A 72,089-nucleotide genomic window follows, 5' to 3' on the forward strand; every position below is an offset into this window, starting at 1 on the left:
TATCTTGACTCATCCAAACATCATCAACGACTCTATTCGAAAGAACCAAGCACCGAGTCAAAGCTGAATCATCGAAAAGATCTCATCCTTGGAAATCTGAAGAAAGCATGGTAACTCGCAGAAGGTATATTAATTTAATCGGCTTTCTTTGCTTTGTTTCTCAATATGAGCAGAAAAATGTGAAGGAAGCCATGACCTTTGAGGAATGGCTCAATGCATACAAGAAGAACTCAACCAATTTGTTCGCAACAAGGTATGGATTTTGGTCGAAGACCAAAAGGTATAAATGTTATTGGAACAAAGTGGTTGTTTAAAAATAAAAGTGATGAGTTCGGTACAATTGTAAGAAACAAGGCTCGTTTGGTGGCACAAGGGTACACTCGGGTAGAAGGTATTGATTTTGATGAAACTTTTGCTATACGTTGCAAGATTAGAATCAATACGTTTACTTTTATGTATTGCTTGTATTCTCAATATTAAATTGTTTCAAATGGATGTGAAATGCCTTCCTCAATGGTATTTTGAATGAGGAAGTTTATGTTGAGCAACCAAAAGGATTCGAAGATCCTCAATTTCCGGACCATGTATACAAACTTGAAAAAGCTTTGTATGGTACGAAACAAGCTCCTCGAGCTTGGTATGAAAGGTTGACTCAATTTTTACTTTCTCATGGCTATCACGAGAGGTAGTGTGGATAAAACTCTTTTCATCGAAACATATAAAATCTGATTTTATAATTGCTCAAATTTATGTTGATGATATAGTTTTTGGGTCTACATCTAACCATGAAGTGCGAGTATTTGTTGATCAAATGAAAAGTGAATTTGAAATGAGCATGGTTGGTGAGCTTAATTTCTTTCTTGGGCTTCAAGTGAGACAAATGGAAGGAGGTACATTTGTATCTCAAAGCAAGTATGCTAAGAACCTTGTCAAGAAATTTGGCCTTGAATCGGCTAAGCGGTAAGTACTCCTATGAGCACCACCTTGAAATTAACAAAAGATGAGAATGGAGTAAAGGTAGACACTACACTCTATCGTAGCATGATTGGAAGTCTTTTGTATTTAGCTGCTAGTCGCCACGATATATGTTACGGTGTGGGAGTGTGTGCTAGATATCAAAGTAATCCTATGGAATCTCATGTATCGAGTTGTAAAGGATTATTAGATATGTTAATAGCACTCCACGATTATGGAATTTGGTACTCGAAAGATACCAATTCAAATCTTGCTTGTTTTAGTGATACAGATTGGGCAGGAAATGCTGATGATCGAAAGAGCACAAGTGGAGGGTGTTTCTTCCTTGGGAATAATCTAGTATCTTGGCATAGCAAGAAACAAATTCCATCTCCTTATCCTTTGCCGAAGTTTGAGTACATAGCTGGCGGTTATTTGCACTCAATTATTGTGGTTGAAACAAATGTTGATTGATTATGGGTTTGATTTGGGTGTTTTGACTATTTTTTGTGACAATACTAGTGCCATAAATATTTCCAAAAATCTGTTCAACACTCTAGAACAAAGCACATTGATATAAGACACCACTTTATTAGGGAACTTGTTGAAAATAAATCATTGCAATTAGAATATGTTGATGCGAAAAACAATTGGGCGATATTTTCACAAAGGCCACTAGATGCGAAGTCGCTTTGACTCCCTCGAAAGTCTTTGGGAGTTTGCATTGTTTAATTTTATACGTTCATCATTCGTGTACGGTAGTGTTGTGTGATTCTTCTCTAGCTCTAATTCTTCTATCATTGTTTTTGACAAATCATGTTTATGCTTTTGGAATATAATTAGTTAGGATCTACTGTCGATCATACTTTGTGATGTTGTGTTAAAAGATTCATGTTACTCTTTATTTGTGTCACAGGATTAAATAATGTTCTTATACGAGTTGAGCAATTTTTGTTTCATGCTTGTCGGGCCCCTATTTGGAATAGAGCTACCCATGCGGAAGTGTGAAAGCCATCGATGAGTAAGGCCGGAACATTGTAATTAGCAACTATGATGAGGATGCACTACCATAGAAAAGGGCTACCTTCGGTATGGTGTGAAAGCATCCGATTGCGGGATCAATTTGAAAAAGGCGAAAAAGAAAAATCATGCCAAGGACAATGATCCTATTTTCAGCACACACTTATGTCGACAAGTGTGGTCAACTCGTAAGTCTCTGTTATTAAAATTAAAGTAATAATCCTGGTTCACAATTCTCAGTAACATGCATATCTTTTTCCTCAACATCAATTAAGTATGATCATCTCATGAGATTCTAATTAGTTATTTTCCTTGAAAGCATAACATGTAATCTACTTTGTCAATTGTCAATGATATTTGATTTCTACTTGCTTGATTCGAATCACATATACTCCTTGTACACATTATTTTTTTAGTTTCGGTTTTATTTTAAAATAAAAAAAAAAAAAAAAAAAAAAAAAAGAGGAGGCGTGTGACTTGCTTCATGGGTCAAGGAAAATCTTGTGCATAAATGGTAAGTATCAACATTCATTCTTTCTTTGATTTATTATGATATTTTTCCAAGTAAAGATTAATCTTTATATGGTAATGTGTCTTTATTCTTGAAAGATTGCATTATTTTTGGAAAAATTTGTTGGCATTACTAGTTTCCTTTTATTTTTTAAAAAAAAAAAAAGGAAAGGGGAAAGGAGTTGAGAAGTGGGCGGTTTCCTCTTTTGGTTCATGGGCTGGCGGTTTCATTTTGAATTTTCAAAATTGGTTTCCTTTTCTTGTTTTGATTCCAAGGTTATATAAACCAAATTTTGTCACTTATTTCACCACCTACCCGAACCCCCTTTCTTGTTTCTCTGTCAAACACTATTCATCTTCTCTTTCAGTTTCAAAATGGTGAGAACCAAGAATCTAGGGCACTCAAAAAAATTAGAAGAAGCCGTCCCAACTCCTTACAGTGCACCCCTGTTGCCTCGGTTCCTCCTCTGTTGTTGCAGCTTTGGAGATTCATCACTTCCCCGGCGTGAATCTCAAGCGTGAAGTCAAAACGTCCACCCAAGCAAGTTGCTCGCAAATGCAGCAAGGCCACATCGCACTTTTTGGACTTCGTCGTCGAATCCTCGAAGGAATCTCCTCCTCCATTGGTAGTTCCTCCTCTGTTGCGCATCAATGGGCGGCACCACTCCAACGGGCCCTTCCACTCGAACTCGAGCCCAGCAAGCCTCGGCTGAGAAAGAACTTCAAGCCTCTCAATCTCGAGAGAAGTCTGCTCCTCCAGCCAAGAAGAAACTCAAGACCAATCCTCCCTCGGCTTCCTCGAGTTCCAGTTCAGAAGAAGAGGATCCAATGGAAGTTTCTTCAGACAAATCAGTTTCTCGCATGCGAGAAGGACGGTGAGGACACGAGAACTCGAGCCGAGGCCTCCTCGTTCAAAAGCGCCACGCGGCAAAGGCCTCTGGCTGGCCGCAAAGGCAAGCGGCCCATGGAAGATCCTCCATCGGTAATATCCCTTCCTCTATCTGCAGGTTTGTCCAACTTTTTACTATCGAGACAATGAGCGTATTTGGAATCTTTATGCAACTCGTAAGTTTGAAAGTGAGAGGAATTATGATTTGCATGCCCATCGGGTTTATGGTATTTTAAAGTTCATCCAATTTCATCAATGGGAACACACTCTTCTCTTGGTTTTATTGGATTCATTGCTAACATTATTAAAGAGTTTTATGCTAATCTTACGATGATTTCCTTGATGAGAACTCTAGCAGGCGTATAGAAGAGTGTATGTTAGGGGTCATTGGTTCTCATTCTGCGAAAAGGACATTGCTCGAGGCCACCGCAATTGCACGAGAATGTTTCCAATCTTGTGATGTCTATGGATCGTGACTTGATGCACTACGAACTCCTTGGTTGCTCGTTCGGGAGTGAAACCGAGGGAGAGTCTTCGAATTACTCACCTCACTTTTGCTCATGCTTCCCTTATGCGGTTTGCACTAAGCAATTGGGTTCCAAATTCGAACAAGACCGTGGTGTCTCAAGAAGTGGCTACACTCACATACGCATCACCTGCGGAACTTCCATTGATCTAGCCTCTCATATTCTCAACCCAGTTGTCTCCTTTCGAAGAGGTAAAAAGCCAACCTTCAAACTTGTGTTTCCAAATTTAATCTATAAGGTTTTATCCTCTCGGAAGAATGTGGCCCAAGCACATGAAACACTTGAGCCTCCCATCTACGGCCCTACATTCCAACCTTCGAGTATTTTGATGGTGTGTTCCAAAAACGGCCAAAGGCGAGGTCTTGCTTCTTTGCCGCCTGTGGTGCAAGTTCGAGCTGCTAACTTGCTGAGCTCCTGGAAGTCAAGTGAACTTCGAATGTGTACACTCGTCTTGAAGCAATGGTGATGTCCGGCATGACATGTCCAGGCAACTGTCCACCTTAATTCAACTCTACAAACATTAAAGTGTTATAGTTTGTTTCTTTTTACTTAAACTTTGGTTTATTTTTGTTCCTTGTTTACTTTGGCACTCCGATAAACAAAAAGGGGGAGAGATATTATATTTTTTGGTTTGTGTTGCCCAACTCTGGACCCTTTTTTCAGGGGGAGTTGTGGTTTGTTAGTACTTATGAACTTAATGTTTAAAGTTAGCATGTTCTTTGTGTTCATTGTGATATTCGATTGTGTTACTCAGGGGGAGTAGTATTGTTTGCTCTTGCTAACTTTGCATTGCAGGTACTTTATGGAAAAAATTATTTTGTTCATCTAAAGTGCCAAAGGGGGAGATTGTAAAGTCCTTTTTTTGGCAAGTTAGGTGACAAAATAATTTTTCCTTTTTATGGTAAGATTGCTATGCATTAATTTTCGAAATCTTACCTCTTTTATTCGGTTCTAAGTTGCCATTTTCCTTGTTTGGAAAGTTGCACTTTCAGCTGAACTTTCCTTTGTTGAAAACTTCTCAAAAGAGAAGGAATTCTCTTTTGGAAAGTTGTCATTTTAAGGGAAACTTTGATTATTGCCTTTTTCTTATTAATTTCGATTGTATCTTGATACAATCGGAATATCTAATACGTTTTGGCGGGAATCAAGCTTTGAAAGAAGATCGGACCGATTTTAGTAAGTTTCCGTTTAAGCGGTCTGCTTCGTCAGCAACCGAATCTGATGTAGCAGATCGTGTTTGTTTTTGGAAAGTCTTTGTACAGCTGCTAATTCGAACTTGTGGTTGCCTCTTTGGTTTCTATGATCTATAAATAGAGCCTAGAGAGCAACCATTCGATTTACCTCTTCCATTATTCATTTTCTACATTTATCTTTTGAGAGAAGAGAGTGTTTCTTTGTTTTGTGAGAGCCTAGTTGTTCATCTAGGTTCTAGTTGTTCTATTTCTGTTCTTACTCTATCCTAGAGGTTGTGAAGAACTACTTGACTGAACAAGAGATTGGTCTTCGGGAGAAGACTTGATTAAGCCTTACTTCGGGAGGAAGTAAGCACTTGGTCTTCGGGAGAAGACTTGCTAAAGCCTTACTTCGGGAGGAAGTAAGCACTCACACTTCAAAGACGAAGGGAGTTCGGGCTTGAAGGTGTTTCAAGAAGTCAGATTCATAAAGTGGATTACAAAGGATTGCGGCAATACTTTAGAGGGAGTCTAAACTTGTTTAAGTCAATTGTCTTTGTAATTTTGATACTTTATTAATTGATTTCATTCTCACAGGCGTGGCCCGTGGACTAGGAGTGTTCGGGAGAACACTGATACCACGTATAAATCTCTTGTGTCAAGTTATTTATTTTTCTGCAAATATTTCATATTACGCCGTTAGGTTCTTTGTATGAGAATTACTTTCTGCTGCTGCAAACGCTTACAGTTTTTATATTTTCGTATATACAACTGACATTTGCAAAAACACGGTTTTTCACTCATTATTTGTATCATTTTGTTTTGACTTGGAGATCTTCATCATATTTTCTTTTCTATTTCTATTTATTTGTAATTTTGAACATAAGTGTCGTAACTTTTATTTAATTATTATTTTGTCCAAGTGTATTTCTATCATATTGAGTTGTAATATTTTGTTTCTTTATTCTATTGTATATTATATTCTCCAACATTTTTGTGCTAAATGTTACACATGCATACATATAGATATAGATGTTATGTTATTTTAAGGTTAGACTACTTTAAAAGAAAAAAAAAAACAAATAATAATAATGATAAAGTATCGCATGTGGTTCAAAATCATGCATGCCTAACTTTTTTGTTATTTCACTTGGTGAAATTTACCTGGTACAAATTTGGTACTATTTAACTCAATATATTAAAGGAATGCTTTTATATGTTACCTACTTTTGTATGGTAGTACTAATGCCTAAGCATGATGTATATATCATTTACCCATGTAAACAATTGTTATTTTATTTTTTATATAAAAAGGGCATTTAATTTTAATTCTAATATGAAGCAAAACATTATGGTAATAATTTTGTTTTTAAAATTTTTGATCACAAATATAGAAGAAAACTTATTGTCTTTAAAATTTTATTTTTGAAAAACAAAAATGTGTTCTATAACCACTTATGTTTTTTGTAATTTAAAACACTAAAACAAAATTGTGTTCTGTAAATTTTATTTTTATTTTTACTTGTTAATTTTATTTAAGTAAAGTTTGGGTCTGGGGCCAGGACCGTGGCTAGTGTCTGGAGCCGGGGTTCGGGGCGGGACCGTGGCTGGGGTCCGGGGTTGAGTCTGGCACCCGGATCGGGTCCAGTCGGGGTTCGGGTTTGCGTCCAAGGTCCGGGTTCGGTGTCGAGACTGTGGCCGAGTCTGGCACAAGATCGAGTTTGGGGTTCGAGACCGAGTTCCGAATTCGAGTTCAAGTCTGGGTCCGAGGTCTGGGACCAAGTTTCGAATTCAGGTTCGAGTGTGGGTTCGGGTCAGGGTTCGAGTTCGGGTTCGGGTCCAGGTTCAGGTCGGGGTTGGGGGTGGGGTCGGGGTCTGGGTTGAGGTCGGATCCGGGTTCGGGTTCGAGTCGAGATCTGGGTCCAAATCCAGGGTCAGGGTTGGGGTCGGGGTTCAACTCCAGGGTTGGGGTTGGGGTTGGGGTCGGGGTTGGGGCTGAGTCCGGATTCTGGTCCGGGTCGAGATTCAAGTCTGGGTTCGGATTCTAAGATGTAGGTTGGAGCCAGATCTAAAATATTAATTAATTAAGAAAAAAAAAACTATTAAAAAATTTTGAAAGTGACATTTTTCTCGTTTTCAAATTATGATTCTTAATTAAAAATAAAAAAGTAAAATCAATTTTATAGATCATAATTTTAAAAACAAAAAACAGATTAAAATTTATTACCAAAAGATCATAAAGGATCATGCAAAATAACCTTTTAGAAATTTTAACTCACATGTCTTCCTCTTTGAAGATTCCAATCCAAAAATATAAGACACACCCACATACATTATTATTATTATTATTATTATTATTCAAAGATTTGGGCATGAGATATATTCACAAAAATTGAAGTTTGTAGGCAGGAAATTTCTCTAGGGAAATGATATTCAAACAAGTAGGAGCAAATTAGGGTGTTATTAACTTTAATAAGTGCATTGAGTGTTGTAGATAATAAAGGGTGTTACGTAACTTGTGTAGACCGTCTCTAATGCGTGGTGCGGGCCAAGTCACCAGCCTAGCACACTGCACACCCCAAAGAAAGAAAAAAAAAAAGCAAAGAAACACATTCCTTGTGACTTCAGCAAATTGTAGAAGAGAGAGAGAGAGAGTATAGCAGTTATAATCAACATCAAATTTCAAATTTCACGAGAAAAAAGTTTAATAAATTAGTAGTCTGCAAAATTATTTGAATAAAAATAAAAGAAATAAGTGAGTTAGGGTGGGGAGCAGTAAGGGCATAAGGGGGCCCAACCCCATGATGAAATGCATGCCATTCTCGGAGGACCCATTAATGAAGCCCAATGAGAGCATATTTGACCATATATAAATATATTTTTTTTTTCTTTTACTTTCGGTGTTGAGTTTTCAAATATCTCTATTATGGATGGATGTGATCAGCTCAGCTCAATTCAACTCAAGTTTTTCTTGATTAGACACAGATAATGTGTATGTTTTGTAGAGTTGAATGACTAATTTTCCTAATTGTTCATCTATAAGACAAAAAACCAATCATGAATGTTTCGAATCTTTGTCTAATTTAACTGTGCTTATTGCTTTAATTTTTTTTCTTACTGTTATCCCATTTGTTTGGAACAGTTTTTTTTTTCTCTTCTTCTTTCTCGACATTTGCTCTCACCTTCATTGTTTTTTTTTTTTTTGGTGTAGGAAAAAGCATACATGGTAGTAAAATATTTTTCACAACAAAGTGAAAAAAAGAAGGAATAATTATAAAGCAGCACAATTTTTGGAGATGCTGTCTATCTAGTCAGTTATGGAAATATGCAGGCCTAGAATTTCAACTTTATTTGCAAAACTCAATACGTTTAAGACATTTTAAATTTGCAAATAGGAGGGTATTTTTTCAAAAAATAAAATAAAATAAAAAAGAATTGATTATTTTTAGTTTTGATAACTGAGCATGCATACATGGGAGGGTTACTTACGCACACAGTTACATGCAAAATATTCAAAGATAACAAAATTTATTAGTAATTTAAAGGTCAGTAATCTTAAAAGTAAGATTACATTAAAACAAAGTTAACTCTTGAGAACTTCAAAGATCCCAAGCTAGAAGACTAGGTCCACGTTAAACATAATATGCATATTAAATTAAGTGAATAATTAAAAGGAGGGCTAGGCTAGAAGCCAAGAGTAGATACAACCAATCAACCCACAGATTACAATTATGTGAGCAACTATGTAACATGCTAACTAATTATCAAACTAACGTAATTAATTTGTCTAAAAAAAAGACACTTTTCTTTTTATGCTTTACTAAAAAAAATTGAAACTTTATTTTACCATATAGACTTTATGAAATGGGAAAACAGAGGAACCTACAAAAAAAGCGTGGTTATAGTTATAGATATAAGATAGAGCCTTGAACCCCAAACCCCAAGTAGAATTAGGAGCCAAGTTGCTTGGAATGTTGGAGCAAAAGCACAAAAACTCTAGTGTTTATTTTAAGCAATTTCAGGACCAGAACTCGACAATTCCATTACCATATAGTTCAGTTGGTCTCCCAATCCACCGGCTCAATAGAACCAGAACCAACCCCAAGTCTGTGATAGCTCTTGTATATAATAAATGCAACAATGTTGAAGATATTAAAATAAAGCAGTTCTTTCCCCCACCAGTTGTTTTCTATTACATTTTACCACATAGCAGACAAAAAAAAAAAAAACCGTACAGCTCCAAAATTCCAACTTTTTTAATATGATAGAGAGAGAGAGAGATGAAAATCGTGAACAATAACATTACATTTACACTATACAACATTGCTAGCTAGCGTTACATTCCAAAAGAACAAAGCAAAAAAGTTGCACTACTAATTCACTGAAATAAGTGTTTGAATTGGTCTATACACTGTTGATTGATTGTAGAGAAACGAGAATTAAGAATTGTGGAGAATAATATCAACTCATGAAAAAGAAGAGAATGAAGAAAAGAACCCAAAATGGTAAGAAGTAGAAGAATTAATTTTTTTTCCTTTCTTTTTTTCCCCTAGGATCAGTAAAAGAATACATTCTGAATTTGACCCATCTGAATAGAGACAGAGACTAGCCCATATCTTCATTCCATAAACATATTCAAGGCTCAAATCTCCTTTTTTTTTTTTTGAATATATATATATATTCGAAAAGTACCTGAAAATACTTTTAGGTTCAATAATCGGGCATGAGTTGACTGATCTTGCCTTCATCAAGGGCCATTTTACGCTCTGTAATTTTCAACCAAATACAAACCCCAGTAAAACTGAGGACCAAACTCGCGAACCCACTTCCCAATCCGATCCCAACAATGGCCAAAACTGACAAACCTTTATTTTTGAAAGGCGGTAAAGGGTATCCATAAAGATCTTTATTTCCTTCAAAGGAACTGGCATTGAGTTTCGGCAAATTCCCACTTCGGTTGCTAAGCATGGAAGGTATTGGACCCGAGAGCCGATTGTTTGAAACATCGAAAGCGGAGAGCCGAAGAAGAAGACCCAATTGCTGAGGAATCTGTCCCGTGAGCAAGTTATCATGGAGATCAATAACATTGAGATAAGCACACAATGTGAGCTGAGGTGGGATTGGTCCCTCGAGCCGATTGGAGGAGAGGTTAAGTACAGCAAGGTTGACCAAGTACTGAAGGTCCGAAGGGATTGGTCCGGTGAGAAAGTTTGAAGAGAGGTCAAGGGCTTGGAGATTTGTACAGTTGGCGAGAAACGGCGAGATTGAGCCTCGTAATGAGAGGTTAGTGAGTGAGAGCTTATAGATTCGGCCATTGTTGCAGGTGGCTCCTTGTAGGTAAGAGGTGAAACCGCTACAAGGGTTAGCAAAGGTGGATTTGGTCCAGTTCTTGAGAGACCCAGTTGGGTCTTGTATCGATTGACTTAAATGGGTCAAACATGCTTCGTCGCTCGGATCTGATGAGCTCAATCTTACGGCGGCGCAGGCTAATAAGCTTACCATCAGCACTGTCAAAGGACCCATCATCAACTTTCTCAAAAAAAAAAAAAAAACTTTTCTTTTCTTCTTTCAAAAATCTAGTTTTCCAAGAAAACCAGAAAAACAAACAAGAACAAAATGAAAGAAAGAAAAAAATGGGTTCCCTAAATTATTTCCTCTTCTTCATTAACCGAAAACACAGAGCAGAACCGATTAGATTGAGGTTTCCCCAAAAGGGTCCTCTAGTCTGGTTTAGCAATAAATAAAGATCAGGTAATAAAAAAAATATGTGCATATATATAAATTTGGGGCCTGGAATGAAACTATACTCTGTTTTTTATATAGGCCCAGAAAAATAAAAGAATAATAATAATAATAATAATAATAAATAAATAAATAAATAAAATATTTCTAGCGTTGGGGTTGAAGACGTGGTTATACTCCGAGAGAGAGAGAGTGGAGGGGCACTAAGTTGGAGTAGTGTGGGGGAATTGGTGAAAACGAAAGTACTGTAGACACGAGTGAGTCTTGGGGTTGGGGGGTGACCTGCGCACACGAAAGGCACAAGAAAGCGACCTTACGCCTCAGGGTATTTTGGTCATTTCATATCCAGCTTCTGTCCATTTGTCACTAATTGATATGTTAACTGTTAAAGGAAATTAAACTCTAATTAAGACTTCTCAGAGAAAGGAAAAAAAAGGACACTCATTCATTGTATATTTAATTACAAATACAACGGAAGGAAATAAAAAGGAGAAATCCGTAAATCCTCGTTAATTTTTTAGCTAAATATTATTTTAGACTTCGTATTTTGTAAAATTTACTGATCAGAATCTCTATTTCGTTAAATGACGAAATAGATCTTGTATTTTCCAAAATGGTAAAAATAAAATCCTGAGCTTAATTTAAACAACTTTTTTTCTTAATATAACTAACTTGAAGACAATTCATAACACGAACATATATAAAAAAATATAAATTGTTTTGTCATAACACATTTAGACACAGAGTCTTATTTGTACTATATTGAAACACACATGGTCTATTTTTTCATTTAACAAAACAGTAAGTCTAATTAATAACTTTTACAAAACATCTAAAATACTATTAGGTGATTCTACAATGCACCTCTTAAAAGGGATGTACTGATACACCCTTAACTTGTTTCGGCATCCAGAAAAAAAAATTTGGCTAATTTTTTTTCATATTCATGTACGTTATAGTTATTTAAGATATCCTATACAAATTTTTAAAAAATTCGAAATAATTTACAATATAGAAAACAATGTTCAAATAATCCATTTTACACGCGTATAAAATAAAATAGTCACGCGTGCAACACACTGTTTGAACATAGTTTTCGGTATGTTAAACTTTTCCAAATTTCTTAAAATTTTGCAGAATGTCTTAAATAACTATAACGTACATGACCATGAGAAAAAATTTGACTAAAAAATTATTTCGGATGCTAAAACAGATAGGGGTGTATTAATATATCCATTTTAAGGGAGTGCATCGTAGAATTTTCCAATACTATTTACCCTTCATTTTTTCAAATATATATTTTCCAAAAAAATTACTAACAAGTGACAATCCCCCTTAATATGGACATCAAGTATTCAAGTAATACTTGCTTACAAAAACAAATAGATGAATACATTATAAATTTATAGTGTAAGGTTTTTATTATAACAGTTAACAAACATAATTTTTAGGCATCCATTACCAAAATAATTTTTAATATTTATATTTTAAAAAATCATTTCCAGTTGTTATTAATGTCCTTAAATAGAGCACAGATCCGTTTCCGTATTTAAGTTGTACAAATAGTACACTTTCTTAAGAAATAGAAATAATAATAACTTAGGGTTTACAGGAGCAATTAATGTTAAAATTTATGAACATCTTCTCCAAGGATTGGGCCAAATCTTGAGTTGAAGTAATCAACCCAACTCAATTACTTCGCCAAAAAAAATAAAAATAAAAAAAAACTCAACTCAATTCTTTTTTATTTCTATGCTTTGTTGCCATCAAAACGTTGATGCTTCATTTTTATCTTCATTTAAGAGAATTCACTATGCACCTTCATTATTGAAGTAAACATTATACATTACATGACATTTAATTTAAGAGAAATGAAAATATAAGAATGAAAATAAAAATAAAAATAGAAATAGAACAAAATATAATTTAAAGTGCATAATAAAATTTGATAAAATAAAAATAAATAGCAGCATAAGTACTCAAAGTTTTAAATTTACAAATGACATAAATACAATATTTATTTTTAGCGGCATAAGTACCCAATGTTTATAAAACTGTAAAATTCCTCCAGTTTTGTCAGACTTTGTTTTGAATTTATTAAAATAACATTTGGAAGTAATTGATACTACATGTTTTTGTTTAGACACAATAATCTAGAGTTTAGATATAACTTATATGTGCCCTATTTAAAAAAAATAATAGAGTCTATACTGACGAAATTAGAGAAAAATTACAGTTTTACAAACATTAGGTACTTATGTCACTAAAAATAAATATTAGGTTTATGCCACTTACAAATTTTAAACTTTGGGTACTTAAGATTAAGAAGAGGAACTATATGTTAGTCAATAATGGTGGTTTTAAGACTCTTAGACTACACCCACATCAGATTTCGAGACTTCCCTGTGTGCTAGAAAGTCTGCTGATAAGATGGTGATTACTCTGGGGGTGGAGTAGTGATTTTGGAGAAGTGTAAAAATCTATCTGAAATCTCTTAGTCTACTAGAGAGAGACTGAATGTTAAAAGTTGCAGGAAAGATATTTATTCAGTCTAAGGAAAGTTCTATACAATTGTGGCACCGTTCCAACCTGTCTTAACTACTAGTGTTATTTCCTGAATAACCAAAAGTAGTTGTCAAAGGTATAGAATCCAGTATCCCAAAAGAGTAGACATATAGAGAAGAATTTCACAATATCAAGGATTTTATGATTAAGGGATAGTAATGGTGGAGAAAAGGTTGTTGTTAATTCAACCTGTTAGATCCCATTACGAGAAGTTTACTACTACTACACTTGATTTGTATATCAAAGTGTTAATGATTATTTGAAATGCACATTTTGTTTTATGTTAGTGCAAATGAGAGTTTGTTGGGTTTTGTACCCTAAATAAAACTCATTTCAATATAATCAGATTTACTTATTAATAAAGATCAGAAATAACATTTTATGTTGCATGGTTCACATGATTTATTTCATGATTATGTGTATATAATGTATGAGTTCTTTTTAAGTCCAGAACATATGAGTTTGTTAAAGATTATAGTGTTGTCAGCACAGTGGAATATAATCTTAATTATATGTTCAAAAGTTTATTCCCTGATTTGTCAGAACACTGGATTTAGACTGACATGGTATAATCAGCGATAGGTATTCTTACACCTTGGAAAAGTGTTATGTCCTTTCCAGGACATTGGCAAAGTTTACCAGTATCGGATGTATGGAGTATACATCAGAAGGGACCGATATTGAACTTTGATTAGATATATTAAAACTTACCGTAATATCTATTCAATTCAATATCACATGTTGATCCTAGATCAAATGACCTTAATCCTGATATGGGTAGGTTCGATCTCAAGAGTACTATACATGTTCTTTGATTTGTTAGTTAAGCCTACTTTTGGGTCAGGGTGATACGTACATTTTGGGAACATGATAGTATAATTGAGTGGGAGCGCTACCATAAATATGGAATCTATAACTTCTATAGGAACTTAGAAGTGAAACAATGATATCCTTCGAGCTTGGCTAAACAGAAATAAATGGTGGAGATCTCATTTCACTTTGCTGAAATATCATTTATACGGAGCTAAGTGTTTTAAGGATAAAATACATTGAAGGTGTAGCGGTAACAGCAGTGCCTTTTCAATGTAGATCATCTATTAGAGGGTCATTGATCACATTAGGGTTATAACAATGGATAACTAATGACGTGTCTATATCATGGAACATATAGAGCGTTCTATATGACTGAGAGTGCAATTCCAAGTTCTAAATGTGGATTCAATGAGGAATTAATAAGTTAGGGAATTTACTTGGTAAATTCGGTTCGACTTATTGGAAGCTCGGTTATATAGACCCATGGTCCCCATACTAGTTGAGACCATACTGCTTGTAAGACTCAGTTAATTGATTTTAATTAATCAATTAAAATTCTAAAAGTTAGACTATGTCTACTTTATGAATTTTCACTAAGCAAGGGCGAAATTGTAAAGAAAAGAGATTCTAGGTTTATTTATTGATTAAGAGACTTTATATGTCTAAATTAATAAATATATTAAATGACAATATTATTTAATAATTATTTTCAAGTTATTAAATAATTAGAATTGACATTTAAAAGGTTAAATTGGAAAATCGGCATTTTTGAGAAAATAGGAATGGAAAATAACAAAATGGGAAAGTTGCAAAGTGAGGCCCAATCCCTTTGTATGGCCGGCCACATGCATGAGAATTGCCATTTGTAGTTTCCATTATTTTAATGCCATACAATTCTAACCTAAACCTAGAGGGTATTCTATAAATAGAAAGTGTTGGCTTCAGGAAACAAACAACTTACACAACCTTTGAACAATTAGTTTCTCTGAGATAGCCACACGCCTCTCTCTCTTTTCTTCTCTCTAAATTTCGAAATTCCTTGAGTGATGAGTAGTGCCCACACACATCAAGTGGTATCTCAATCATAGTATGTAAGACTATGGAAATTCTGCATCAAAGAAAGAGAAAAGAAGATCCAGATTCAGATCTTGATTATGCTCTGCTACAGAAAGGAATCAAGGCCTAGATATCTGAATGGAAGGAGTCATATTATTCCGTTGCACCCACTGTAAGGTTTTCTAAACTTTATATGTGTTTATTTTCATTGTTTTAGAATTCATATTAGGATGTTAATCAAACATACTTGTTAGTAAATCTAGATCCTGGTAAAATAATTTCCAACAGAGGTTGGTCCCCACACCTTTTGAACTTGCTCATGGAGTTCTTTGTTGTGGCGTAAACTTTCAGCCAACTAGACATGCACAACCTCATTTTCTTGGAATAGTTTATGCATAGGCATGGATCTGACTGGTGGACGCTCCCTAGATGGAGATGAGGAACTTTCACAGTCTTTGACTTGTCCCTCATCATCTAGCATGGGTTTCATGGGAAGGTCTTCTTGGCATCGAGAAGTCTCTTCTCCATGTGGTTATGAAGGGACAAAGGTTCCTTCACTAAGGGGTTGATTGACTTCTCCCCTTGGGACTTTGACATCTTCTTCAAAATTGGTTCTTCTAGTACTCACCATTGTTGTGAGAATGGTGATTTGATGGATTTTTCAAAGAAAAAATAGCAAAAAATTTCGGCGTAACTCTCAATGAAAGCACCAAACTATTGACACAGTTTTTCGTCAACTGATCTAAGAAGATCGTAAAATATAAAAAGACTACACTATATCAATTTGGCTAAATAAAATCGCAAAAAATAAAGAGGAACACTAGGATTTATAGTAGTTCACCCCGTGTCGCGATGGTAGTGGGGCTACGTCTACTTTGCCTTTTATTAATTAATTTCAACACACAAGAGTTATGTTCTCAAGAGTGTGTGGATAATAGTACAAATAAATTTTTTTAGGTGAAATCTATACTGAAGCTTATGAATAAAAGGCTCATGAGAGACCAAATACCCATAAACTTGATAATAATGGCGATGGTAAAGTTTTTGGGAACATTAAACCAATAGAGGCAAGAATAGAGAATGGTATATTCTTCTTGGTAAATGTGTACGCCAATGGTGATGGAATAATGGAGGCTTGGTGTCGTCAGAGTATGAAGAACATAAAGAAAAAGATGAAGAAAGAAAATTTTTCAAGGGATGAAGTGATAATGCGGCCATGTAAGTCAGAAAAGCAAAAGTTCTAGAAAAGCAGGGGTCCTTAAACCCTAGCCTATCAATATCTATATATAGTCCTAGGGTTTGTTAATGATCCCTCACAAGTCGGGGTATCTCACTTAACTTCTCGTATCTCATTCTAAAATAATGAATAAAATATATGAATAAATAAAAATCTAGGAAAATATCCCACATTCATTGGGATTGTCATTGAATTTTGTAACTTCCTTTTTCTCTAAAAATTTCCTATGCGACATTGTAATCCATCTTGGGGAATAGAAAAATTGGAGAGGAGTGTCCAAGGGATGGAACATCTCGGCTAGGGAGAGTAGAGGGTCACAAATTTTGTGGCATAGCTCTCCCAACAACCCCTTGTGGTCCCCACTTAGCAAAACCAATTAATTTTCGAGTAAAGTGTATGATCCTGTCTTGTAACCCATTTTTGAGCCGATAAATTCAGAATTATGCAATGAACATGAGACACACTTAGATCCTCCTTGAAAAGATATCTCCAATGCAAGTTGAACCAAGTTATTTGGATAAAAATTGAGAGAGTTAGTCTTGTTTTACTGCAAGGCAGTAATTACATTTCAACTCAAAATCTGACCAGTGCCACGTCATCATGCCCAAAAAGTAGCAGTGTCAGCTGTGCATGTTCTTGCACAATTCGAGGTGTGGTTTGACTTTCTTATATGGTGAATCATATTTTGCAAGTTTTGGAGTCTCCAGACTATCTCGACGTTCAAAATCCTTACTAGAGACCATTGCCATCAGTCGGTGCCAAAAGATGGCAATAGTCGGCCAGGGCTTGTGAGAAGCATTAGATGGTGTTTCTTGCTTATTTTAGTCATATAGATGCTAGAAAAATACTTTGGTCACTTCAGTTCTTAGTCAATTGATGGGAGAAACCTCTACCATTTTTTTTAACACCTTTTGGGCCAAAAAGATGGCAGTGGTTGGCTAGGGTGTTTCTACACCTTTTGGTGACTTTTCTCACTTATTTTTGATACCTTAATGTTAAAAATATACTTTGGCCAAAGAGATTCCTCTCCATTTATTGTGGCCGACCACTGCCACTCTTTGGACCACAAAGATGGCAGTGGTCGATCAAGTGGTTTCTATACCACTTGGTGGCCTTCCTCACTTTGTTTTGATGTCTTGATGATGAAAATGTAATTTTGGCAAAGAATCTCCTTCCCATTTGGTGTGGCTGACCTATGTCACTTTTTTGTGCAAAAAGATGGCAGAAGTCGGGTAGCTTTGTTATTGAGTGAAAAATGGTTCCATTCAATTGTGTTGTTCACCTTGGCGTTGGGGGACCACATTAATTAGATAAGTGTCCTTTGGTGGTTTGAGAGTAGATAGTACTACCATCTTTTTATGCCTAAAAGTGGCATTGGCCGACCAAGCATATTCGAGTGGCCTCCTTGTGTAATTTTGACTTTATGTTCAAGTTCTAGCCTTTTATGCATAAACAAATCAAGTCCTTGTTGGTTTTCTTGTCGGATAAAGGTTTTTAGGATGAAAACCCTAATCACAGACACCCTCAGAAAAAAAAATAGACATAATCGACAACAAAGGAAACGAAAAAAATCCAACACTGGACAACTCTCCCCAAGAGAGAAATCTTAACATCATAAATGAAATTCACAATAATTTTATACATAGTTATTATAAATTATTTCAAATTTCTTAAAACTTTTGAGAATATTTTAGATATTGCAATGTAGACAATTATTCAAGATTAAAACACCTTATATGTCAAATAATAAGGATAGGGGAATTTGAATATCTATGCATTAATTGGGGGGTAATTTTTTCCCTAATTGAATACATATGAAAATTGAAAATATGTGACAATTTTATCTAAAATCCAATACTACCCCTCTCATAACTCAACCCCATCTCTCTCTCTTCCCCATCTCTCTCTTCGTCTATCTCTCTCTCTCTCTCTCTCTCTCTCTCTCTCTCTCTCTCTCTCTCTCTCTCTCTCTCTCTCTCTCTCTCTCTCTCTCTCTCTCTCTCTCTCTCTCTCTCAACCAACCGAACCACACCTCACCGCCGCCCAAAACCACAACCCCCAATCCCCCTCACCGCCGCCCAAAGCGCCGGCCCCTCACCATCTCTCTCTCTTCCCCATCTCTCTCTTCGTCTATCTCTCTCTCTCTCTCTCTCTCTCTCTCTCTCTCTCTCTCTCTCTCTCTATCAACCGAACCACAACCCCCAATCCCCCACACCACCGCCCAAAGCCCCGACCCCTCACCACTGCCCAAAACGCCAGCCCCTCACCACCGTCCACAACACCGTAAACACGCACCGACACACAAAGACCACCGGAGAAGAAGAAGGTTTGATGCCACGCACAAAGAAATTCTTTTTTTGGGTTTTTATGGTCGGGTCCGATGGGCCCATCGGACGGGCATCGGACCCGACTTCAAAACCCCCCAAAAAAATGCCCATCGGACCCATGCATCGAGACCATCGAACCCATGCATCGGGACCCATCGGACGCCATCGCGCCCATCGGACCCGACTTCAAAAACTCCCAAAAATGGCCATCGGACCCATGCATCGGGACCCCATCGGACCCATGCATCGGGGACCCATCGGAAGGGGCATCGGGCCCATCGGACGGGGCATCAGGCCCATCGGACGGGCATCGGGCCCATTAGACCCGACTTCAAAAATCCAAAAAAATGCCCCCATCGGACCCGACCCCTTAAAGGCCGAGAAAAATTAAAAAAAAAGTTTTTGAGAGAGGTATTTTTGGGATTTTGGAAAAGTTGTCATATATTTTCAATGTAGAAAAGTATTAGTTTAGGGAAAAAATATTAAGTATATGTAAGTATAGAATTTTAAATTTTTCTAAAAAATAACTGGTTTGAAAACATATAATAATATCTATGTAACAAAAATATTTATTTTATACAGGAAGATGCACCAACCATCAATATTATGATTTAATTATTTTTAGTGATACTATTTATATTATGACATTTTGTATTATGCGCACCACTATATATAATCGTTTTTAATTTAATACTCGTACGTAGAGAGGAAGGGCAATGTACTTATGTTACATTACATATATTACTATATCTGCATTATTTAAATTGTGATATATATGAATTTTATAGTGAGTCATCAAAAATAAAAAATTAGTGGTCAGCGCAATTTTATTGTTCGCTCCCTAAGATAAGCCAATTCTTCATTTAAATAATAGGGATATTCCTTCTTCTTTTTCAGTGAATAATAATACTAATTATACTATATTTCCTTGTTAATGAAAAACCAGGTAAGCTTATCTAAATAGATAAGATAAGTAAAGACCTTATTTGTGGGGGAAGTAAACTATTTTCATTTAGATATATTAATTGATGTGGACTTAGACACATAACTCAAGTTTCCATGTTTTATATTTGTATACCTTCCTTATATAAACTATAATAGAAATGTATATTTATATTAGGTTATTGTTACATGTTTTACATTTATAATAAATTATATTTTTAATTTTTATTTTTGTTATGTCTATTTTTCAAATTTTATAAATTAAAAAAAACTACTTATTAATATTTTAATTTTTTTTAAAAAATATTTAGAGTTATAAAAATTTGAGAAAAATAAATATAAAATTTAAAAATATTAAAATTGATTATATTTTTAATATTAAAAATAACAATAAAAAAATAATAATGTTACAATATTAATATTTATATATATTTAAATCAATCTAAAATTACTATAAGTTTAATTAGCTTAAAACAAATAATATTAATATTTATATATTTAAATTAATCTAAAATAAATAATATTAATATTTTTATATATTTATAAAACTAAACCTACTAACACAGTTAAATTTAACGGAGTATTTTTTTATACTTTTAAAATATTCTCTTAAACTAACAAAAATCATTAAATAGCCACATTTTATATATAAAGATATAATATATATAGGGACACGATTTTGTCCCGTGATGTACTTTTACGGAATGTATTTCGTGGTACATTAGATGGGTCTCAAGGTACATTAGATGAGTGTCATGGTACGTTACTATTTTTTAACCCTAATTACCTCTAGATCAATCTCAGCCATCAGATCAAATAACTCTCTCATCTAACGGCTGTCGTACATCACAGAATACATTCCGTGAAAGTACAATCACGAGACAAAATCACGTCCCTATATCTATAACACATTTAATATACCCACAAACATGAAGAAAGAACATCTAAAAAAAAGAGAGAGTAAATAAATACTACAAAATTCGGGAACATTCTTCTGTTTTCTTTATAATAAGAAAAATATTATTATTCAAAGTATAATTTAAAAAACAATCAAATCCATAATTGAGTTTTAATTTTTTGTTGAGAATAATTTAGTTTGACCATGGAGAACGAGTAACAATATAAAGTAATCACTACAACATTTTTACTCAGTACCGGCAGAAGTAATACCGGCGGAGCCAAACCGCCGGTATTAATGGGGTTATTACCGGCGGAAAAGGCATTCCGCCGGTATTTCTTTTGAATAATTAAAAATTAATTAAATATTTATTTAAATTTAGTATTCCCGGCGAAACTTTAGTATTACCGGCGGAAAACCCGCCTCTAATAGTTTGGACAGGATTTTTACCGCCCAAATTTTGAAAAGACTAATACCGGCGGATTATTGCCGGCGGATTCCGCCGGTATTAGTCAGGGAATTCTGACCGTTTTATTAATACCGGCGAAACCCCTATTAATACCGGCGGGTCCCGCCGGTAATAAATGTCTATATAATTTCCCCCCATAGCTCAAAAAACATTTTCCATTTCCCCACTCCATTTCACACCACCCCACTCCGACCCTTCTCCTCCTCCTCCTCCTCCTCCCTAAGCCCGACCCTCCTTTGCCATAGTCCCCTTCTCCGAGTCGTCCTCCGCCATAGTCCGCCCGTTTGCCACCGTGAAGCGCCATTGCACCATCATTTTTTTTTGACAGGTAATGTGTTTTTCACTATGGTTTTTTCATTTTTTTTCATTTTTTTTATTTTTCTTTGATAGTTATTAATTTTTTCTCCATGCTTGAAGTTTTGGAGGAGATATTTTGCTCGAAACAGTAACGGAAAGTGAAAACGTGGGAAGAGTAAAAGCTTGGCAGAAAAATTTACAGGTTTGTTTTTATTTTTATTTTTTCAATCTTTGAATGTTTAGTAATTGGTATATTGCATTTATATATGTGTATGTGTAAATTTTTATGCAAATGTATGTGTAAATATATAATTTTGTGTTTAGTAGTTTTTATGCAACTGTTTAGTAATTTTTTTTGTGTATGTGTAAATATATAATTTTGTGTATGTATGAGATATGTGTTATATGAAATATGAATGCATAATTCTTAAACAATATATTATATTATATATATTATATGTATATATGTATATACATATATAATTTTTAAACAGTGTATATATTATATTATATGTATATATAATATATTGTTAAAAATTATGAATATGTAAATTTATAAAAGTTTAGATTTTAGTGTGTATATATAGTAATATATATCATGTATTGTTTAAAAATTTTAAATATGTAAATTTTTATATAATAATAAATATAATATATATCTTATATATATATTGCTTAAAAGTTTTAAATGTGTAAATTTGTAAAATTTTAGATTTTAAGTTTATATAGTAATAAATGTATTTTATAATAATAAATGTGTATTTTTGTTTAATATTTAGAATTTTGAATAGTCAAAAAATTATAAGCGTGTTAAATAATTAATTATGTAATGTTTTTTATTTTTTTTTTAAAAAATTAGAATAAGAATATATTAATTACTTAAAAAGTTTATTATAATAAAATAATATTTTAAAATAATTATGTAATATTGTAGTATATAAATAATAAAGATTTAACATGAAGAAAATTATAAATTAAAAGTGCTTTGAAAAATAAATATACAAAAATATAATTAAGTAGAGTAATATAAAAAATTATAAATAATAAATATAAAAAATTTGAAATAATAAATTTTTAAAAATAAAATAAAAATAAATTAAATTAGTTATAAATTTTTTAAATAAAAAAATGTAATATATATATAAAGTAATACTTACTTAGAAGTATAAATATGAAAAATTAATTTAATTAATTAATAGTAAAATAATTTTTAAATTATTAAATAAGTATTATTAAATATAATAATTTATTTTTTAAAAAAAAATCTTGAAAATTTAATATGTCATAAATTTGAAAATTTATGTCATAAATATGTCATAAATTTGAAAATTTAATGGGAGGATCTCCACAACAGCCTATGTATGGTCAGATTTTCAGTGCGCAGAGCCAGCAGCAACAGCAATAACCTATTTTGGTTCGCCTGCATCCTCGACAGTTTATGGAGATCTTACCTACACCGCAGACTGGACAACCTTATTATCCTGTCCCGCCAGCTCAATCCCGTGATAATCTTGATGGTTCAAGACTTAGCTCAAATGCAAATGAATTTTTAGAATATACTGATTTGAACAATGATAGTTAGGTGTTTTTAATTATGTCAATTTTTATGTTTTAAACTTTATTTAAAGACAATATTCTAATTTTATTTAAGATAATAAAGTTTATTTTGTAATGGACAAATTAATATTAATACTTAATTTCTTAATATTAATGTTTTATATTTAATTAATAATATATTTATGAAATAATTATTATATATAATTATAATTAATTTAATTATAAAATATATTAATTATTATATATATTAATTTAATTATAATTAATTTAATTATATATATTATATTTAAGATAATATATTGTTTTTTTTTAATTTATAAATATTAATACCTGCGGAAATTGATTGTGGTCCGCCGGTATTAATGTATCTGCGTGGAAAAAGTGCAGATATTAATACCGGCGGACCCCACCGCTATTAATCCGCCGGTATTAATATTAAAAAAAAAAAAAACTTGCATTTGAAGCAAAAAAAAATATGTTCATTGTTTCTTGATACAAGAATATGTGCATATTGCTTTGATCACTAGGTTTGTTAGAGATGTTCAATTACACAGATTTTTTACATAAAATAAATATAAAATGTCAAGAGCAGGTGGCTCATTCAGAGTGGACATGGTCACTATCTGTATAGGTGCGGAAGGGATATGACTTTGATACCATGTTGAGAATCATGGGGTTCCATCTCAAAACCAATTGGCAATGAGTGGAGTAGCCCATGTTCTTATATATGGCTCAATTCGGGGCAATGTCCACAATATCCTATTAAACTTGCTTCAAACTTTAAAGAACAATGCACCTCTTATATATTTATATCTTTATATATAAAATGTAGCTATGCAACAAAATATTTAGTTTGACGATTTCTTTTAATGTTTTCTTTTTAACATAAAAGCTAATGGCAGACTAACGTTTGGCGTTAGCATCCTAAAAATAAAATAAAATTGATATATAAATTCTTCATGTTGATATTTTCCCTTCCATGCGATTGAGGATTCTTTTTTTCACCTATAAACTTTTGGAGAAAATGAGGAAAAAACTTCCATCAATCTTCATATGAATAAATTGATTTTTCGTTGCCACATTTCATACTGTCAATTTCAGAAGGATTTGATTTTCAATTACCATATTCGAAATCTCACTAGGTTCTATGTCCATGATTCAGAACAACGATTTGGTTTTCAACTGCTACAATGAAGGAAAGTTGTTGAAAATCAAATCGATAAATAGATTAAGATATCAACTCATGGGTTGATCAAGATAGCTCTACTCCACTCTCCTATTCCCTCCGTTTTCGGGTACCTTTCTTCACTTTCTTTCTAACATATTCTTTATGCATGTAAATGTGGAGATTAATTTACTTGTGAAATTGAGTTTCTATTTATTTCTCTCTCTCTCTCTCTCTCTCTCTCTCTCTCTCTCTCTCTCTCTCTCTCCTTTTAACATGTGATTTGATTTTTTAGGAAGAAGGTAAGAAGTGAGAGAAGAAGAAGGTGCAAGTAGAATTCACAATTTTTTGTTTGATGGTAATCTATTTCTTTTCTAATTCTAAATTAAAAAAAAAATCAATATCAAATACGTAATGTTTCAGCAACGAAATTGTAACTGTTACTTAAATTTTTGAGAATAAAAGTGTCAGAAGAAATTATTATGTTAACAAGTTTTCATATCAATAATATAATGCAGAGCCAATCCGTTCGCCAAGAAGGATTGGTATGACTGTGACATAAGGTTCTTTCTCTCTTCAACCAAAGACAAGCTGTCAAAATAAATTGAGGAGTATATTAGATGATCTCCTAGTTTTAATCTATGATATTTTATACTTATTTTTAATGATATTAACTAGCTCTGAATTAAACTTCCTCAAGTAAATTTCGTTTTGTAGACATGTAAACAAAACAATATTTTCTGTTAAATACAATGTTAACACACACAATGTATTTGCTGGTCTGTTTTTTTCTTCTTCCAATTATGTCATGTGACTTGTAGGGGACAAGAGAAAAGAACTTTTTGTATGATATTGTTGCTAACAGTCGTAATGGAATTGATGTTGATAAGTTTTATCTATTATTTTACTTTTTCACCTGTACACTGTGTAGTATTATTTTTAACTAGGTAAATTCAATTAGACTCCAAATTGTTATTCAGGATATTTAACACCTTAATGTTGAATTGTATTTGTAGTACTGATGTAAAAATGATTTTTGTATTTAGGTTTAATTAATTATATCCTCCATGACTCACGAACCTGAGCCTGTGTTCTTGGATGCAATTTAGAGTATGCAGTTGTAATTAGTTTCACTAACACTTAAATATTTCAAGTAAAAATAGCATTATACATGAGTATGTCACAATCACTCCCGCTTATAGGGTCCGACTATTAGAATATTTCTAATTAAGGAAATAAAATAATATTATTGATTCTGATAAATGAATATTTTATATTCATTTAATCTGGACAGAATCAATTACGTAATATTCTATATATGGTCAGATTTCTATATTCATTACCTGATTTGATTTCCTGAATTAATTGTCAAAATATTCTGACAATTAATGTGGCACAGATACTGATGGAGTATCTCACCTATAAATATAGGGTCTCGGTCCCCGAGCTCCTCACTCATTCTGTTCATAACAGCAAAATTCCATCTAAAGAGAGTTGAGAGAGCGAGGAAGCCCGATTACCCACATCAACCAGTTTCCTTTGCAGATCAAAGCTTATGTGGGTTTGAAGCTCAAGAATCAATGGCTGGAGGTATTTCGATCCTTAAATTATAGTGCATATATGATTTGATTTAATTCCACACTTTATACATAAAATATATATTTCAGTTTATACATATAAATGTCTAACAGTTGGTATCAGAGCGGAGTATATATCTCTGCCTTGATTTATTTTGAGTTTCATATATATATATATATACACATTTACGGGGTTCTTCATTTATAATATAAATTATATATATTTTATATATATATATATACTTTCATATTATATAATCCCGATTATATATATATTCATACTCAATTTTTTATATATACATATATATATTCATCTTCATATTTACGTTCATATATATATATATATTATATACATTCATTTATACCGTATAATATATATATTTTTGGGTATACTTTCATATTATTATTCATTTATTCATTGATTTCTTTCCATATAATTAATTATCATATTTCATTATATATTTGTATGATATTTATATGGTTTAATATGTATATGCAAGTATATATGTATATATATGTATACAGTATTGGTTTTTGTTAATATATATATTTTATATATATACATTTTCTTTTCATTTACGTATATATATTCATATTTATATATATATACTTTTATATTCATATTTCATAATCTATATGTTCATATGTATATACACATTCATATTTATATTCATATACTGTGTATATACATATAATTTTTCATGTATATATGTTTATATATAATACTCAATGCTTTCATATTTTTATTGCATAAAATTGTATGTAATATTATCTTCCATACATTAATGATGATTTTATGCAGTATATACATTGTATACGAGTATATATATACATGAAAGTTTTATTTTTCGGTCTGTAATTTTTTCGTTTTCATTTTTTGGTATTTATTTCGAATCCTCTAATTATTACTATATTCATATAATATTTTAGATCGATTTTATAAATGAAAAGGATTTGAAAACCATCTGAAAACTGAAAAATTCTCTTAAGAACACGATCGGACCCGAAAGAATATTTATGAAATTAAAGTCTACATTTTACGTATTTTTGATGCTTGAAATCAATATGGATCTCTTAATTTATTCATTTAGATCATTTTTGAATTGATTTCATGAATTTTAGTCGTCGGTGTGTTTTTCAGGGCAGTTTTTTTTTTCAAAAAAAAAAAAAAAGGAAAATTAAGAAAAATTTAAGAAAATTCCAAATTTTTTATTATTTTGATTTATTTTTGGAATTTTATTTTATTTCCTTATTTTTGTTTATTTAGTCAATTAAATTACATTTATTTAAACTTTCCATTCTTATTTAACATATATCTTCATATATTATATGTTATTTAGTAATAAATTATTATGGAAAGTTTTTAATTTGGTAAATTAATTACATGCTTTATTTTTTACATGTAATTACAATAATTGTGATATTTTAAGAATGTGAATATTTAATTATTCTACAATTAAGTGCACAATTATTATATTTATTTACCAATTAAGTAATTTATTGATTAAATTAATTGATAATCTGTCATCAAGTATATTCTTTAATTTTGCATTTAATTCATTTCATATAATTAATTGTACTAATTTGTATATTTACCTTATTTATACAAATTAATTATTAGTACAAATATTTAAGATATTATATGGTTATAAATGCATAATTAATTACATATTATGGAATTAAGCATTTAATTTATTATCATACAATAATTGTTTAATTTGTATTTATTTGGAAAATTTATTTTTAATACAATTAATTTTGATTTGTATGATTTAAATGCTATACATAAATTCCTTTTATAGTGCTAGATATATATTTATAAATGTTCAAACATTAAGATAGGTTGAATATTTTATATAGCACATTAAGTTTCATAAAACTTCATAAAATTATTCATAAAATATTCATAAAACTTCCTAAAATGAATAAAATATGAATAAAATGTAAGTAATTTTGTGGTTTGACATAAGAAAACATGAATTTGGGACAAATGCTCATATCTAGAACGGTTTTTAATGATCTTCGGACGACCACACTAGGAGCATTAATCTCAGTGATTGTCTACTATGTTAATAACGAAATTACTTTTAGGTAGAGCCCAATACCTAATGTCAAAGTGAAAATATAATTTTATATAATTAGGGAGTAGCCACAGCATCCTTATTTGTATAAAATTATATATTAATTAAAATTCACCTTAATGGACATAACTTGTAATTAATTATATAGATATAATAATTTTACCCCACAGGGATTTTATTATATTTGTATAATTAATTAGGATAATATGTTAAATTAAGTTCTCTTAATTTACCCCACAGGGAGTTATGGGGATTTAATTTAATAGTGTTATCACAAATTTAATTAAAGATAGATAATAAACCTTCATTTTTCAAAACTAATTGTTTAATTAAATCTATCATAAAGTTCATCTAATTTTATTAAATTTAAAATTTAGCCCACAGGCAATTTTGGATTTAGTAAAATTTTAATCTTCAGTTTATACTTTGGTGTCTAGTGAACCACATAATTTTAAATAATTAGGGAGTAGCCACAGCATCCTTAATTATATAAAATTATATATATTAAGTGGATTAAGATCACATAATGGACATGAATTATGTGAACATAATAATCTTACCCTACAGGGATTTTATTATATTCACATGATTAATATATGTTAAATTAAATTCTCTTAATTTATCCCACAGGAAATTATGTAGATTTAATTTAATAATTTTATCATAAAGTATAAAATTTTGAAACATTTATAAATAATTAAGTGTTTCATACCTTTCATTAAGATAGAAATATTAAACTTTAAGTTTTTCATAAATTGTGTAAATCTATCATAATCTACATCTAAATCTAATCTTATTAAATTAAAAATTTAGCCCACAGGCAATTTTTGTTTAATAAGATTTCATATTTAAGCATGTTTATTCATTGGTAAAAACATGATTCATTTAAACCTCAAAACTATATATGTAATTTTATTACATCACTATTCATAAATTTCTTCCATACTAGTAGAAAATTTCTTCCATATGGAAGAAATTTTCAAAATTTATTCTGATAACTTCATCTAGCATATACAGTTTTTACTGTATAATTAAAAAAAAAAATAAATCACACTTTGTTATCACCAATAAATTTTAATTTATTGTGTATGAATTCATTCTAATGTAGTTAATGTGATTATTAACACATAGTGGATTATTTTAGATTGTTATTCCACATTCATAATTTCTTGCAAGGTTTACAAATAAACCTAAGAAAGTCAGTAACTGTGAGCAAATCTTATCCACAGACAAGATAAGTTCTCACATTTAGAAGTTTAAGGAACAAGCAATATAGTAGTGGCTTTGTTTTAAAATTGGCAAAGATCTTTATGTTCCAAGATTCTATTGAAACTTGATTTAGACACATTTAGAGGTCTTTACTACAAATGATGTCACTCATAAAGATATGCAAGTTCAATCTGACAATAAGAAATGTGTTATTAATAAGAATTCTTCTACATTATAGCACCAAAGATTATGGAACATATCTCCATAAATAGAATAAATGTTACTAAATGGTGGGGATATTCATTACACTTGATTTTACTAACTTTATTTAGAACTTGTGTGAATTTCATTAAGAATATGTATTCCAACAAGTCAAAATCGGTGCATACTAGAATTCTATCATATTAGAAATCATACAAGTCAATTAATTTTGAAGACATGGACTCAAATTTTGCATCTCCTTTTTAACGATTACTCACATAAATAATTTTTCTACAAAAGTATAGATTTATATGTTTCAAAGACATTTAAATCTTAAGTAGAGAAATGGTGCATTTTGCATATTAAGATAGTGAGATCAAATATAAAATGGAGAATACTACATTAAAATTCGTGAGTATGGATAAACTCCCAGTCTATTTGTAAAGTTTCTTTAAAAGCATGGGATCATTGCCCGATACATATGCTTGGTACACCCAAATTATAGTGTGTAACAGATTTAAGAAACTAAGCATTTTTTGGACATGGGGTGGAGCCTACATAGCAAACTCCAATCTTTCTTAAATCTTTGTCTATTGATACTCAACAATGGGGTGTACATATCGAATCGTGTTCTAACCAAAGTTGTTTCTCAAACATATTTTGAGTTGTGATAAGGTTGAAAACCGACTTGATGACATGTACACATTTTATAAATACCCATATATAGTTAGAGTACAATTGTCAAAGAAAAGATCTGGGCCCTAAACCATAAATGAGCATATTTCATTTGAAAAGCTATAAGGTTTAAGGGTTACATATTTTATTATCCATCTCACAACACTAGAATTGTGGAATTAAGAATTGACTTGATCAGTGGGAGTGATCAATCTAGGAACCTAGTTTCCGAGAAAGATCATTCATATTTTCTCAAACTTCCACCTCAAGTGTTAGATTAATTATGATTCACAACAACCCTTAAGATTAATGGTTATTGAGAATTCATAACTAATCATTAATAATATACAAGTCATTGGTAAAATTCTAATAAGTTATGTTATTTAGTAATTGCTTACAATTTCTAAAATAACATGTTATTGAACCATTTGCTCTTTTAAGAGTTTGTTGGTCCATCCTTAAGATGACTTATTAGAAAAGTAAGATCAATGTTTTCTAGTGATTACATTTTGTACAATAAGAGTTCAACTACAATATTAATTTGAGACACAAATTAAATTATAGAATGATAAAGAATTGAAGTTGTAGTACAACATGCCATGAATGAAGAAATGAATATCTTAAAGAGCAATAAAGTTTATCTTTAGTAAAGTTGCCTAATGGGGTGGAGAACATTAATTAAGCATAAGTTTTTTCACCAATAATATTCATTAGGCAACATTGAGAAATATAAAGATATAAAAGAATATTCATTGCTAAGAAGTTCATTTTAAACTAAGAATCAATAACAAAAGAGATTTACATTCTCACTTGTTTTTATAAATGATTCTATTATAGACCTTGACATTTGTTGCTCGTTTCAATTCATTAATTAATTCCAAACAGTAAACTAGAGGAGAAGGTATACAGACTACCATAAATATTTTCCTCTAATAGTGGTGAACATATGCAAGCTTAAGGTGTCTACTTGTAGATTAAAACAAACATCTTACAATTTGGTATTAAATCATCTTTTCCTTTAGGTTTTAAAAGAAAATTATGGAAATAATTATATACCAGAAGGTTAGTGGGAGTAATATTTGTTTTATACGTAGACAATATGTTACTTGCAAATGATGATAAAAGTTTTCTATATAAGTTGAAATAATTCATATCTCAAATTATTATTTTGAGATAAGGAATATAAATAATATATATAATTTTAATTAATTAGAGAGTAGCCACACAACATTTCTGATTAAATAAAATTATGTATTATTCATCTGATATAACTTTTAACTTTAAGTGTGATAAATGCAACTCGAACCAGCATCTGAAAAATGATCTGGAGTGAGAATAAATTAAGAACATTCATTTGCTTCTATTTTAGAAGCCTAATGTATGCCTAAGAGTCTGAATAAGACTTTGCATTACATTTATTTCAGGATCGTTAAGTAGTATCAAAATAACTAAAGTTAAGACCACTTTATTCTTCATACAAAGTGATGAGGTGTCTTTAAGATACTAAAAATTATATTCATACATATTTTAAGATGAATTGACCATCTGGAAATATTGTTAACCAATCAGATTCTAACGTACTTCACTGGTTGTATTGATTCACGTAAATCAATATTTTATTACAACCTTAAGATTACCAGTAAGATTATATTGTGGAGAATCTTGATTGTTATTTCTACTATAGAAGTTACATTCATCTATTGTTTTGAGGATACATCTCGTATGATGTATTATAGAGTTTCATAGTAGGCCTAGAGTTCAGAATTACAGTTTCATTAGGCCATTAAGAAAATTTTGCGATGAATTCAGCTACAATATTTATGGCTAATAACTCTAAGAGTACTGGTCGAAGCTAGCATATCGACATTAAGTATTTAGCCATAAAAAGGTGTGATAAGTGGTCATTAATCACGCAAACTGAATTGGGTGATCGCATAGATCCTTGACTAAAGGCATGCCGCAACACAAATTCAAGGATCATAAAGTAAATATGGGATTCAGTTAATCCATATGCAGTTTTTTTTTATTTGTACAACCAAAAATTATTTAATGAAACTCTAATTTCGATATTTTCTCATATTTATGTGCACCTTAATTTCATCTGAGAAAATTATTGTAATAGGACCTGAATAAACATAAGGGTTAGGGTTTATTCACTTAAGTACATTGCCACATAAAGTACATTGTTATATAATAAATATATCGTAATACATGGAAGATAATACTCGACTTATAATGAGGACATGTCGCTATGATTCGTATGTTTATTATATAATGAGGAACGTTTGGGTTTGAATGTTTTAGTTTAAATGCTGACCAAGTGGGAGAATATTAGAATATTTCTAATTAAGGAAATAAAATAATATTATTGATTCTGATAAATGAATATTTTATATTCATTTAATCTGGACAGAATCAATTGCGTAATATTCTATATATGGTCAGATTTCTATATTCATTACCTGATTTGATTTCCTGAATTAATTGTCAAAATATTCTGACAATTAATGTGGCACAGATACTGATGGAGTATCTCACCTATAAATATAGGGTCTCGGTCCCCGAGCTCCTCACTCATTCTGTTCATAACAGCAAAATTCCATCTAAAGAGAGTTGAGAGAGCGAGGAAGCCCGATTACCCACATCAACCAGTTTCCTTTGCAGATCAAAGCTTATGTGGGTTTGAAGCTCAAGAATCAATGGCTGGAGGTATTTCGATCCTTAAATTATAGTGCATATATGATTTGATTTAATTCCACACTTTATACATAAAATATATATTTCAGTTTATACATATAAATGTCTAACACCGACATCTTTGTTGATCACACTTCTGGTTGGGTCAAGGCTGTGATACCATTTGTAACGTCAACGCTTCAAGCCTCTATTGGGCGTCCCCCCTCGAAATTATGACTCTTATACATGAATACATCACTCTGACTACTTCTTGGACTAACAATTAGCCTTATAGACCAATACGACTGTTTTTAGCGTGCTTTGTCCTTACTCGCATGATTCTTAGGAAAATCTCCCAAGAGGTCACCCATGCTAAAATTGCCCCAAGTCAAGCACATTTAACTGTGGAGTTTATTCATGATGGGTTACTAGAAAATAAGATGCACCTTGTTGATATAGGTAGCACTAATTAATCTATTTAAGCCATCTTAAACTGTGTAGTCTCATACCTACACAGTCTCAGAATCATCACAGTGACCTTTTTTTAGGTGACGTGGGATTCAACAGCTTACTCGGTATTTTTCCTTATGGATCACGGGACTACTGACTGTCACATGTAGCGTATCGGCTAGCCTTACCCTTAGCATTATCAATGATACACAATATTTTACATGTATCGATGTTAAGAAAGTATGTATCAGATCCGACTCATGTCTTGAGTTATGAAGCCCTAGAACTGCAGTCAAAATTTTCCTATGAGGAACAACCAGTTCAAATCCTCGACCAAAAGGATTAAGTTCTCTAGAACAAGACCATAGCATTAGTTAAGATACTCTGGAGGAACAGTAAGGTGGAGAAAACTACCTAGGAGTTAGAGTCCGATGGCTCAATTTCCAGAGTTGTTCAAGTTAGATTTTGAGGACGAAATCTTTTTAACATGGGGATAATTGTAATGACCGCATACTTAGAATATGGTATTAGTAAGGGCAATTAGCATTAATTAACTATATCATGGGCCTTATTTTTAAAAAATAGACATTAGAGTTATAATTTTTTAAATTTAAAAATTTTATTAAACTAAATGTATATTATATATGATGATTATGCAAATTAATTACCAATGATTTAGAAAATAAAATAAACAATTAACAAACACCATGAAAATTGAAAATCCCCAAATATTTTCCTATTATTACGAGGTAGGTACATTAGATACTTGGAGTGTCATGATTAATAAAAGTAAATTATACAAATGGATTTTGTATGCATTGTTGTTAATGGTATAGTGAGTTTACTGTACACTCCTAAAGTATTTGGAACACTCATATCTCTTTATAAAAGAGGGCCTTTTAAACCTTTTTTTATTACTTGTAATTATTTAAAATTTTATAATTTTTTTTTTAAAAATAGAATATTTTATAATATATAAAATAAGATTCAATTTGAATCCTTGGATATAATGTACAACACATGAAGAGTCAATTTTTTCACCATCCACTTAAAATTGCTATTAATTGCAAACCTAGCTACTACTTGTTTCAATTCTTCCTTGTTTTATGAAAGTGGCCAAGTTGTATCTCTCTTAATTCCTTACTTTGTAAACAAGTAGTAAGCTCATGATTTTCCATTATATCTTCCTTTGTCCACATAGGAGCTTAGCTATGAACTTCGTACAAACTTCAAATGATGAGAATGTTGACAACAGTGCATAACAAGGAGGAGCATGTTCTTTAGATTTGCCTTGTTGACTACTGTTAGTTCCAAGTGTATTGCGATTTTCATTACAGGGTTGTCGTTCTCGATGTGTACTATGGTTGCTCGATGCACACTCTAACCTCAAGGAAGGTACCTCTACGACATCATCGACTACTAAATCATGTTGATCATTTATATTCAAATCTACAATAGGATCATTATTGTAGAAGGGAGTATCAAACTCCTCAAACTGATCAAATCCTACCGCTCCTTGCTATTGATCTACATTGGTAGGAACCTCCTCATTCACACCAATCACAACATCAATTTTAGGAATGAAAGACCCTACCACACTTCGAGGGAGAGGATTAGTAGGCGGGGTACGCTCCAAATTCCAAACTTTTCTTACCTTGGTCACAAATAATGGCATAAAATTTGTGTTTGACATTGTTGCCCTCATCTCTAAGAATGTTCTTAGTTGGCGTTTGTTAGGTTATATTTAGCCTATGTTTCGGGTCTGTAAAGTTATCATTTTCTCATCTATTGGTGTCTTTTGGAGCAGTTTTACGCTTGATTTTCATTGTTTCAGGTTCCCGGGGTGTTAAAGTTCAAATTCAGTCAAATGGTGAAAAGATGGGACAAAATGGTAAAAAATTAGAAAATTCGGCTCCAGACGCGTCAGTAGTCGCGACCTCCATAGAGCCAGGTCGCGACTCTGGTTGCGACTTCGAGATTTGGCAGAAACTCGGTTTTTCGAATTTTACCTATAGTCGCGACCAGCTTAAATGCTAGTCGTGACTAGGTACGGAAAACACAGTTTTGACCTAATTTTGATTTTTCTCTCAATTGGAGGCACACCTCTCATCCCTATATAAGGAATACGACTCTGAAGGTCAACCTAAGCAGAAAAAGACCTAAAAAGTGGATGAAGGTGGAGAGGAAGCTATCTTGAAGACCCGGAGCGATATCACCTTCTAGTTTCTTTCTTTTACCCTTAATTCCTTATTTTATGTTTAGTTTTGTTTCAGATTTAATCATGGATGTTTTTAAACTTTTTATGAGCTAAATTTCCCATTAAGGGAGGATGATGAATGTTGTTTAAGTTTATGCCTAGTTAATAAATAATTGTCATTCCTTTATCTTGTTTGTGAATACTATCTATATTTGTGTTTAATTCCATGTGCAAGTTTGATCACCTTTTACATGTTTAATGATCTTAATTCGAAATCTGAAAAGTGAGAATTGAGAATGCTAAAATTGGATAGTCTAGGTTTTGATGTGAAACGAAAGTATTCACATAGCCTTAGTGACAAATAGATTATTGCTTAATGCTGATTTTATGTTGATTTAATTAAGAAGTTAATTAGAGAACATAAGATTTAGAACCTAAAAGATCTGAAAAGAGTTAGGTTAATTTATAATCTGTCATTCACAATTAGATAAGGATAGCAATTAGGTATTAACATTGGTAACTTATCAACAGGATTCACCTCCCTAATCTCTCATCTTGATTAATCGTCGTTTATTTTCTTTTTAATTTTTTGAGTTATTTACTTTTAAATTGCAAAATTATTATAGTTACACTTACTTTATGATAACTTGATTAAATTCTAAATATAATTACTTTAAAATTTTATTTTATTTTATCTTTAGATTATAAGTATAAAAGTTTTAAAATTTTAAAAATATCACTTGATTAAATTTTAATTTTTATTATAAAAGTTAATTCATAATTTTTTATTTTATTTATTTAAATTACAAATTACAAACTTTTTAATTTTCAAAATATCATTTGCTTACATTTTAAATTTAACAATAAATATTCATTTATAATTTTCTATTTTTTTTTAACTTAAAAATTACAACCTTTTTAAAGTTAATAATATCACTTACTTACTTTTTAAAATTAAACAATAAGTAGTAATTTATAATTTTCACATTTATTCATTTAAATTAAAGATTAACAATTTTTTAAAATAAAAAATAATTGATTACCTATTATAGATTATAATATATACTAATTTATATATTACATTTTTTTATTTTTATTATTTTTTTTATCATTTATTATTTAAATTAAAATTACTAACTTTTTCAAAATTTTAATATATAGTAAATTATATATTACATTATTTTTTACTTTTATTATTTTTTAATCATTTATTATTTACATTAAAATTACTAACTTTTTAAAAACGTAAACTTACCACTTTATTACATTTTAACTTATATATTACATTTTTTAATATTTTTTTTAATTAAATATTTTTCTAATTATTTATTATTTAAATTTAAAATATTTTTTTTTTAAATAAAATTACTTCACTAAATTTTTAAATTACATGTTCCAATTTCAATTTTATGTTTTACTTTATTTATTTTATTTTATCACCAATTACTTTATTAAGTTATTCTTAATTTTTTTTTAAACAATTAATTAATTTCACATTTTACCTACTAAAATTTCGGCAGCATAACGGCTTAAAAATTGTAAACCCAAAATTTTCAAAACCTATAAACAACACAAACAAATATTTCAAGACAATATATATAAACATGAAAATAATCCACCCATCCAACATCAGTCAATTTTATCACAGAACCTACTTCACTAACATGCATATACATATAAACTAATATCAAAAACTACTACGTACTAAGTGAAAGCAAAAAAATATACCTGAATCGAGTGAAAAAATAACAACTTGTGGCAGCTTGCGGTAATCCCGAGCGGTTGAACACGGACCTAATTACATAAAAAAGTAAAATCAAATTAAAAATTTAATACCTAAATACATATCAACACATACACACATATATTAGTATATACACTCACATACACATAGCTATTCACCTACACCCACTTATACACATACACACACATACACATACACATAAACTCACATACACTTATACACACCCATACATACATATATACATATATGTTTACATACATATATACATACATACACACATATATACATACATATTTACATACATACATACATTCATATATACATACATACACATACATATTTACATACATATATTCATGCATACATACATACATACATACATATATAAATACATACACATACACATATATACCTACATACATACATACACATACACAAATATACATACATACACATACACACATATACGTATATACACTCACATACATATAAATACATACATACATACACATACACATATACAAACATATCTACCATATACACATACACATATATACAAATCTAAATATTTAATCAATAGAAAAAAAATAAAAAATACCTTGAACAGGTGCGTTGGGCGGTGCGGTGATGCGGACGGTAGTGGTGGTGCGGTGGTGCAGCCGCCGGTGGTGTCGTCGGAGTGTGGTCGGATTTTTTATTTGGGGAAAAAAATAATGGGAAATTAGAGGGATTGAGTGGGGGAGATAGATTTTGAGAGAAATTTAGAGAGATTGAGAGAGATAGAGGGGACGGCTGAGAGAAAACAAGAGAGAAGAGAGGGGGCGGCTGAGAGAAAACCAGAGAGAAGAGAGGGGGCGAAATTTGTTTTCCGAGAAAATGAAGTGGGGAAGAAAGGGGGGCTTCGTAGCCCCTGATACATATTAATACTTTTACCGGCGCATCCAATTGCGCCGGTAAAAGTATTAAAAAAATATTTGTAAACCTAAACCCAAAACGTGCGTTTCACTTAACACTTTTGCCGGCGCATAAGTGCGCCGGCAAAAGTGGCCCCACCTACCACATAAAACCCACGCGGGAATTTCCCCTCCAATAAATTTGGTTACTTTTACCGGCGCAAATGTGCGCCGGCAAAAGTATAAATGCGCCCCAAAAATGAAATCAAAGGCGGCAAATTCTCGCGCCTAATGTTTTCACGTTTTACCGGCGCATTTAACTTGATAGCGCCGGTATAGATATGTTTTGCCGGCGCACATATGCGCCGGCAAAAGTAAACCCAAAAAAAAAATTGGGATTCCATATATTTGTTTGTGTCGACAACTTTTGCCGGCGCATGTCACCAAATGCGCCGGCAAAAAGCCCTTTTCTTGTAGTGTTGATTGCGTATACTTGCGTAGTAAACATAAAATTCGTAATAGCGTTCTTTCTTAATAATCTCTGACGGAACCATTTGTCCCTTCATGTACAAGAAACAAATTTCTAATTTTAAATCATACCCCAAAGGATCAACCTCCAACTCTTCATATAAAATCTGGTACAATTGTTGTATAGTTGTGTTAGCTCTAACTATCAACGCCAAACTGCCTTCGACTTTATAAACCCAATTAAAACCCTCAACACACCAAACACCATCGTACAATATAAAAAAACACAGTCGATCTTGTAATTTTAAACAAAAAAAGTTAGTTAGGAAAAAGTACAAAAAATATATAAAACTAAAAATAGCAAAAATCTAACATAATCGACAACCTATCGACATCCCATCGATAAGAAGTGTCATGATTTCAAATAGTGGGATAAATCGACAAAGTGTTGAAATTCTATCGATATAATGTCTTGATATTGAGGCAGTAGAGACATTCGACAAAACTGTCAACATATCATCGATATCATACCGATAAAGAGTGACCTCAATTTAAGTCTATTTCATTTTTGGTGCCTATCGATAAATTATCGATGACGTATTGACATATTATCGATAAATGCATATTGCATGACATACACGTGTACAACTAGACATTTAATGCTAATTAATTTTTCTCACCTTTTCAACAACTATTCTACTCAGTGAAAGAAAATTTCTACTTCATAAGTTACATATCTTTCTCATTCTTTAACTCTAGAGTGTTCTTCTCTTTTAAGTTGTAAATGTCTAGTAAAGAGAGCAAACGAGAACGTAGTGAAGAATATCGTCGCGCTCTGCAAAAAGAGGTAGAATTTGTGGAACGTTTTGAAAATGAAAAATTAGGGAACGAATGGAGGTTCCTAGATAGTGAAATAAATGGTTATCTCGCTTATCCACCACCATGGTTCCGCCAAGGGTATCGTCGTTGCAGAATAGATTATTTTAATTGCGAATCGGTCAAGCCTGGGTTGTTGTGCCCGTATTGCATGCATCACCCAAAGTACAGAGACTTTCAAGTTATTTTTTTCTCTGGCTAGGTCCGCTAACTCTCTCTGGGTTTAGGCGTGGCTTGGTTGGGGTCTGTGGTTTTGCTTTTACGATTAAGTTTTATTATTGTGATAGTCTTATCTCTGTGACATTATTCTGAGTGTGTTTTGTTTAACTTATTGCGATTAGTCTTCTCTTTGTGACATAATTTTATTTTTTTGTTTCATTGTTGGTTTGTATTCTTTGTTCTTCGATGACTCATCATCAAATCGTCATTGTTAGTTGGGAATAACAAGTTTTTTGTGGTTGAAGGGGTTGTTTGTTGTGCAATTATGTACCTTGCATAATAGTTGAGTGCACAAGCTAAGGGGTTGAATGAACCCGCTACAAAATTTTTTATTGTTATGTCTTTTGAGCGGTAGAAGCAACTGAATATAAGTATTTTTAAGGTTAACTGTGATGTTGTAATCTCTTAATTTTATTTTATTTTAGTTTATTTTGTCGAACGATTCGGGAATCAGGCGACCGATTAGTTAACTCATTTTTCTGATTCTAATCCTGGTCGTGTTTTCAGCAAAGGAGATGTTCCGACTGGATTGCAAACTAATATTTTAGCTAGTTGCTATTAATAAAATTGCATTATTTCTTAAAAAAACTAAGTAGAGAAAAATTAAGTGCATGCATATTTGGCATCATAACTAAAAAACAGTTTTTTGTTTTTAAAAACAGAAAATTGTTTTTTAAAAACAATTTGGCTTGTTTGGCCATGTTTTTTGAAAACAGTTTTCAGAAAACAAAGTTACAAAAAACAAGAATTTTGAAAACAACAAAATGTTGTTTTCTATTTTAAAAACCAATTCACTTTTAGTCAATATTGTTTTTAAAAAACACTAACCAAACATGACTTGTTTTTAAAAACTTCAAAAACTATTTTTTGTTCTCATTTCTAAAAACAATTTTTTGAAAACAAAAAACAGAAAACAATACCAAACATGCTCTTAAAATGGGGCATTTTTAATGTAAAATAAATTGAACATTATCCTATCATTTAAATATAATTAAAAATGTTAACTTCAAAATATTTTTTCTGATGTAAATATATAGAGCAATTTGCGGCGAAACCCCCTTATGTTTTGATTTTTATACACTTAACCCCCTTATCTTTATTTTTGGTGGCAAAACCCCTTTATGTTTTAATTTTTATACACTTAACCCCCTTATCTTTTTTTTTGTGGCAAAACCCCCTTATGTTTTAATTTTTATACACTTAACCCCCTTATCTTTTTTTTGGTGGCAAAACCCCCTTATGTTTATTTTTCTTTGCAAATTTGACACGCCAGTTAAATATTACCGTTAAATATCAACTGGATGACCATTGTATACACCTTTGTATATGTAACGGTAAAACCTCGAAGTCGATACAGTAGTAATCCAGTTAGTATTTAACGGTAATATTTAACTAAAACTTTAAATTTGCAAAGAAAAGTAAACTGAAGGGTTTTGCCACCAAAACAAAAGATAGAGGGGTTAAGTGTAAAAAATTAAAACATAAGGGAGTTTTACCACCAAAAAAAAAGATAAGGGGGTTAAGTGTATAAAAATTAAAACATAAGGGGGTTTTGCCACCAAAAATAAAGATAAGGGAGTTAAGTGTATAAAAATCAAAACATAAGGGGGTTTCGCCGCAAATTGCTCAAATATATATAACTCATACTTTTGGTCCTTCTCCGGCCGAGCGGCTTTGGGCCACTCTCGCCTTATCTTTCAGCCAGATCTGCGCCTAGCTAACACTACGTCATTAGACCTTTATGATTTACAACTGTTGGATTGGATCGATTCAACGTATGACAGTGAATATGATACATAATCCCACGTACTCCTTACCTTTTATATCTCTTAATCCTTATTATAATAATCCTACGTATGTCCTCATCCTAGGATATCATCATGCCGTTAAAACTAATGAGGAAGACCAAACGTGACCAACAACACAACACAGTGTTATGCTTATTGTGGGAATAGTAAGTTAGTGATTTGAAGGTGAGGAGTGAAGAGGGTCATGTAGACCAAGAGAAAGTGAACTATGTCCCATGGACCAATGGGCCCAATGAAACTATTTTGTGGTGCTTAATATTGGGGCCCCAAACTCAAAATCTAGATGCCCTCTATTTTTGTATCTTTGCCAAATCTCTTGCGACATCAAAATAAAGACCACTCAAGAATGTGCTATTTTCGAATAGCTGTTTTTTTTTTTTTAATCAAAGTTAGAGAAAGAGAGAAGAAAAAGATTTTTATTGATTTTATTATTAGTAGTATTATTATTATGGTAGACATTTAGATGTAACGTGTGCATTTGTGCACGCGTGTGTGTTTTGTACGAAGAGAGGTGAATGTGACTTATGCTTTGATAGTTTGATTGCCCTTACTTTTCTTTCTCTCTTTCTTTCTTTTTTTCTTTACTTTTTTTTTTCCATGGTGATAAACTTTGATTATTGCAAAGAAAGAAAGATATAAATTAATAAGTACTAGGCTTACCATGTGTAGGAATTAAAAGAGGGCAGGTAATGAGTGGAGAATGGTCATTGCTCCTCGTGTTTCCAATCCCATTAGTTATTTTAATTCCGTCCCGGCCTCATCCCTACAAATTCTCCATTAGTGGCAGGGAGGAGAATTCTAGTCCAGGCGGATAACTACCATGGAATTCAATTATTTTAAAAGTACAAAAAAAATTAATAAGCTAAAATGATAGATTATAAATAATAATAATAATAATAATAATATATTTTGTTAATAATTTAAAGTATGATTCTAAAATAAAGTAAATATACATAAATATTTAAAAAAAAAAAAATACTAAAATGCTATAAAAAAATCATAAAGAAACTTGTACAACAACTAAAAAAACTATTAGAAGATAAATATATAAATCAAATGGAGTCGTTCGTGTTATCTCTATCTCCGTTCTGTTTGACATTCGAAGATGGAAAATTATCATTGTCCCTGCGCCATTACCCGTTTAGAGTATCCATGGGTTTTGAATTTTTATCCCAAGAATTTTTACACCACATACTGAATTTTTGTTTTTTTTTTTACTGTGGGGCGGAATTTTTTCAAAAATACTATATATTTTTTATACTGTGTACTGTGTTAAGTTTCATTTGTTGTTCTATTGTTATTTTTTAGTTGTTCTACTGTTGTTTTTAATTATTCTGTTTAGTGTTTTACGGTTGTTTTATAAAAAAACAGTATTTTTGTAAAAAAAATTGTGTGACAGTAAAATTATAAATTTTTACCTAAAATTCAGTATATTTTGTAAAAAACCCTAATAATAATGATTATAATTATAAGAATCTTTATTTAGAAAATGAATAAAACATTCATAAAAACAAAGGTATGTTAAAATAATTGTAAAGGAAAATGTGCTTAGAAGGTTAGGAACCTATATACATGGCTAATGAAAACTTGTTTGAGGTAGGGGTGTTCACGTATTGGTTTGGTCCGGATTTTCATAATTTTTGAACCAAACCAGTATAACAGTTTTTCAAATATTGGAAACCAAACCAGACCAATAAATTTCTCAAACCAAACCAAATCTTAAGAACAGTTTGGTGTGGTTCGAAACCATGGTTTAAGTAGAATTTATAATTATTCATATTTTTTTAAGTAATTGTACTATTTTTACTAAGTTCTTAATTTTATTTTTCATAATATATATTTAACATAATAAGTAATAGATCTATAACATATAAATAACGATATAAAAACATTCTCAAAATTCAAACATAACATATAAAAAATTTAAAATTCATGCAATAAAAAACTTGACACACAAAAAAATTCAAAATTAGACATATAATCATATATAAAAAATATATATAAATTCATTATTTATTATAAACGGTCTGGTCCGGTTTAACCATTAATTATTTATTACGAACTGCAACCGAACCATTAATACGCCATAAACGGTCCGGATTGACCAAACCACCAAAAACGGTTTCTCCGGTTACGGTTTACAGTGGTTCGGATTGTCGTGGTCCGGATTTAAATCGCGGTTTTTCGATTCATATGAACAGCCCTAGTTTGAGGTAGTAAGAAAAACACATAATGCAACATATAAATATAAATGATCTGATAGCATCATCCTATTCCTATACTGTCAAGACTCAAAACTGGAGTAAGTGTTATATATACCTGAACGACAAATATTTATAATTTATCCTAAATGTGTGTCTGTTACCATATTCTTTGAAAGGAAAAGGAAAAACGTTAGAGATAATTAAAGATAGAAAGATAAAAGAGTGAAGGAATGTTTACTATTTGACAATACCCTCAAAACATTTGATAATGAAAAGCTAGCTAGGCACGGGCATATGGGTCCTTGAGATAACAAAAATATGTACCTTTTTGTGGCATTAGCATATAAGTGGGGGATATATATAGGGATACACACACTAGAAGTTGACAAACTTATGTTCATAATTCTACGAAAGCTTTCTAAATCATATAGTTTGTTTGAATTGGACTGTGGTGGAATAATGGTCGACAAAAACCCACAATTTTGTCTGTTTAGATGTTGATTTTCAGAAAAAGCTAAGACACATAAAAATATAGGCAAGCGTGTATTAGGAGAATGTTTGAAAAGGGAAGCAAGCAACCATACTCCAAAGGCTTCATTTTTGTGTGGTAGTTTTGGTTTTAGACATTTCTTAGGGCCCATTTGAACGACGTATAAAGATCTGATCTCTTATGTTTTTTTGAGGATTATTAATTTGGTTGGAATGGAAATCATATAAGTAAAAAAGAAAAAATTAAAAAGATATGCTGTGCCCACAAACTCACAGGTGTCTCCTAATAATACTTAAGCAAAGCTGTTTTACAGCTCAAAATAATTGAAGTATTTTGTCAAACCTCATTCTCCACCACCACCACATGGGCTAATAATGGGACATAATTGATTATGCTTGTTCAGCTTATGGTTGCATTATACAACCTTACTTCATAATCTAAAATATAATAAAATTTTAACAAAAAAATCAATTCTCTTCTCTGGCAGTTAGTTACCTTTTTGTCCTTCAAATTAAATCTGATATGCTCTAAATGCAAACTTTTTCATTCTAACAACATATATATATTGCCATATTAGAGATCCGGTATCTGATGTGGGCCGATGGAGCTAGACCCACACTCAAATGGAAGGTTCATGGGTGATTAATATTTTTCTTTTCTATAATTAGTAGGGTAATTTGTGGTCAAACTCTCTATATTTTTATATTTGTTACGGTTTAATTCTCTTACTCGAAAAATTATAGCTTTACTCATTGGGCTCGACAATTGTTTTGTACTGTAGTCCTTTCGTCCATTTTGGTCTGTTAAGTGCCAATAAAGTGGACTGACACGATGTACACAAGAGTACACATGGTAAACTTTCATTGCTTCATCTAATATCAATAATTTATATATTAAAAAAACAATTTAAAATATTTAAAAATAAAAAAATTAAAATAATTAATATTTTTTTTCTTTTTCTTCTTCATTCTTCTTTTTTTGTTAGTTCTTCCTAGAAATCAAACCCCCCACCCTCACGAACCCCAACCAGAATAGGGTTGTTCATCCGATCCAATCTGCACTTTTTTGGTCAAACAACATCCAATCCGCACTGTGCGGATTTCATTTTTTGGATCCAATGCAATTCGCACAATAGCTCAAATCTAATCCAATCCAATCCGCAAAAGTACGGATTGGATCGGTTACTTTGGATTTGTTACTTTTTAATATTAAATTATTTAATATTTATGAAAATATATTTTTTTTCACATAACTAGCAACAAAATAAAACAAATTATAGTTATTTTTTGTCTCCAACAACACATTAAATAAATAAAATAATAAATAACAAATTCAAATGAAGAAAAAAAATTATATATATAAAAAATATTTAATTTTATTTTAAATTGTATGTAGAAAAAAAAATATATAAGAATAGAATATACATTTTATCTATTAAGTTTTGCAATATAATTGTATTATATGTATTAGACTTTTAAATTACTGTTTTCTTTACATAAAATGTTATTTGTATATATAATTTTTTAATTTTGTTATAAATATGTGTGGATTGGATTGGTTACTTTTACATGCCAATCAACATCCAACCCGCACAAGTGCGGATTTTAAATTTTCCAATCCAATCCAATCCGCACAAGTGCAGATATCCGCACTTTGCGGATTGGATTGGATTGAATCGTGCGGATTGGATTGGATCAGCTATTTTATGAGCACCCCTAAACCAGAAATTGAACCCCAACTCAAACATTTCTATACTCGACAAAAATATGTTACTCACCTCTTGCAAACATTTCTCTTCCTGGGCCACCTCGCTCCTTGATTGGCCAAAAAGATGGAGCAGAGTAGAGGAATTACATCCTTGCTAGTCAGCTCTTTAAAACCTTCTGATTTATGCAATTGTACACTAGCTGATGCTAGCCATGATATGTGGAAAAAACTATGTGGGTTGGGGTTCAATTTCTGGGTAGGGATAAGAGTTTTTTGGGTTGGGGTTCGTGGGGGTGGGGGGTTTGATTTCTGGGAAAAACTAACGAAGAAGAAGAAGAAAGATGAAGAAGGAAAAGAAAAATAAAAACTAATTTTTATAATTTTTTTCTTCTGATTTTTAAATAATTTTTTAATATATAAATTATTAATGTGAGGTGAACTAATGAAAATTTGTCATGTGTACACTTGTGTACACCATGGTAGTCCACTTTGGCACTTAACAGACCAAAATAGATGGAAATACTACAGAGCAAAACGATTGTCGAGTCCAGGGAGTATAGCCATAATTTTTCGAGCAAGGGGGTTATACGGTAAAAAACATAAAAAGATAAGGAGTTTGGCCGCAAATTACCCTAATTAGTATTATTATTAATAATTTTCAATTTCATATGTATTAAAACTCTAATCTAAATCTTAGGGTGATATGTTTAATAATTGTATTATATTTGTGTTTGAGTTTTTGACATGTTTAATAATTGTTATTATATATATTTTTTTTATTTTTAGTTATAATAAAACTTGTAACTAAAAGTGAAAAAAAAGTTATAATTAAATATAAAGTATCATTCAAATAATATCACTAAAAAGCATGTTTCTAAAAGTATTATTTACAAAAAATCACAATTTATCTGTCACTAAACGTGTGTTTAGCCACAAAACTAAATTAGTCATGACAACTTGTATCAATATTACTTATTAGTGACAATTAATTTTTGTTATGACTAAGGACTTGTTTGGTACACCGTATTAGGTTGTATTGTATTATATTATATTGAATTGGGTTATATATCAATTTTTTTTTATATCATATTATGTTAATTTTTAATATATACTATGATACTATATATTTAGGTATCCATAAAAGTTAATACCACACATAATTTTTCATAAAAATATCACACAAAATATATTTTAATATAATATTATACAATATAATGTTATGTAATACAGGGTACCAAACGAATCTTAAAAGTAATATTTAGTTACAAAAAATCAATATTTATTGACTAAAAAGTTATTACTAAAGGTGATATTTTTGGTAGTGTCTGTCGTATTCATGTACCATAATCGTGTCGTGTCGTAATGTAACTGTGTTGACATGATAACACGATTTAATATTCATAGGTTTCACAATTTTTCAAAACAATTTTTGTTTATCTTGACAGTTGTGTCCTAATCATGTTGTCATGTCATGTGACATGCTAATTAATTGCATGGTGTTCACATATGTTTGAGTTTTTTACACGATTAGGATTTTTGCCCCCTAAACTTTGACATGTACCAAATCATGCCCCCTGAACTTTTAAGGTTATTAAAAATACCCTCTGAACTATTAAGATTGTTAGATTTAAGGACTTTTGTCTAATTTTAGTAAAAAAGTCTAACATTGATGAAAGTTTAGGAGACATGATTTAGTACATGTCAAAGTTCGAGGGACATGATTTGATAGATATCAAAGTCTGGGGAGCATGGTTTCGTACATAAACAATCACTAAAATAGTAAAATTGAATGAAATTAGACAAAAGTCCTTAAATCCAACAATCTCAATAGTTCATGGGGCATTTTTAATGACCTTAAAAGTCAGGGGGCATGATTTGGTACATGTCAAAGTTTAAGGGATAAAAATCCTAATTAACCTTTAATAAATGTGTCATGTTCATATTTACTTTTGTTGACACGGTTTTTTGTCAACGGATCTAAGAAGATCATAATCGAGCAAGATGAACACAAGCAATCGTTAATCAAAGTAAACCGGTTTGTGAAAGAAAATTTGACAAAGATGAATACGAGAATTTTATAGTGATTCACCCCATTTTAGCAGTAATAGGCTAATTTAATTAGTTTTATTATTCTCAATGCTTGAAGATAGCTCTCCGGAGTTATGGTCTCCAAGAGTTCAATCACAAAGTGAGTTTTTGGAGAAAGAGAGTGGGAGTTCGTAAGGATGAGTTTCAGTGTATTCAGAGTATTTTTTTTTTAAAGTGTGTCCTTTACAATTGATATCACCCCCTTATAGAGGTGTTCATCTAGGACACACTTAGGTTTTCATCCCCGATATCTTCTCCTCCCAACTATTATTTAGTTAAATTTAAAGGTCAAAATAATAATAAAATAACATTTGAAACAAATATCTAGAAAAATGATAAAAGTTAAAGATGTCTTCTATCCATAGCTTTTCTCGTCACAAGGAACACGTTCTAAGATCATGTTGTTGATAAGTCCCGAGAAGCACGTGAGGCAGTCCTCACTTTAGGCTGAGATGACATACTGAGGCCCTCAGGGCCGAGATGAATGAGGGTGTTTAGGTTCAACTTGGGCCGAGGCGAGTGTCTTGACCTTGGGCTGAGATAAGTATCTTGAGACCTCTTCGGCCGAGATGATGAGGTAGGGGCCAGGTGATGGTGTAATGTTGATCACTTAGGGACGAGATGGTCCGACGTATGCGACGGAGAAGAGAGGGAGACCGACGGGAGGAGGGGTGGGTGGAGATCTATGGATGAGAGAGACGAGAAGAAAGGGAGATCGAGAGAGGGAGGAAGACGGCGAGAGAGGAGGGCGATGGTGCGGAGGGTAGGTGGGGTTTTGGAGAGTTAAGATTTTCTTTTTAGGATGTGGGAAATGGAGAAGAAATAGGTGATAAGAAATAGGTGGGCATGTGGAAAATAGAAAAAAAGAAATAGGTGAGCACATGGGAAATGTAGCGAGAAGTAGATGATAATTTTTTAATAGGTCTTTATACCTGACAGTTTAAAACCGTAAACCGTCGGGTATGAGGCTCTCCTAAAAATTCACATTTTATTAAAAAATATTACCTATTTTGTTTACTACGATTTTAAACCGTCGGGAATACTAAATTTTTTTCGATGGTTTTAAATAGTTACTTTATTATTTTAGCGACGGTTTTCCAAAATAATCGTTTTTAGGACCGTCACAAATTTTGATATTTGTAGTAGTGATTACGAAAAAAATTCTTCAATAATATAGTTATTCTTTTAATAAAATTGAGCACAATGGTGGCAATGGCAATACTAATTATTTGTTATTTTAACAAAAAAAAAAATAATAAACTGAATTTTTTCTTTTCTTTTTTAGAATAATGAAATATTATCAAAAGACAACAGTGTAAATATGTAATACAGCTAAAAATTTCTGGCCACCCACACCATATAGGATTCTCTAAAAAATGTGTTTAGAAGTAATTGTTAAACTAATAATTACACTATGTTTATACACGTTCAATCTATATACAAATGTGTTGAACTATATATTGACAAATTTCAGCCATAAAAATGGAATTTTTCCATAAGATAGAATTTTATTTACGTACGTTTACAAATAAGTAATAAAAATTAATAGTAATGTAATTATTTTTTACCTTTGTTTACTTGTATTATTAAAATTAAGAAAGAGAGAACTTGATTAAATAGAGAATAAAGGAAAGAGAATACTTCTCTCACCAATTTTGTAAGGAATGTTAATAAATTTTATTTATTTTTATTTTATTTTTTAATATTAAATATATAATAACAATTTTATTCTTTAAAATATGTCTTACAAAATAATTATCATATACTATAATTTAACTTAAAAAGGCAATTTAATCAATTTAAATATTATGATTACGTTTTTTGATAAAGTAATAAGATAAATTATTATTATTCTATTTTGAATTTTTTTTTAATAAATAACATATTATTACAAATATTAATCCTAATTATTTTTTATTTATTCTATAATATTTTTCTATTAATTTATTTTGATTCTGAATAATCAATGCTATTGAAATGAGAAGACTTAAATCAAATGTATATATAAATTATTCTGTAGCCCTTCATACATATACTCTTCAATCGCTTCATTAATTATTTCACAATTATTGAAATTTTCATATCACCTACGAATATTTTGCTCTTTTAAAAATTTCACCAACCAAATCTATGAACCATTTTTTTGGAAATATATTAAATCACCCATATATGTCAAAATTATCAATTAAAATCACATACTATATATATATATATATATATTTCTTTTTCTTTTTTCTTTTTGGTAGAGAAGCTACATAGGTTTTTCATTATAAATTTTCGTGGAAAAAGCCAAACGAAGAAAGTAGAAACGGCACAGTTTTTAATTTGGATTTTTGAGAATATATTACGACATGTCGTTTTTGGCTTCTCAACATGAGAAGAGAACGACATGCATGCTTGACTTGCTTTTGACTTATATTTGATCCCAACTCTCAATTTAATATGTGCAGCAGTACTCTCTTAATAAAAATGGTTAGATTAATTAATGGAACAACCTAAATTACAACTAAAATATATATAATAACTCACGTAAAAACCAAAAAAACAACTTAAACAATAAAATTTTAAAAAAATTAAAAATTAGTATATAAAATAATTTCGTTAGTAATAATTCACCAGCATCAATGCGCACTATATCTGATTTCTGAATCTATACCTCAGTTAATGTCTTCAATACTAGCTTAATTTATATAAATGTACATATCTATATATAATACTATCTTCGATTAATATGACGTGAAAATTAACTCTTGCTGCTTTTTTTTTTTCTTTCGAAAAATAAAAACTATAGAACTAGAACGTTTAATTACTTTAGTCCCATTTGCCAATTAATTAATTATTTCTAAAAAAAAAAAGTAACACATTACTAAATAATCCGACCTTTACGAATAAAATAAGTAAAAAAAGTTGATATTATATCTTGTCAAATACAATATACATATAAATATATATATCTCTTTTGGGTCAACTATAATGAATATTTGTGTAACTTACATGATGTTCTTCTGATAAAAGCAACACTTCCATCTCCGAGTAAGTGGCAAGTTTCATAGACAGAAACTATACGTACATACATACACAAAACAATATATAATTACATAAAATTATTTAAAAGTATTAATATACTACAAAGATATATATATATATACACATATGTATATTTCTAAAAATTATTAATAATTAATAAAAATGGCTAACTAGCTAGCTAGCTTCACTTGATATACCTCTACTTGTCGTTGTAATGACTGGACATAGTTGATAATCTCATCAAGCATTAATGCCTTGCCAGTGATCTACAAAAAGAACTCAGACAATTATTAATTCATTATATATATACATAAATAATTAATCCAATTTCATATGAGCTTATTACCTTATTGCATCCTGGAACAAGATCTTGCAGAAACTTCATCCTCTCATTTATCTTTTGTCTTCTCAACTAATAACAATTAATAATAAAAGTTCAAAACCTGGGTTATATATATATATATATGTATCTATATATATAAAGCACATATAAAAACGTACGTACTCTTTCAGAAAGGCTGTGACTACTGATCATAGTGAGCTCTTCTTCCCTTTTAAGTTCCCTATTGTTGTTTTCATGACTAGTAGTAGTTGACAATGTAGCCTTACTTCTTTTCTCTTCTGAACTTTTACCACTCTGTTGAACAGGAGAGGCAGGGCCATATTACTATAAATAATTAAAAACACCCTTATCACCAAATGATAACATAAACTCAGCTAACCTTATTAAACTGTTGATGATCTAGATCACAAGGTTGAGAAGGAAAATTTAGAAGACTCTGAATCTCATCATCATAATATCCATATTCAAAGTCAAACCCACCTAACTCACCATCAAAACCTTTATTTCTGTTCATTTTAATCTTCAAGACCAATTTGTATGGACCCAAACTTTATATAGTACTGAAAGAAGAAATGTATAGTTAGGTTTTGTTTTTGGGGTTGGATAATGTGAAAGTAATTTAATTGGTTTTGAGATGTGTGTTATATTGATACTCTAGTGTGTATGGTAACTCAAAGCAGACAAGGTGTTTTTACTTTTTAGCATACTTTCAATTTTTTTTATTTTTATTTTTTTTAAGTTTGATGAAGTGTATTGTGAAGAATCAATTAAGTAGCTAGTTAGCTTTGTCAGCTTTATAGAGCCAAGAGGAGCTATACCATATAATATAAAAGCAATATAGTTAAAAGGTAACTTCTCTCTTAATAATCAACTGCATTACATTCTATATATAAGTAGTACAGTACTATAGAGTAGTATGGTATAGGCACAGGCAGAGAAGGTATCTACTGTGTTAATGCTCATAATAATTACACGAGTAAACATCACCCACTTTCAACCCTTTTTTAATTAATTATTAAAAAAAAATAACATCAATTAATTTGTTTATAGCACTTATTCGTTTGTGCTTCAACTGGAGTGTACGATCACCATAACAATAGAGTTGAATTGTTAATTGGTGGTTAACAAACTTATCAATCTCAATCATATATTTGTATTAATTAATTTCTACATTGGGGTTATTAAAGATGTCATTAATTGTCACATGTAATGATTTTTATAACATCGGATGTTAAGGATGTAGGTTAGTTAAGACAGTTAGTTAGTTAGATTTTTTGATATTTGGTTAGTTAGTTCTGTTATGGTTTAACTCACTTGTGTATCTGTATATAAAGCTCTTTTGTAACCATTTCTCAAATCAATAACAGATTACATTCTTTGTTCTCTCTCTTTCTCTCTGTTCTTAAATCATTACATGGTATCAGAGCTCTCTCTCGTTCGTTAATGGAGATCCCTCGTACTTCTAATCGTGGAGCATCAAGATTGAATAATGCTCAAACAGAGAACAATCATCAAACAATGCTACCGAAATCTTACCCTGTCTCATTCACTCATTCTCTCTCAATTAAGCTCGATGACCACAATTACCTTCCATGGCGTCATCAGGTTTTGGCCTCGATCAAAGGGAGTTGACTGCAAAAGTATCTGGATTCAGATAAAGCTCCACCAAAATATCTCTCTGCAACTGATGAAAGGAATCACACAGTTAACCCAGAATTTGAAGACTGGGAGCAGCAAGACAATCTTCTAGTTTCTTGGTTGCTTTCATCCATGTCCGAAAAGACCACGAACAGGATGATAGGCTGTGACACCACTGCTGAAATATGGCTTGCTCTGAATGAATACTATACAGCTCTCAATGCGGCTAATATAGGGCTGTACAAGACTCAACTACGCAACACCAAGATGACAGGTTCCCTAAATGACTATCTTCTCAAGATCAAAGGGATAGTTGATCTTCTTGCTACTATTGGCCACAAACAGACATCTCAAGATCACATTGAAGCTATTTTCAATGGATTACCAGCTGAATATGATGTATTTGTTACTTCGGTGACTACAAGAAAAGATGTGTATACTGTTGCAGAGATTGAGGCCTTGTTAATGGCTCAATCGGCTCGAATCGATAAACATACCAAGAATCTTGACATTTTGAAAGCTGAAGCCAACTTATCCCATTCAAGATTCAATGGTTACAACATATACAATCGTGGACCCTACTCTGCACCTGCTATTCCACCAGGGTTTAATCGTGGTGGTCCCCCTCGTGCTGATGGTTTCACAGGGAATCCTATGTCCCGTGGTAATGGTCTGTCCTCCAACAGAGGTGGTCCCAATCCTCAACGTGGCAATCCTTTCAACAATGGACGTGGCTCGAGTCAACAAATGCAGCAAAAGGCTCAGTGTCAAATATGTCACAAGTTTGGACACCTGGCCAAGCAATGTTTCTATCGATTCGATAAGTCCTTCACAGGCCCTGAGTCCTTTGTCAACTTCCCTGTCACGACCAATATTGCAGAGATGCCCTCTGCCTTTGCCACACCAGAAACAATTCAAGATGATAATTGGTACCCGGATTCAGGAGCATCTCACCATCTTACATCTGATTCATCTAATCTTGGGGCAAGCACTTCCTATGCAGGTAATGAACATGTTCTTGTTGGTAATGGAGCTGGTCTGAACATTGAAAGTGTTGGTAAGTCTATAGCCCATTCTCCTCTCTCCACTCAACAATTACTTCTTACTAATCTTTTACATGTGCCTTCCATAACAAAAAATTTACTCAGTGTGTCTAAATTTGCTCAAGATAACAATGTTATGTTTGAGTTTCACCCTTTCTTTTGTTGTGTTAAGGACCGAACTACACAGAAGATCTTGTTGGTTGGGAATGTTGAGAATGGACTGTACAAATTTGATTCAAGCCAGCTGAGTATTCTTTCATCTCCTTCTGCTTCTGTTCCTGCATATCTGTCCACACCTCAATGTCACACTCATCATTTGTCTAAGTCTAGTTCTGATTTTTCCTTGTGGCACAGTAGGCTTGGCCACCCTACTGCTAAAATTGTAAAAATGGCTCTCTCCAAATGTAATATCACTTTGTTTAATAAAAATGTCTCTGATGTTTGTTCATCTTGCTGTCTTGGTAAATCACATAAGCTACCCTTTTCTAGCTCTACTACAACTTACACTGAACCACTACAGCTGCTTCACTCTGATTTATGGGGACCTGCACCCATCAATTCAGCAAATGGCTATAGATATTACATTAGCTTTGTCGATGCCTACTCTAGGTATACTTGGCTATACCTTCTCAGAACTAGAGATGAGGCCTTGCCTACTTTCACTAAGTTCAAAACCCAAATTGAGTTACAGTTAGGGTAAAAAATTAAGACACTACAATCTGATTGGGGAGGTGAGTTTAGAGCCTTTACCAATCTTCTTGAGAGTACAGGAATTGTTCATAGATTAGCCTGCCCACACACTCATGAACAAAATGGGGTTGTTGAGAGGAAGCATAGGCATGTTGTTGAGACAGGTCTCACTATGCTAGCTCAAGCCAACCTTTCTCTCAAATACTGGGATGAATCTTTTAGAACTGCAGCCTATCTAATAAATAGAATGCCCTCACTTATTCTAATGAACCAATCACCTATTGAGGTATTATTCAACACTGTCCCTGATTATACAAGTCTCAAGGTCTTTGGGTGCTTATGCTATCCCAATCTAAGACCATACAACAAAAATAAGCTGCAATATAGGTCTGTCCCATGTATTTTTCTAGGCTACAGCATGGCACACAAAGGGTTTAAGTGTTTATCCAAAGACAACAGGCTCTACATCTCAAGAGATGTTGTCTTTGATGAACACACTTTTCCCTACTCTTCTCAGCCTAGAAATCACTCAACCACTACTGAACTCTCTTCACCTTCACCTTCTGGTGTCCCTCCTATAATGTCCTTTCTCAATGTAAACAATCCCCTAATCTTACCCACTGCCATTTATCTTAACAATGACACTGCTACAAACCCAACTCCCACTGGCTCTGTGTGTCCTGACCAATCTCAGCAGCCTTCTCATCATTCTCCAACCATCTCTGTCAGTCCCAATGAAGATACTGCTCCTGTACCTACCAACACCACTGTAAATGTCATACCTGCTATTACTAATAATTTACCTGCAGCTAATCCAGTGCCTTCAACTTCCACACATCCTATGACAACACGGCTCAAAGTTGGAATCAGGAAACTGAAGGCTTTTTTAGCCATTTCAGAGCCAAAGTCTGTCAAAACAGCTCTGCAGGAGCCTCATTGGTTCAATGCAATGTCAACAGAAATGGCAGCCTTAAAGAAAAATAAGACATGGGTGCTTGTTCCTCTTCCAGATGACCAAACTTGTATTGGATGCAAATGGGTTATGAGAATCAAACAGAATGCTGATGGGTCATTCAAACAGTGTAAAGCACGGTTAGTGGCAAATGGTTTTCACCAACAAGTTGGATTTGATTTTTCAAAGACTTTCAGCCCTGTGGTGAAGCCTATAACAATTCGAATTGTTCTCACTATAGCCATCACCAAAGGCTGGACAATACGACAGTTGGATGTAAACAATGCCTTCCTTAATGGTGACTTAAAGGAAGACATCTACATGCAACAACCTCCAGGTTTCATCGATCCAGATCATCCAACATATGTGTGCAAACTTAATAAGGCACTCTATGGGCTCAAACAGGCACCAAGGGCCTGGTTTGAAAAGCTGTCCACAGTTCTAATTCAACATGGCTTCCAGTTCTCCAAAGCAGATCAGTCTCTGTTCATTCGAGTCACAACTCAGTCATGCATATACATCCTAGTATATGTTGATGATATTCTCATCATGGGCAGTGATAACAACTTAGTAGAACAACTCATTCATGAGTTAAGCTCTGCTTTTTCTCTGAAAGATCTTGGCACAATCAACTATTTCTTGGGCATTCAAGTTAATCACACATCTGCTGGGATTCTACTCACTCAAACCAAATATCTTTAAGATATTCTCACAAAGGCTGATATGCAAAATGTCAATACTCAACATACTCCTATGAACAGTGGACTTAGACTCTCAAACTATGGGAGTGAACCAGTTCAAGATGCAACTCTGTATAGGTCCATTGTTGGAGCATTGCAGTATGCTACCATCACCAGACCTGAACTGGCTTTTTGTGTGAATAAAGTGTGTCAGTACATGCACAATCCTTTGCATTCTCACTGGACAGCTGTGAAAAGAATACTAAGGTACATTGCTGGCACTCTCGATCATGGACTCCTTCTCAAACCTGCTTCTGATTTCTCTATTGATGCCTTCTGTGATGCTGATTGGGCGACTGATCCCGATGACAGACGCTCTACAACCGGCTATTGTATCTACTTTGGAGGTAACCTTGTTGCTTGGAAGTCTCAAAAGCAAGCTACCATCAGTCGATCTTCTTCTGAAGCAGAGTTTCGAAGTCTGGCAAGCACAGTTGCTGAAGTAACTTGGGTTCAGTCCCTACTTCGTGAATTGCATATACCTCAAACTGTCATTCCCTCTGTGTGGTGTGACAATCAAAGCACTGTGCTCATGGCTGCTAATCCTGTTCTTCATGCACGCCCAAAACATATAGAAATTGATCTATATTTTGTGCGTGACAAGGTTCTACAGCAGCAAATTTTTGTCAAACATGTGCCTGCTACTGCACAAATTGCAGACTGTCTTACTAAACCTATTTCCAGCTCCAAGTTTTCTGATTTTAGAACCAAACTGAGTGTTGTGTCTAAAGCTACACTCAGTTTGAAGGGGGCTGTTAAGGATGTCGGTTAGTTAAGACAGTTAGTTAGTTAGATTTTCTGTTATTTGGTTAGTTAGTTCTGTTATGGTTCAACTCACTTGTGTATCTGTATATAAAGCTCCTTTGTAACCATTTCTCAAATCAATAACAGATTACATTCTTTGTTCTCTCTTTCTCTCTGTTCTTAAATCATTACAGGAAAACACGAATGGTATAACACAAAATCAAATGCGTAAGGTTTGATTGATTATTTTCCGAATAGTAGATGGTAGCTTATACCACAAATCATATAACCTCAAATTATAAATGATAGAAAGAATCAATATTTACCTAGATGTCTTTTTTTTTTTTAACAAATTAATATAATATATATGTGCTTTTTTTTTTAGAAGAAACTAAGTTAATTAAGATAAAGGAAAAAAGATGGGAATCACGGGGGAAATTTCCACCCCATAAAACTAACCAACATTCTTGCTAGAGATATTCTAGCTCTTTTAGCAATGTCGTCCGCGAATTTAAACGACGACTCAAAAAGAAAAACTTGCCGACACTGAAATTCTTAATTAAATCTAAAACTTAATTAAAATGATACATTTAAAAGACTCCAATCAGGGAGACACTTGTTCAAAGAAAAACTTAAAATAGCAATTTTAGAATTAGAGAAAACGTGAACTTCATTCCAAGAGGAATTGGAAGCCCATGATAAGGCAAGTCGAATTGCTAGAGATTCTGCCTCAAGGCAGAAAAAGTAGTCGTTTAAAGAGAATAGTAAGCCCATCTGGCATCGACACAATTGGTCATTACACCTGCAATACCAGCCTTACCAGCTGCCCATGAAGCATCCGTGCAAATAACAATATCCACACCCACACAACAGCCAGGGGCCTTTTGCAGCCTCTCCAAAGAACCAGGAACCAAATCAGCAAATTCAGAGAATAGAGATTCAACTTTGATAGAGACTGAGTCATTCCTTACAAAATTAGTGGGGGAAGTATTTTCTTTCTTTTATTCCTTATTTAATCAAGTTCTCATTTTCTTAATTTTAATAATGTAAGTAAATAAATAAAAGAAAATAATTAACTTACTATTGATTCCCATTACTTATAAGTAAACATGTCATAAGGGTAATAAATTTTTATTATTTTTTAATATTAAATATATAATAATAATTTTGTCCTTTAAAATATGTCTTACAAAATAATTATCATATACTATAGTTTGACTCAAAAAAGTGATTTAGTCAATTTAAATATTCCGATTATGTTTTCTGATAAATTAAACAAGATAAATTACTATTATTCTATTTCTAAAATTTTTTAGTAAACAACATATTACAAATATTGATTTTAATTATTCTTCATTTTTCTGTTAAATCTCTCCATTAATTCATTTCGATTATAAATACTGTATAAGCCATTATTGAAAACTCACTATGAAAAAAAAATATGAAGCTCTTGCAAAATTATGAGCTATTATGTTAACGAAACGATACACAAACAATAAAGAAACTCTACTCATACAAATTAAGTAATTGCCTGCAGTCATTAATACTTAAACCAAAAAGAGAGACCATCATTAATTGACTGCGAATAGTCTTAACCACTACTAAACTATCTGTCTCAAGAGCCACCATCGATCAACTTTTATCCTTATTCCAACTAAGAGACTCACAAACCCTATAATCTCAACCAACTCTGGCACTACACTACCATACAGAGATACACAGAACAAACTTCAGTTGAGCGACCCAAATGATCATAAGCTACCATACTAGTACCAATATGAGAGGACCCAGCAAACAATGTAACATCAACATTTATGTTGATTTGATTCTCTTTTGGCTTCACTCAAGCTCTAGTACTATCTTCTGCAACACCACTCAATAGTGGTGTATAATCATCCTTAACTTGAGCATTTCTATTGTTCAAGATACAACTTTACTGAAGTTTACAATATTATTCATACTAGGAATATTTTTTATTCAAAACAAACTCATTTCGTGCTCGCAAAATAACCCAATAAATCACCGCGACCTCATCTTGTTTCTCCTTTCCCATCCAAGTCCCCACCTGACCAAACCAATCACAAAAGTCGACCACTCCAGCCATTGGCAAACCAACCCCAATAGACCCTGACCATACATTGAGCAGCAAACGGACATAGTTTAAGGTTAACCTATTTGAATAAGTTGTATGTAATAATGTAACTATATACATAATTCCATTTCTAGAATTTGTCAAACCTTTTTCTTTATCTATCAAATAATACTAATGATAATGATAAAAGAATATACACTTAGCAATAGCATACCTACATCGAGTAAAAAAAAACTTTCTAGTTATAATTCTTTTTAATAAAATAATGATAATAATAAATCCAAAGATATATAATTAGAATAGTGTAGTGTGGGGTGGAGGGATTAGATTGAGTCCACAGGAAGTGGTAGTACGGACTGGACACACTAACTAACTCATGATATTATGGGAATTGGGAAATGCCGACATTATAAAATATCTTAATTTCTATGTTAAATATTATAGGAATGCTATATGCTAATTATTGAGTGCTTTTATAATACACACTTCTAAAAAAAGTGTACCAATACATTTTTTTATTTATTTCGGTATTTAAAAAAAAAAAATTCTAGTCTAATTTTTTTATATAGTTGTATACGTTATAGTTATTTAAGACACATTGTAAAATTCTAAAAAATTTATAATAATTTACAATATAGAAATCAATATTCAAACAGTTTCTTTCACACGTGTACGTGTACAATAGAAACGTATATGACTATAAAAAAAAATTAAAATAAAAATTTTTGTCAAATACTAAAATAAATAAAAATGCATTGCTGTAAAAAAAATTTATCTCACTATTTACGCTTTTCTTTTTTATTAATTAAAACTTTTATAAAATTCTTTTTCTTTCCCATATATGTCTTTATCTTTTTTTTAGTGACTTTTTTTTTCTCTCATTTCTTTTTTGGCTGACTTTTTTTCATTTTTTTTCCAATTTTCTATCTCTCTCTCTCTATCTTTTTTTTTTATATATATATATATATATAAAATTATATATAATAAAATATACATTTTTATACTTTTTTTCCAACACTATTTTACTCTCTCAATTTTATTTTATTATTTTTTATAAAAAAAATATAAACACTTATTATATTTCTTTTTCTCTATTTTACATTTTCTTGTCATTCACACAAACAATTTGATACTTTTTTTTTTCTTTACTTGATCACATTTTCTTAATAATTTTTTTTAATCCTTTATTAAAATATGATTATTTTACTTTCACACTTTTTCTCATATTTTATTAACACTCTATCTCTCTCTTACAAAAAAATTAAGTACACTCCTCCTGTATCTTTCTCGCTTTTACATGATTAATAAAAATAGTATTTTTTAGATGTTTTAGTTTATTCGAGATTAATTTATGAATGATTTCCATGTTTTGTGACAGTCAGTAGTCCCGTGATCCGTAAGGGAAAATACCAGGTAAGCTGTGTAATCCCACACTGCCTGGAGAAGGTCAAGTGGGATGATTCTGAGACTGTGTAGGTATGGGACTACACAGTTAAAGAGGGGTTTAAATGGATTGATTTGTACTATCTATATCAACAAGGTGCATCTTGTTTTTCGGTAGCCCATCACAAAAGAACTCCACGGTTAAGCGTGCTTGGCCTGGGACAATTTTAGAATGGGTGACCTCCTGGGAAGTTTTCTTAGAAAGCGTGCGAGTGAGGACAAAGCACGCTGGAAACACTCGTGTTGGTCTGTAGGGTCAATCATCAGTCCATGAAGTAGCCAGAGTGACGTACTCGTGTATAAAAGCCATTATTCCGTAGGTGTAAGGGCCCAATGGAGACTTGAAGCGGGGACGTTACATGTTTTAACAAGGTTGATATCTTATTATATATTTTTTCTATTGATTTATAACGGTCTTTTTTGTTATTTTATAATTATTTTAATATTATTGTGTAGGTGTTTTATAGTTATTTTTCTGTTATTTTATGTTTTTTTTTATACAATTATTGTTTAGTTTATGTACATTTTATGTAGTGTATATTTTTAGTTTATTCCACATAATTTTCTATTAATCACACATCACACATTATATTATATATTCCATTTTAAAATTATAAAATATTATTATTTCTATGATTAATGTAATAATTTATTTAACTTTTAAAAAATAAATTATCATTTTAACTATCAATAACTCAAAAAGAAAAAGAGAAAAAAAAAATTAAGAGTATAAAATTCTAACAACAAATTCCATGAAAAAATAATGTAGTAGTACAAAAAGATAAAGTTGTCTTAAACTAAGTAAAAAAATAGTAATAATTGTTATAAATATTAATAATTATGTGGATGTCCAAATCTTTTATTTATTACCATGAATTGTAATTCCTCTTTTCCTTAGTTTCCCTTTTTCTTAGTTTCTTAATATCTCACTCTTGTATTTGTATAAATAGGGGTTCACCCCATTGGAATAAATAACTCAGAAATTCTCATTCACTTTCTCTTTCTCTCTTCATCTTCTTCTTCTTTCTTCTCATCTACTTTATATTATTTTATATTATTTTATAACACGTTATCAGCACGAGTCTCTGCCCAAGCTTCAAGCATGAGTCTCTTCCTAAGACCCAATGTAAGTATTTTGTTAAAATTCTTGAATTGTTTCAAAGTCACGATACACTAAATATATATTTATATATATACTTATCTGACTGAAACAATTTCAAGAATCCTTTGTTTTCTTTTTTCTTTTTATCTATATATATCTATATATTATATATGTATGTATATGTTTTTATATATTTATTATTGATTCATATATATATATACATATTATGTACTTATTATTCATAATATTTACAATATATGTTTGCCTATGATATGATAAAGAAAATATATATAAATTATACATATATCCTGAAGATTATGTATCATCGATAAAATATTGCATATATCTTAAAGATTATGCATCATCGATAAAATATTGCATATATCCTGAAGATTATGCATCCTCGATAAAATATTGCATATATCCTGATGATTATGCGTCCTCAATAAAATCTTGCATATATCCTGAAGATTATGCAAACGTAATATCCATTATATAGTTGATGGATATATAATGAAAGAGATGAATACATATTTATATATATGTTCTTGTATTCTTTGAGGACAATGAAAAGTAATTTAATATCGATATAGATTTTGACAAACATTTCCAGAAGTAAATGTTTTATATTTGTCAAAAAAAAATGATTGTATTTATGTGAATACAACTAAAGAATCATTAAAAATGATTATTATTGATGCAATTTTATAGTGGGTTTTGAATATCTAAAAAGAATATTAAGAAAATTGCATTGAAACATCAAAGTATAAGAATAACAGTGAGCATGACTAATGTTATTTAAATACATGAGACATGTATTTATTGTTCATCATTCCCTGCAGAGAATGATACGAATTGAAGTCAACTACTTTTAAAGATTGTTTGTATTAGTCATGTTATTATACACTGTTATTAATTGCAATGTTGAAAATTATTGCATGTGACATATATTAAAGATCAAATTTTGCATACATCTTGGAGATTATGCAAAAATTGTATTCATATATACTTTGAAATATTGTTAAAGAAATTGTTGAGTAATTTCTTTTTATATATGAACAAGTAATAAATTTTTAAGAAATTTATAATAATGTTCTACTTGTTCAATGTCATTCCCCAAAGTGAATGTAATGATTTTAAATAATCAATGGCATTGTTTGCTACTCAAATATTTTCAGAAGAAATTGGAAACAACCAAAAGATGAGATACCACACACAATCAAAGTGCATGAAATCTATATATCATGTGTGGAATTGAATAATAGTGGTCGCGTACCTGTAGTACGGACACAGTTATAATCAAGATAAAAGTATACTTGATTATTTAATAGAATGTGAATTGTACAAACTTATTGTACATTTAGAATATTTAAATATCATTACCTAAAGAGAATGAATAGGCATGAAATTCTATTTCAAAGAATATAGATTTCACATATATTGGTAATGCCATAAGCAAATTAATATATACATATTTTATTATTTCTTGAAATCAATAGTTTCAAACTATTGCTGGTACATGATATGTAAATATATAGTTGTAACGCCCCGATATTTTGCCTTATTTTACAAAAATACTATTTTCATGCATAATTTGAAAAGATAAAAAAAATAATTTAAATACAACAGTGGATTTTAAAAAAAAAATCAAAATGCAACAGAGAAGGATCCTTCATTTGTAAAACAAGATACAGTAAGTAAATAATTTTAAATAATGCATTTCCACTGTGTTAGATTTATCAACTGCTTAAAATAAAACTAAGGCACCACCGGCGTTCTAGATCGTTTGTCCGCCCGTAGCCGCTCACAGTATACGTACCAGAACAACCGACTCCGCTCACTATACATACTTCCCTCGTCTAATACCCGTAGGGGAAAGTAAGGGGGGTGAGCTAAAAGCTCAGTAAGGAAATGCTTATCAAACAATACCATATAATATCACACATACCATTAATGTATTTATTAAGTTTTAGCAATATCATACATGCTCTTTTATAACTATAACCAAATAACTGTACATATGGAAACCTTTATCATACAAGTCTATACTATTTGTTCACACCGTACACATATACAGAGATCATAACTCCAATATCATACTCATAACATAATCATATCAATACTATAGATAATAATAACATTATCACAACATTGGCATATCATAGCCATTACTTACATAACCCGGGCCTAGCCTGACCCTACAATATCCTGGGCCTAATCTGCCCATATAATAACATGGGCCTATGCAGCCCTACCATTGTTATAGGATAGGGTATCTCTATATTCAACAGTAACATCACTGTATCATACCCACCATAACAATCTCATACACGACTCAGTAAAATGTAGGGTAGGGTATCTCTACATTCAACGGCCTTATCCCGTATCATACCCCACCATGGTCCCTCACTTTACCTGAGACGTTAGCATACAACATATAACATACAACATAAACCATACACCATACAACATACAATACACAACATACAACATACAACATATACAAGTCATACAACCATAATCTATGTATCAATTCACAAACTCATATTGTGTCCATACCACACATTCTCAGTACCATATACATATTCATAAAAACAAATCATAAGTCATATTTCAATACATAAAGAATTTAAATTTATGTAGATAAACACATACAAAACTATCTAATTTCCTTACCTCAAATCCCGCTGCTTAAGAGTTGTTATCTCGTCACTACTACCTATAATAACACATGGGTCAAGGCCCTAACATTAAAATTCACACTCTTACAGTACAGCAGAAAGAATACTATTTTTGACCAATAACTACACGAATTCAGTAAAAGTTTCCTTCATAAAAATTATAGGAAATTCAATTATCTTTCCAACGATATATAGATCATTAAAAATGGATTAAAACTGAGGGCGTTATGATAGTTTTACTGAAACTATTTCTGAGAAGGAATATGGAGTAACGAATCACAGGAGACATCGGAAATACAAAGTTTTGATACTAAAATATTCCAAATCAGAGAATACTCTCTTCATAAAAGTTTTAGAAAATCAAATTCTCTTTCTAATGACACTAAAATCTTTAAAATCGGAGTTATAACGTAAGAGATATAGATATTATACCGAAACAGTTTTCTAGAAATCCTGAAACAAATGGATTTCGAACTACAGCAATAAAACAATAATTTTGACTTAGAATAATCAATAATTAGTGAATGGTTTCTTCATAAAACATTTGGAAAATTGAATTATCTCTTCAACAGTACCAAGATTGCTAGAATCGGATCATTATTCAGAGAGATATTCGGATTTTACTGAAACAACTTATATAGAAAATATGAAAAACGATTTACAACAAACAGCGTAAAAATACTAATTTTTGACATAGATAAATTTCGATTCAGTAAAACCTTTCTTCATAAGAATTATAGGAAATTTAATAAGCTTTCTATAGACACCAAGATTGCGAGAATCAGATGAGTATTTAAAGAGATATGACAGTTTTACTGAGACATGTTTCATTCTGAAAAATAAGAAAAAGGAGACCTACGAAAATTCTCCTATTGTGATCAATAAATAAGTAAATGTAGAGTTTCTTACCTCAAATACATCAAGCTACTTGGATCGATAGACATAAGATGATGGTGATCAAAGATGAAAGTGAAGAGTGGTATAGATTTGGCTAAGGATGTAATGGAAAGATGACTTGAAAATTTTTAGGGTTAGTCTTGCTCAGATAGGTGGGAAGAATAGAACGATATAATTTTAGGGTTAATGAAACCTATACTATTCTGACTCTTATTAGCTTTATTTTTATGAATAATAATAATATTAACATAATAACAATAATAATATGATAAATTATTAAATAAACAAATATCTAACTTTTAAATTTAAATTGTAAGCTCTCAATCTCGTAACTTTAGGGGCTTAGTTTTGACCTAGAAAAAATTACGAATTCTGATATAGTTATTTCTACAAAATTTATAGATCTTTAAATTATCTTTCCAACGCCACTGAAATCACCTTAATCCGAGCTCTAGAACTCCAGATATGATCATTTTAGTAAAATAGTTTTTAATCCTGCGAATTTATCCAAACCTACGAATTTTTAACATTAATTAATTAAACTCACTAAATATATTATAAAACCCTAATGGACCTTCATATTGGGCTTTAATTAAACGATTACTTACTCTGTAAAAATACCATAATATTTTACTTTCGTAGTTAATACAACTTTAACTCTCTCTAGAAAATTGGTACAACTACTCTAAGCAATAATATCAACTCACTAACAACACAAAGAAACAAGATAATTATCCTCGCTCAATTAATATCCAAATAAAAAAAATAAATTAAATACTATTTTAATCTGGATATTACATTCTACCCTCCTTAAAAGAAATTTCGTCCTCGAAATTTAACTTACCAACACTCGGGGTGTTGAGTCGTCATGTCTTTCACCACTTACTGCATTACCTCATTATCTACCATATATATATGGACCCAATAAACATGCATTTAACCTATGTCTTATCGGTCAATCCATAACACATAAAATATACACAACTTAATTAAGTATTATTATTTCTCTATACATTACTTTAAATACCAAAATATACTCCATCATAATAACTTACATATACATGCTTTGAATACATAAGTTTTGCAATCAGATGCTCGTAATATATGAAAAGTTTTTCTTTCTCTTATGACCATCCTTACATGCCATTAAGAGTGAAATTATTTATTCTTCTATGAGCATCCTTACATGCCATTAAGAGTGAAATTATTTATTCTTCTATGAGCATCCTTACATGCCATTTAAAGTCACAGTATTTATTCTCTAAATGAACATCCTTACATGTCACTTGAGAACACATTAAACAATACAAAATAACAAACACAAAGAGTAGGGTAAAAGATCTTATGCAAACTTCTCTTTAATTATTCCCATTCTCTCGTTGAATGTTATTACAGACTAAAATCTTACTCTCTCTCTGTCTTTTTTTTTTTTTCCACTGTAAAGCTATGGTGTCATTCTTGCAGTTTCATAGTTGTTACTCATCGATAGATACTTTTTCCATGGCACTTGGAAATAAACATGGAATCTCTTTAAAAGGTCTTCTATGTATAAATATTTAACTATCTATCCGACCACCTTTTTGTCTAACGTTCACTTCTTAATTTCCTTTATCCATGCATTCGTTGCACTTGTCATGACTTCCCATTTTCCAAGATAATCGTCTATGGATCCTTTCCAGATTAAAATAGTATTTAATTTTTTTTTTTTTTTGGATATTAATTGAGCGAGGATAATTATCTTGTTTCTTTGTGTTGTTAGTGAGTTGATATTATTGCTTAGAGTAGTTGTACCAATTTTCTAGAGAGAGTTAAAGTTGTATTAACTACGAAAGTAAAATATTATGGTATTTTTACAGAGTAAGTAATCGTTTAATTAAAGCCCAATATGAAGGTCCATTAGGGTTTTATAATATATTTAGGGCTCGTTTGGAACGCCGTATTAGGTCGTATTGTATTGTATTGTATTATATTGAATTGGATTATATATCATATTTTTATATAATACTATGTTAAATTTTAATTTATACTAAAATATTATATATTTAGGTGTCCATAAAAGTGAATATCACATATAGTTTTACATAAAAATATTGCATAAAATACAATTCAATATAATACAATACAATACAATACGACCTAATACGGCGTTCCAAACGAACCCTTAGTGAGTTTAATTAATTAATGTTAAAAATTCGTAGGTTTGGATAAATTCGCAGGATTAAAAACTATTTTACTAAAATGATCATATCTGGAGTTCTAGAGCTCGGATTAAGGTGATTTCAGTGGCGTTGGAAAGATAATTTAAAGATCTATAAATTTTGTAGAAATAACTATATCAGAATTCGTAATTTTTCTAGGTCAAAACTAAGCCCATAAAGTTACGAGATTGAGAGCTTACAATTTAAATTTAAAAGTTAGATATTTGTTTATTTAATAATTTATCATATTATTATTGTTATTATGTTAATATTATTATTATTCATAAAAATAAAGCTAATAAGAGTCAGAATAGTATAGGTTTCATTAACCCTAAAATTATATCGTTCTATTCTTCCCACCTATCTGAGCAAGACTAACCCTAAAAATTTTCAAGTCATCTTTCCATTACATCCTTAGCCAAATCTATACCACTCTTCACTTTCATCTTTGATCACCATCATCTTATGTCTATCGATCCAAGTAGCTTGATGTATTTGAGGTAAGAAACTCTACATTTACTTATTTATTGATCACAATAGGAGAATTTTCGTAGGTCTCCTTTTCTTATTTTTCAGAATGAAACATGTCTCAGTAAAACTGTCATATCTCTTTAAATACTCATCTGATTCTCGCAATCTTGGTGTCTATAGAAAGCTTATTAAATTTCCTATAATTCTTATGAAGAAAGGTTTTACTGAATCGAAATTTATCTATGTCAAAAATTAGTATTTTTACGCTGTTTGTTGTAAATCGTTTTTCATATTTTCTATATAAGTTGTTTCAGTAAAATCCGAATATCTCTCTGAATAATGATCCGATTCTAGCAATCTTGGTACTGTTGAAGAGATAATTCAATTTTCCAAATGTTTTATGAAGAAACCATTCACTAATTATTGATTATTCTAAGTCAAAATTATTGTTTTATTGCTGTAGTTCGAAATCCATTTGTTTCAGGATTTCTAGAAAACTGTTTCGGTATAATATCTATATCTCTTACGTTATAACTCCGATTTTAAAGATTTTAGTGTCATTAGAAAGAGAATTTGATTTTCTAAAACTTTTATGAAGAGAGTATTCTCTGATTTGGAATATTTTAGTATCAAAACTTTGTATTTCCGATGTCTCCTGTGATTCGTTACTCCATATTCCTTCTCAGAAATAGTTTCAGTAAAACTATCATAACGCCCTCAGTTTTAATCCATTTTTAATGATCTATATATCGTTGGAAAGATAATTGAATTTCCTATAATTTTTATGAAGGAAACTTTTACTGAATTCGTGTAGTTATTGGTCAAAAATAGTATTCTTTCTGCTGTACTGTAAGAGTGTGAATTTTAATGTTAGGGCCTTGACCCATGTGTTATTATAGGTAGTAGTGACGAGATAACAACTCTTAAGCAGCGGGATTTGAGGTAAGGAAATTAGATAGTTTTGTATGTGTTTATCTACATAAATTTAAATTCTTTATGTATTGAAATATGACTTATGATTTGTTTTTATGAATATGTATATGGTACTGAGAATGTGTGGTATGGACACAATATGAGTTTGTGAATTGATACATAGATTATGGTTGTATGACTTGTATATGTTGTATGCTGTATGTTGTGTATTGTATGTTGTATGGTGTATGGTTTATGTTGTATGTTATATGTTGTATGCTAACGTCTCAGGTAAAGTGAGGGACCATGGTGGGGTATGATACGGGATAAGGCCGTTGAATGTAGAGATACCCTACCCTACATTTTACTGAGTCGTGTATGAGATTGTTATGGTGGGTATGATACAGTGATGTTACTGTTGAATATAGAGATACCCTATCCTATAACAATGGTAGGGCTGCATAGGCCCATGTTATTATATGGGCAGATTAGGCCCAGGATATTGTAGGGTCAGGCTAGGCCCGGGTTATGTAAGTAATGGCTATGATATGCCAATGTTGTGATAATGTTATTATTATCTATAGTATTGATATGATTATGTTATGAGTATGATATTGGAGTTATGATCTCTGTATATGTGTACGGTGTGAACAAATAGTATAGACTTGTATGATAAAGGTTTCCATATGTACAGTTATTTGGTTATAGTTATAAAAGAGCATGTATGATATTGCTAAAACTTAATAAATACATTAATGGTATGTGTGATATTATATGGTATTGTTTGATAAGCATTTCCTTACTGAGCTTTTAGCTCACCCCTTACTTTCCCCTTACAGGTATTAGACAGAAAAGTATGTATAGTGAGCAGGGTGAGTTCTGATACGTATACTATGAGCGGCTACGGATGGACAAACGATCTGAAATGCCGGTGGTGCCTGTTTTATTTTAAGCAGTTGATAAATCTAACACAGTGGAAATGCATTATTTAAAATTATTTACTTACTGTATCTTGTTTTACAAATGAAGGATCCTTCTCTGTTGCATTTTGATTTTTTTTTTAAAATCCACTGTTGTATTTAAATTATTTTTTTTATCTTTTCAAATTATGCATGAAAATAGTATTTTTGTAAAATAAGGCAAATTATCGGGGCGTTACAGTTGGTATCAGAGCCGATCGTCCGTTAGCCCGAAGGATACTCACGGTATACATACAGAAGACTGAAAAAGATCCCTCTCACTATTATGTAAGTGTTAGTTTTAATTTTCTTGGTATTGCCATTAATAGTTTTATATGTGATACATAGATTTTTGTTAAAATATGTTTCCTAGAATTAGTGCCTCATCTGTAGTGGGTGCTTAGAGAAATTAAGAGTATATTACCTGTTATGATTGATTACACTTTTTATGAAGAATATGAATAGGTTTTATTTTTCTTTATTGTCTTGAATTGAAACTAGGAAGGACAGTGTTCCTTTCTTGAAAATTTAGAATAAATTATATTAGGAATTCATAAGACTTTGTTTGATAAATAGAATATTACTAGTTAAGCTTGACAACATTAAGTTTAGATATATTCATGGAATCTTCTCTCCCTATAATTGAACTCTTTTGTTTCTATTAAATTAACCTTTCTTGTGAGAGCTCACACATGAAACTAGAAGGTCAGTTAGAATCAATGTGAAAAGAACGACCAATAGAGGTGGGGGCTAAGGATGTGTGTTCCGCTGACCCACAGATGGTTGATGTTCCAGAGAACCCAATAATAGTTAAGGCTAACGATCTAATAGAGGTATTGGAAGGACTACGAGCATGACTAAGACAATTTGTTGAAGAGTTTTCACAGGCTCAGCAAAATATCACCAACACTAGTAGTGGAACTTGAAGCACATAATGAAATGTACCAATAGCCAACTAAGTACCGACGCATATATTTTCACCTATCTATGAATGGTTGAAGAAGCGGTCTCTACACCTAGCCATGAATGGAAGCCCAACATATAGGAAGTAGGGATGACTTAGAATAGTAGACGTTATACCAGACTGGGACAGTATAATTTACGAAAACCTACTTATTAAGAAGGATGAAATAATAGATCTTTAAGGAGAAGGTACTATCTTGTTGGATATTCTATAAGTTACACACTCCTAAGTTAGATGGTAAGAAGTATTAGTACTGTTTGCAAAGACATTGGAGATAAGTATGTTTTAGAAATGAGTCAGGAGAGGACGATGCCATCATATAGAAAGGAGTGTAGTGTGCTGAATAGAATCCAAAATGAGAAGTTAGAAAGAGACATGATAAAATTACTCGAGGTAATAACTTATGAAGGTATCTTAAACACTAAGAGATAAGCAGAGCATCAACAAATATTAGATTACCGAAGGAAAGTTGTAAACTTTAAACTCAAGGTCATCTACTTGGTGGAGGAGATAATAGAGAAAAATGTGTATGGCTTCGACAGAGACATTTTCAAAGGAGAAAGACAAAAAAAGGTCCAGGCACGGCTAACAATTTGGGTACAACATGAATGAGAGACAACTAAGAGGGTGACTACTCGGAATTGATCACAACTACACAACTAAGAGATTGTGGATGCAGCTTTGTGGCGGGTGTACAACAAACAACTATAGAGAGTAGATCGCAAATTCAAAACTTGAGAAAGAGGAGGAATTAGCATTCAAGGGTGACATCCCTAGATTCCAAATACTCACTGATGCAACAACAATGGTGTGGAGTATAGCTCAATGAGAAAATGTTAGGAAAGCCTCACTTAGAGACAGGAGAAAAGTGAGACACAATTAGGACCAAAGTAACATATATTGAAGAATGTCATGGCATGTCAAGGACTATACAAGTTTTTGATAAGTGTTGGGATTAGAAAATACACTCATGCAACATAAAGGAATTCAAGGCACAACGTAAGCAAAGGATACTACAATCCAATTACGACTTATATTATGGGCAATAGTATAAGTATGTTGGAGTGTCATCTAATGAGAAACTAAGAGGAAAACTCACAAAGTCCAGCCCTGCTGAAAAGAGATGGTGTTTCTAGGCCCTATAGTGCCCGAGAAGAAAATGACTATGGATTTGTCAAAAGCTAAAATTGTTAAGAGCAAAAAAAAAATTAAATACTATTTTAATCTGGATATTACAATAGTTACTATATAATTCAGTTTGCATATTCCCAAAAGTGGATATATAATTTGCTAATATTTGTTAGTGATCCAATATAATCAAAGTGATAAAGAATCACAAAATGATTAGTTGAAAAGCTTCCTGAAGAAGTCTTACATACAATTGCTACTTTGAGTAGTAAAATGTCTTTGTATGTACCTAGATGTGTAACTTTTATCTAGTTATGAAAGTGATAATAAATAACTTATTATATGTACTTGTTGTACATTTA

At 31.5% G+C, this 72,089-nt stretch overlaps 2 protein-coding genes across 2 annotated transcripts; both read right to left on the reverse strand.

Annotated features, from left to right (window-relative positions):
• Positions 1-9,306: 9,306 nt before the first annotated feature.
• LOC115711376 (receptor-like protein 44) lies at positions 9,307-11,151 on the reverse strand. The gene has a single exon (XM_030639713.2). It carries the CDS (start codon positions 10,596-10,598, stop codon positions 9,783-9,785), a length of 816 nt encoding a protein of 271 aa, XP_030495573.2. The 5' UTR covers positions 10,599-11,151; the 3' UTR covers positions 9,307-9,782.
• A 39,498-nt stretch (positions 11,152-50,649) lies between these two features.
• Positions 50,650-51,926, reverse strand: LOC133036552 (transcription factor bHLH49-like). Its single transcript, XM_061113078.1, has 5 exons — positions 51,453-51,926; positions 51,236-51,367; positions 51,077-51,142; positions 50,928-50,996; positions 50,650-50,763 (listed from the first exon to the last, which is right to left on the reverse strand). The coding sequence occupies exons 1-5, from the start codon at positions 51,585-51,587 to the stop codon at positions 50,668-50,670; spliced, it is 498 nt and encodes a 165-aa protein (XP_060969061.1). The 5' UTR covers positions 51,588-51,926; the 3' UTR covers positions 50,650-50,667.
• Between the last annotated feature and the right edge of the window lie 20,163 nt (positions 51,927-72,089).

The sequence above is a fragment of the Cannabis sativa genome, chromosome 4 (assembly GCF_029168945.1).
Source record: "Cannabis sativa cultivar Pink pepper isolate KNU-18-1 chromosome 4, ASM2916894v1, whole genome shotgun sequence".
Taxonomy (NCBI): domain Eukaryota; kingdom Viridiplantae; phylum Streptophyta; class Magnoliopsida; order Rosales; family Cannabaceae; genus Cannabis; species Cannabis sativa.

Excerpts from the sequence above, each read along its gene's own strand:
- LOC115711376 (XM_030639713.2), bottom strand. The coding sequence starts at position 10,598 with ATGATGGGTCCTTTGACAGTGCTGATGGTAAGCTTATTAGCCTGCGCC.
- LOC133036552 (XM_061113078.1), bottom strand. The coding sequence starts at position 51,587 with ATGAACAGAAATAAAGGTTTTGATGGTGAGTTAGGTGGGTTTGACTTT. Across the intron at positions 51,368-51,452 it reads ATCATCAACAGTTTAATAAG|AGTGGTAAAAGTTCAGAAGA; the intron begins GTTAGCTGAGTT and ends CCTGTTCAACAG. Across the intron at positions 50,997-51,076 it reads TTGTTCCAGGATGCAATAAG|ATCACTGGCAAGGCATTAAT; the intron begins GTAATAAGCTCA and ends TTCTTTTTGTAG.